We start from the raw sequence: 72,089 nt of genomic DNA on the forward strand, positions 1-72,089 counted from the left end.
AGGGGTTGTCCTTTCCTCTTATTTTTAAAAATATCTTTTCTTTATGCTTGGAGTTTGGAACCTGCAGAGAGGAATGCCTATGTTTTACAACCCTTCGCAGTTGTTAATTGTACTTGGCAAGTCAGTCTGTTCCCAAAACAGCTCAACAAAGGTTCTTGCAAAATGACTGAGTTCCATGTAGCCAAGAAGCTGGATAAAAACTGATTAAACATTCCTTTTAATCAGAGTCTGCCTGTGTCCACCCACTGGTGGCTTTGATCCTCTTCGAAAGCTTTAATGAAAATTGCCAAAGTAGTCCTTTAAGTATTCATATCATTAATACTATTTAAGTGAGGAAGTCTAGTAGAATTATCCAGAATTTCCACAAAAGGGCTTATCAAGCCTCACTTTGCCGTGAGCTGGGTTTTCAGAAATTATGATGATTTTTCTTTCCTTATTAGTGTAATTTCGTGTTGGGCTCCTCTTCCTGTCATTATACCTAATTCTATGAATGGAATCCTCTCACCTCTTGCCTTCTATGTCAGACAATGGGCTGCCTGCTTTGGGTAAAATCCTCCAATCGTCTTATTTTCACTCATACCATTTATACTAACCCCGTGTCAAGTAAGCAGCTCTTTTGACAAATCACCTGTATCTTAGCCCTTTAAGGCAGAAACGAATCTTCTGTGTTCTTGCAAAACATTGTGCACACAGCCTGTAGAATCCTGGGTTATTTAAAACACACCAGGGGGCGCCTGGGTGGCTCAGTCGTTAAGCGTCTGCCTTCAGCTCAGGGCGGGATCCCGGGGTCCTGGGATAGAGCCCCACATCGGGCTCCTCCGTTGGGAGCCTGCTTCTTCCTCTCCCACTCCCCCTGCTTGTGTTCCCTCTCTCGCTGGCTATCTCTCTGTCCATCAAATAAATAAATAAAATCTTTAAAAAAACAAAAACACACACCAGAAATATATTGGAGCACTAACAAACCCCTTATCTGTGGGTTTCTGAAATAGGCTAGGGGTTGGTGTCTTTCCTCAGAAAGTTCATCAGAGGCAGCTAAGCTTGTAGATGATTCTCTAGGTAAGTTGGGAGGACAACACACCAGATTCTGTGAAGTGAGCCTCTTCCACTGATGCCTCAAATTTGGAATCATGCTCACCTTGTTTTCTCAGATCCTTTGATACACAGATTTGTCTAACGTGGTATTTTGATGTGTGAAAGGAACCCTAACATTTTCACTTTTCAGAACCAAAGTCTTAGATCAAATAAAGGCTACACATCCCTTAACATTTTAAATTCTCACCCACAGCAGCATACTGAGAGTCTAGATGAAGGGAAAGCATTCTACTGCCTAAGCCCAATAAATACCAAATAAACACGGCTGATCTGGAAACACAGATTATTATTACTTGCTTGTGTTCATGTCCATGGTCACGAGGGAGTCAAATCTATTTTGTCATCCTAGTTTGTCAATATTTATGTGCTAAACTCCCTATGATCTAGAATTTCTTCCTAAATGTGAGTACTAGGATGCTGTTTCTCTTCCATCATTTATGTGTCTCTTCTTGGGGGCCTCCCTTTCTAGCCACCTAGATCCCAGGACCACTATGCACGTCTGACTATTGCCAAAATGCAAGGTCTGGCAGCTACCCATATGCCGTATGCCTCATATCAGATGAGTGAGACAAGCACGTTTGGTCAAGCAAATGAACTACTGCTTCTTGGGGTTGCCAGATTCTATTCTTTCTGACTTCATGGTCACTACGCTTGCTCCATCCACAACAACCTTTGGCTTAGACAATAAAGGAGTCATTTCTAGTCTCTCAACCTCACCTCTCACCTCTTGCCAATCTTCTCATGACTTGTAGATAAATAATTTTGAAAAATAACTTGGGTAAGATTATTAACCAAATATTATAAAAATATTTTGACATCTTGATGATAAAAAACCCCGGACTCCTTAGTGTGGCCTACACTAGCCCACAGATCTGTCTCCTTTTCTGCCTTAACATCAGCGAATTCCTCTGTTTTCCTGGCCCACTTCACTTCAGTCTCTTCTTTCTGACCTTGGAACACAAAAGGCTCTTTCTGTCTGCAGGTTGGCTTTCCCATATTCAGTTCCTTCTGGCTCAACACACCCTCCCACAGCTTTCCACAAGTCTGACTTCTTATATCCTTTAGATCTCTTCCTTTTTTCTTCATTTTTTAAAAGGATTTTATTTATTTATTTATTTGACAGAGAGAGAGAGCATGCACAAGCAGGGGGAGTGGCCGGCAGAGGGAGAAGGAGAAGCAGACTCCCTGTGAAGCAGGGAGCCAATGTGGGGCTCAATCCCAGGACCCTGAGATCATGACCTGAGCCAAAGGCAGACACTTCACTGACTGAACCACCCAGATGCCCCAGATTTCTTCTTTAGTATCTTTTCCTCAGAGGGAAGTGAGGGCAGAGATGCCAACGTCTGTGTTCTCCTCCATTGTGTGTAGTTGTCTCAGGGAAGTGGCTGATCAGTTACAGACTACATTTTCCATTTCCCCTTGCATCTGGATGGGGACATATGACCACTTTTCACTGATGGAATGTGTGCAGAAGTGATGTGGCCATTTCTGTGCTAAAGGACTTAAAAAGTGCCCTTGGCTTCTCTATCGTCTCTGTTTCCATCCATTGGATTAAAAAAAAAGGATTCTGAGGTCCTAGGAAATGACAGAGACAGGGGCTGAAGGGAACCTGGGTCTCTGAAACACTACATGGAAGGCTGCCTATTTAACAACTGATTGGATTATATATGAGTGAGAAATAAAAATCTATTGTGTTAAACCACAGATATTTTGTAGTTTACCTGTTATAGCAGCTGCTAGTATGACCTTAAATTAGACCAGAGGCTTTCCCTAAACACTAAGTAGGCATGTCCACTCTCCCCTCAATCCCTCATCATTTTCTATCAGTGCATCTAATGCATTTTCTTTACAGCACATATGGCAAATTTTACTTCTATATTTGTTTATGTTAATTCTCCTCTTCTATCTCCCTTACTAGGTTATACTTTCCATGTGGGCAGGAGAAGTATGTATATCCTGTATCTATCATAGTGCCTGGAACATTAATAGGCACTCAATAAATATCAGTAGCATGAAGTAATAAAGGATAGAATAGAAGAAAAGGTGAAAGTTGTGGTAAAGCTAAAAAAGGTACAAAATGGTGCTCATCTAGGGAAGATGGTGGAGTAAGAGGATCCTGAGCTCCCTGTGTCCCATGGACACACTGAGGTAACTACTACATTTATATGACTAACTCTGAAAACAATCTGAAGGCCAGCAGAACAGACCTTCCACAGCTAGTCATAGAGAGAAGGCTACATTGAAAATGGTAGAAGGGACAGAGATGTGGCTGGGAACCAAACCCCCAGCATGGCTAACCACAAATGGGAGAGACATTACAAGCATGGAGAAGCAAGAGGATCAGATCTCACACTGGGCACCCCTAGAACTGGGGACTCACAGTAGAATGATGAGTCCCATGACATCTGGCTTTGAAAACCAGTGGAGTTTAACTGGGAAATTTAAAAATTAGTGGGAGTAACTCCAGGACAGCCAGAAGGTAATAAGAAATGGAGTCCCCGCCCTTAAAGAGACAGCATACTGAATAACTCATCCTGAGACATGGCACAGAAGAAGCAATTTGAAAAGCACCTGGAGTACACATGAATGAGATTTACTGACTAATCTTAGCGTATTTGCTGGAGGGGTCTGGATCTGCAGAATATTTCTCCGGGAACAAAAGTGCTGGTAGGCTCCATTTTTCTTCTCTTACTCCATCCTAGATAGCCCATGCTTACAGGGGCCAATGCCAACACTTTCTATCTACTTTGTGAGCATCATGTGCCCATGCTGGCATTCCCCTGCAGACTGTTCTAGCCAACCTTCCCTCCTTGGTGGCATCCCTCCAAAGTGACTCCTGCCCTGGAGAGTGGGGCGGATAACTGTCACACACCAGTGTGCTTGCAGTTCTTGTAGCTGGGCCTCTTAACTGGCTGCCTTTCAATACACCTGCGGTTGTGGTGGAGAGGCTAATTAGCTAGGCTGACTGCCAGTTCTGCCCAATAGCCTACAGCAGCTATAGCCAGGCCTCTCAATAGCACAGGGAACAAACCCTCCCCCGTGTGCTCACAGCAGACAAAGCTGGTCATCGCAGCCAGCTGGGCTGAAAGCAATCATGGCTCAGTCACAACAGAGGGTGCACACAGACCATACTGGGGACACCCTTGTAGTGCGAGGTTCTAGTGACCAGGGAGGGGGATTGCACCACAGGGCCCCACAAACCTCTTCTACACATGGCCACTACTTTCAAGACCAGGAGATATAGCCAACCTACCTAATACAGAAACAAACACATAGAGTTAGACAAAATGAGGAGATAAAGAAATATGTCCCAAATGAAAGAAGAGACAAAAATCACAATGAAAGAGCTAAATGAAATGGAGGGTAGCAATATGCCTGATAAAGTGTTCAAAATAATGGTCGTAAAGATAATCATTGGACTTGAGCAAAAACTGGATGAACCCAGTGAGAATTTCAACAAAGAGATAGAAAATATAAAGACGAATCAGTCAGAGCTGAAGAATTCAATAACCAAAATGAAAATACAGTAAAAGGAATCAACAACAGATTAGAGGGTGCAGAGGAATGGATCAGTGATCTGGAAGACAGGGTATTGGAAAGTACCCAAGCTGAATAGCTAAATACATACATACATACATACATACATACATACATACAAAATAATAATAGGTTAAGGGAACTCTGAGACATCATCAAGCATAGAAACATTCCGTACTATAAGGATCCCAGAAGGAGAAGATAGAGAAGGGGGCAGAAAAATTACTAAAGAAATAACAGCTTAAAACTTTTCTAATCTATGGAAGAAAACAGACTTTTTTCTATCTTCAGGAATTAAAGAGAGCCACTAGCAAAATGAAGCCAAGACACATAATATTTAAAATGGCAAAAAATAATGATAGAGAATTTTAAAAGCAGTGAAAAAAACCAAAACAGTGACATACAAGGGAAATCCCATACAGCTATGAGCTTATTTTTCAGCAGAAATTTTGCGGGCTAGAATTAAGTAATATGATATATTCAAAGTGCTAAAAGAAAAAAAAAAAACATGACCAAGAATACTCTACCCAGCAAGGTTATCATTTAGAATAGAAGGACAGATAAAAGGAAAGGTAAAGAATTTCCTAGACAAACAACAGTTAAAGGAGTTCAACATTTCTAAACCAGCCATATAAGTAATGTTAAACAGAATTCCTTAAGTGGAAAGAAAAGGCCATAGTTAGAGGTAAGAAAACTATGAAAGGAAAAAATTGCACAGGTACTAGAATAATCACCTGTAAAGTCAGTATGGAGGTTAAAACACAGAAGTAGTAAAATCAATTATATCTACAAAAATAGTCAAGGGATACACAAAATAAAAAGATGTAAAATATGACATCATATACATTAAACATGGAGGAGGGAGTAAAAATTTCATGTTTTTAGAATATGTTCAAACTTAAGCAACTTAATACAGACTGTTTTCCACATAGGGTGTTATATATGAATCCAGTGGTAACCACAGATTAAAAACCTATAGACGATGCATAAAAAAGAGAAAGGAATTAAAGCATAACACTAAAGAAGTCATCAAACCGCAAGAGAAGAGAGCAAGAAAAGAAGGAATAAAGAACTACAGAAACAACCAGAAAACAATTAAGAAAATGGTAGTAAGTACTTACATATCAATCATTACTTTAAATGCAAATAGACTAAACGCTCTGATCAAAAGACATAGGGTGACTGAATGGATAAAAGAACAAGACCAAGCTATATATTGCCTACGAGAGACTCACATCAGACTAAAAGTGAAGGGATGGAAAAAGACATTCCATGCAAAGGGAAGTGATAAAAAGCTGGAGTAACAGTACTTATATTGACAAAATATGCTTTATTATTTTTTAAGGTTTTATTTATTTATTTATTTGAATGATTGAGAGAGAGAGAGAGTACCAGGGGAGGGAGAGGGACAAACAGAATGTTTGCTGAGCACGGATCCTGACATGGGGCTTGATCCCAGGACCCTGCAATCCTGACCTGAACTGAAACCAAGAGTCAGACATTTAACTGATTGAGCCACCCAGGTGTCCCCAAAATATACTTTAAAACAAAGAATGTAAGAGATAAAGAAGGGCATTATATAATGATAAAGGGATCAATCCAACAAGAGGATGTAACCATTTAAAATATCTATGCACCCAACACAGAAGCCCCTAAATACATAAAGCAAATATTAACAGACATAAAGGGAGAAATTGACAGTAATATAATAATAGAAGGGGACTTTAACACCCCACTTACATCAATGGATAGATCATTCAAACAGAAAATCAACAAGGAAACAGTGGCTTTGAATGACACATTGGACCAGATGGATCTAACATCTATATTCAGAACATTCTATCCTAAAACTATAGAATACACATTCTTGTCAAGAGCATATGGAACATTCTCCAGAATAGATCACGTATTAGGCCACAAAACAAGTCTCAACAAATTCAAAAAGACTGACATCATACCAGGCATCTTTTCTGACCATAATACCATGAAACTAGAAATCAATCACAAGAAAAAAAAAATCTGGTAAGAACACAAATACATGGAGACTATATAACATGCTACTAAATAGTGAATGCGCCAGCCAGGAAATCAAAGTCAATATCAAAAATACATGGAGACAAATGAAAATGAAAACACAACAGTCCAAAATATTTAGGATGCAGCAAAAGTTGTTCTAAGAGGGAAGTTTATAGCAATATAGACCTATCTCAAGAAATGAGAAAAATCTCAAACAACCTAAGCTTACACCTAAAGGAGCTAGTAAAAGAAGAAGACAAAGCCCAAAGCTAGTAAAAGGAAGGAAATAACAGAGATTAGAGCGGAAATAAATGAAAGAACAAACAAACAAACAAACAAACAACAACAACAACAAAACAAAGGAAAAGGAAAAGAAAAGATCAGTGAAACCAAGAGCTGGTTCTTTAAAAAGTAAGTTAAACAAAATTGATAAACCTTTAGTCAGATTCATCAAGAAAAAAAGACAGGGCTCAAATAAATAAAATCAGAAACGAAGGAGGAGAAATAAGAACCAATACCACAGAAATACAAAGAATTATAAGAGACTATTGTAAAAACTTTTATGTTAACAAATTGGACAACCTAGAAAAATGGATAAATTCCTAGAAACATCCATTCTTCAAAAACTGAATCAGGAAGAAATAGAAAATTTAAACAGACCAAAAATAGTAACAAAAAACTTCCAACAAACAAAAGTCTAAGACCAGAGGGCTTTGTAGGTAAATTTGACCAAGCACTTAAAGAAGAGTTAATATCTATTCTTCTTAAATTATTCCAAAAAATAGAAGAGGAAGGAAAACTTTCCAAATTCATTCTACAAGGCCAGTGTTACCCTGATACCAAAACTGGAAAATGACATTCCCCCTACCTCCCACCCCCAAAAAAGAAAACTACAGACCAATATGTCTGATGAACTTAGATTGAGCAAAAATCCTCAAAAAAATGTTAGCAAACGGAATTCAACAATAATGTTAAAAGGATTATTCATGACAATCAAGTGGGATTTATTCCAGGGATGCAGAGTGATTCATTTGCAAATCAATCAATGTGATATATCACATTAAAAAGAGAAAGGATAAAAAATATAATCATCTGACGATATGCAGAAAAAACCATTTGCCAAAATACAGTATCTATTCATGACAAAAACTCTCAACAAAGTGGGTTTAAAGGGAGCATACCTCAACATAATGAAGGCCATATGAAAAACCCGTAGCTAGCATTGTACGCGATGGTAAAAAAGGGAAAGAGTTTCCTCTAAGTTCCAGAAAAAAACAAAGATGTCCACTTTTACCACTGTCATTCAGCACAGTACTGGAAGTTCTGGCTGCACCAATCAGATAAGAAAAAGAAATAAAAGCCATCCAAATCAGTAAGGAAGAAGTAAAACTTTCACTATTCCCAGATGCTATGATACTATATCTAGAAAATGCTAAAGGCTCCACCAAAAAACTATTAGAACTGATAAATGAATTCATTAAAGTTGCAGGATACAAAATTAATATACAGAAATCTGTTGTGTTTCTATATACTAATAATGAAGTAGCAGAAAGAAAAATTAAGAAAACAATCCCATTTACAATTGCACCAAAAAGAAGAAAATACCTAGGAATAAATTTAACCAAGCAGATGAAAGATTTATACTCTGAAACCTGTAAGACATTGATGAAAGAAATTGAGGAAGACACAAACAAATGGAAAGATGCACCATGCTCACAGATAGGAAGAATTAATGTTGTTAAAATGTTCATACTACTCAAAGCAATCTACATATTTAATACAATCTTTATCAAAATACCAATAGCATTTGTCACTGAACTAGAACAACTAATCCTAAAAGTTGTGTGGAAACATAAAAGACCTTGAACAGCCAAAGCAATCTTCAGAAAAAAGAACAAAGCTGGAGGTATCACAATCCCAGATTAAGGAAATACTACAAAGCTACAGTAATCAAAACAGTATGATACTGGCACAAAAAGAGACATATAAAGCAATGAAATAGGATAGAGCGCCAAGAATTAAACCCACACTTATATGGTCAATTAATCTATGGCAAAGGAGGCAAAAATACACAATGGGGAAAAGACAGTTTTTTTCAATAAATGGTGTTGGAAAAACTGGACAGCTACATGCAAAAGAATGAAACCGTACCACTTTCTTTACCATACATAAAAATAAATTCAAAATGGATTAAAGACCTAAATGCGTGACCTGAAACTATAAAATTCCTGAAAGAAAACATAGGCAGTAATCTCTTGGACACTGGCCTTAGCAACATATTTATGAATATGTCTCATGAGGTAAGGGAAACAAAACCAAAAATAAACTATTGAGTCTATGCTGAAATAAAAAGCTTTTGCACAGCAGAAGAAACCATCAACAAAGCAAAAATACAACCTGGTGATGGGAGAAGATTTTTGCAGATGATATGTCCAATAAAAGGTTAATACCCCCAATGCATAAAGAACGTACACAAGCCACCACCAAAAAAACCCCAGATGATCTGATTAAAAAATGGGCAGATGACCTGAATAGGTCATCTTTCTAAAGGAGATGTACAGATGGCCTACAGATACATGAAAATCACCAGGGAAATTCAAATCAAAGCCACAATGAGATATCACCTCATACCAGTCAGAATGGCCAGTATCAAAAAAACCAAAAATAAACAAATGATGGCAAGGATGAGGAATAAGGCAACACTTGTGCTCTGTTTGTGGGAATGAAAATTTGTGCAACTGTGGAAAACAGTATGGAGTTTCTTCAAAAAATTAACAGTAGAAATACCATATGATCCCATAATTCCACTACTGGCTATTTTCCCAAAGAAAATGACAGCACTAAGTTGAAAATAGATAGGCACCCCCATGTTCACTGCAGCATTATTTACAATAGCCAACATATGGAAACAACCCAAGTGTTCATCAACAGATGAATGGATGAAGAAGTGGTATATATATATATAGTAGTATATATATATGTGTGTGTGTGTGTGTGTATGTGGTATACATATATGTGTGTGTGTGTGTGTGTGCACAATGGAATAATACTTAGCTATAAAAAGGAATGAAATCTTGCCATTTGTGACAACATGGATGGACGTAAGTGAGATAAGTCAGACAGAGAAGGACAAATACCATATGATTTCACTTATATGTGGACAAAGAACAAAGCAAACATATCAACAAAAAACCAGATTCTTAAACACAGAGAAAAAGCTGGTGGTTGCCAGACAGGAGGGTACAGGGGATGGGTGAAATAGATGAAGGGGATTAAGAGGTACAAACTTCCAGTTATAAAATAAATAAGTCATGGACATAAAAAGGACAGTACAGGGAATATAGTCAATAATATTTAATACTGTTACTTGATGACAGATGGTGACTACACTTATTATGGTAAGCACTGAGTAATGTATAGAACTGTCAAATCAGTATGTTGTACACCTGAAACTAATATAGAACAAAACCAAATAAATAAAAAACCATACAAAGACAATAGCTATCACCCATCTACCCTCAAGAGTAGAAGCTTGAGGAGTTAGGTGTGAGCTCTGGAGGTGAAGATGACCCATTCCTTAGTTTGCAGACCACTAAAAATGATGTTAACAGCCAGAGAGACTAAATCCTGTATCAGTGTAAGTGGTTATGCAGGATGTGGAAACAACTGAATAATCACGGTACTCTTTGCTTGTATAATTTCTTACTGTTTAAAAAAGAATCTCTAAGAATGTTAGTCCCTTGAAATGGACTGATAATATACAGAAATGTTGAATCACTACATTGTACACATACACCTGATACTAATATAACATTGTACATCAACCATACTTCAATAATAAATGAAAAAAAAAAGATGTCACCATGCGAAATAAAAATACAGTCATGTCTGTCTTAGAATACATGGAAATGGACAGACTATCTATATGGTAATTCCAGATGTTTCAGAAATATTGCAGACAGGGTGGCTTAACAGACATTTATTTTCTTGCAATTCTGAAGAATGGAAATTCAAGATCAAGGTGTTGGTCGATTTGGTTTCCCCTGAGTCCTCTCTCCTTGGCTTGCCGTGGCCACCTTCTCACTGTGTCCTTACATGGCCTTTTGTCCGTGTGCCTGCATCCCTGGCATCACATCCTCTTCTGAGGATACCAGCCACACTGAATTGGGGCCTTACCTTTATGGCTTAACCTAACTTTATTTTATTTATTTATTTTTAAAGAATTTATTTATTTATTTGTCAGAGAGAGAGAGAGAGAGCACAGCGGGGGGAATGGCAGGCAGAGGGAGAAGCAGGCTCCTAGCTGAGCAAGGAACCCAGTCGCGGGGCTCGATCCCAGGACCCTGGGATCATGACCTGAGCGGAAGGAAGGCAGATGCTTAGCCGACTGAGCCACCTAGGTGTCCCCTAAGTTTAATTACCTTTTTAAAAGCCCTGTCTCCAAATGCAGTCACATTGGGGGATAGCATTTTAATATATGAATTTTGGGGGGCATAGTTCAATGCATAACAGCAGAGAAACTCGCCACGTGAGAAAAGTGAACTCCAAAGATTTCAGGGTTAGAGCCATCTCCAGAGAATCTAGGCTGAGATTTACCTCGAACTTTTGAGCCTTATCTTTAAAAAAGAATGCCAACATATTTTGGTGAGGCTTCTGAATTTTGCATTAAGGCCGTAGGTGCTGTGGAAAAGTGCCTGTACATACGGCACAGTGCCTGGAGGTTTATCTAGGCTCCCCCTTCAACAACCCCCTGGGTACTTTCTTATTCTTGTTGGGTGTCCCTGTTGCCATGTTGCTGGATTCTAGTTCTCTGCCAAGTGTTGTTGTTGTTGTTTTTGGATCGATCTCTCAAATAGACTCTCTACTTGGCTTTTAAATTTGCCCCGAATAGAGCCCTAAGTTCCTTGCCCTACAACCTCAGGCCATTGAAGTACATTGATGTTAGTCTAGTCTTACAACCTGGGCTGTGGCTTAGCTGGAAAAGATATGGGACCTTGCTTTGTTTGTCATGGAGAGTATAATGCAGCAATTTTGTACTTTCTATAGGATAAACCGATTTGAATTAGATTAGTGAAAGACTGTAATTATAGATCATTTATAGAAAAACACCATCTCATTAATTGGAGGCTCTCATAATAAATGGCAAAATCAGTGCACAGTCTACGCCACTTTTCGGCAGAATGCGATCAAGAGCTCAAAATGCTGGGTGTGGACTTGGAGAGCTGGTCGTACCCGGAGGGCAGCAACATAAATGTTTCCTGCTTCTTGAAAGTGAAATAGAGTTTTAGCAAATTACGAAATACAATGATAACCTTGAGGAAGTGAAGAAAAGAATTATAAATTTCATGCCATGAACAGTATCGTTTGTAATTCCATGCCTCAATCGCCTATCCATTACTTACATGTTGCTGAGTAAATAGAAGGCTTACCTGTTTCCTACTGAAAGGACATGCAGACATTGCTTCTGGCTACAAGAGACAGAAAACTTGCTAATGTTTGAAATATCCATTGAAGTTTTCTAGAAGCAGATGGTTATAAATGTGCTATATTTGAACTTTAAAAGTGCTTTGAAGAAACAGACTTGTCTCAAGTGTCTGAAGAACAGAGATTTGTCTTAAGAAAAGTGGTAGAAATACGACAATTTCAAGTTCAAGAAGTTCTGGACAGATGAGGAATTAACCATAAGCTAGTTGCTATTTAACATAGAAGTTAAACCACTGTGGCCATCTCTTTAGACAAGCTTCGTAAATTTCTGGAGATATTAAACGCTAAGATCCTAAATGCCCAAGGCAAAGAAAGTAAAATAACTAATATAGTTACAAGGTCTCACAGGAAGCTAAGTAGATTATTATCATTCATAAGAAAATTTCCAAATTAATGACCTAGAGAGAATAATATTTGGGTTTAATGATTCTAACAAAAGACATGTCTCTAATAATGAGTAAATAATGTCCATTTGATTTTTACCTTTTGGTGGGTTAAGCTATGGTGAGAAGTAAAGTAGTTAACATCTTTTATAACCTTGGAAAAGCACTGTGTGAAGATGCCTCATTATATCTGGCTTCAATTTCTCAAATTTTACGGAATCAAATTCCAAGAGGCAGCCCTGTTAGAATAAATGTATCACTATGATCTGCGGATTATAAATTAGAATCTTTGAGACAACTGAAAAGTGAAAAATTCATTTAACATATTTTTTGAATACAAGAACCAACTAGCTTTATTCTTTTCTTTACATTCCACCAATTAAATAAACCAAATTCAGTTTTCATTTTTTTTTCATGTGCCATTGATAATACTACTGGATTGGATTATTTCTGCCTCTTTGGCATTGTATGTGGCAGGAGTGAGTTGACATAAAACTACACATTATATTTAGCTTAATTTGATGGAGTTTCTTTCTAAGTGAAAGTTCATCTCTTTTTTGAGTGATACTGGCTATTCCTTGTCTTTGAACTCAATTTTCCTGTAAAAGCTGAACTTTTAGCAAATGAAGCCACAGAGACTCAGAAATTTCAATTAATTCATCAGTCCAGATACTAGCGTAACTGGCTCTTGAATAACATGGACTTGGTGACATACGACCATGAAAATAGGTGTCTCTGCTCATTACTTTTAATCACGCTCTGTTGCATCTCCCCTTCTTGCCTCTTAACTACGTTTTGGACACTTGTGGATATTAAAACTCAATTCAGCCCAACTCCAATCTCATCTGTCTAATTCTCAGTTGTTGCCTGGTCTGTGGCCAGATGGATTTACAGTGGGAAGGTGGTACCGAGGCTCTTGCTCTTCTTGCAGCTACTCTGGGTTGGGGCAGTGGGAGGGAACAGGGTAAAAGGGCAGAGGCCCTTGTACTTACTGGCTTGCCACTGTAGTCCTTTCTTGCATACTGCAGCTTCTCCAGCCAACAATGATGGAGGGGTGACCCCCTCCCTGCGTAAGGATGGAGGTGCTGTTCTCTCTTGGAACCTATGGATAGGTTCTTCTGAGGCCCTAGAAGGAAGGGCTCCAGACTTCACAGTTGCCTCTATATGAGCTGAGACTTTGGCTTCTGCTTTTCTATCCCATTTCCCTGTTCTTGCCTTCCAGCTGTCTCCCCCCACCCCATCCAGTCTCTTGTTCCTGGATTCAAACTGAATAATAATAAGGCAGCGCAGGTCCGGCTACCTTGCCTATATGGCCACCTGACCCAATGGAACTGACACATCTTTGCCATGACAGTGGATGAGACTGCAGGCTTTCCTCCTGTGCTACCTCTCACTGATTCTCATCTCTTCCAGCTCATATTCGAGCACAGGGGGACCTATCAGTGAGTCTGTTTCAAAAGCCAGCTTCGTGGAGAGATGTATCTCCTTTTCTTGCAGGCCTGTGCATCTCAATGAGTGAGTCTCTGGTGCCTCCTCTGTTAGCTTGGAAAGGAGGCATCTTCCTCTCTCATTCAATGGGATCAAGAGGAAAAGCTGAATTTTTCTGCTCCCTTACTCTGATGATTTGTTTGGATCCTAACCTAGTCATTTGCTAATAGACACAGGAAATGAGGATGGGAGGTGGAGCATAGATGGGGTCAGTGTGGCTGTCTCTTGGTCTGCCTGAGGATGTGTGTCCAGCTCTGGTGGTTTTCCTTTCTTACATGAATGATGGATGGGATCCTTACTTTGTCTTCATCTCTACTTAACGACATGTTATGTTAGGAAATGACCAGCGAGACATGGAATAGTCCAGGTCAGCATGGGCCATAAACTGGGATCTGTGCAGAACCAGACCAGAAGATGATGCCAGTTAAAGAATGCTGGGTCCATAGTCTTACAGATACCATTCCTGCAGCCACTCCTGGCTCAGTGGTCAGCAACGCATCTTCAACGAGGGACTGGTAGCAAACTCCAGAATCCATTCTAGTGACACCTCTGAATGTTTGCTCCTGTGATCTATTACCCATGATTTGGTAATTAATTGTTCTTTTAGCTTGTGCCATATGAAACTGCCATTTTTTCCTAAACCAAATAGTCAAATATTGTCAATCTTATAGTGGCAAGCCTAATTACAATGTTGATTTAGTCAGTCTCAACCAGAACAATACATTCTGTCATTTTGTTTGTGTTCGGAGTTGAAAACCCTCCCTGACAGTTTTGGAGAAGAGAGAAATTGGGAGTGTTCAGCCAAAGTCCTGACTACTGCCCTAGTTTAATAATCAGGCAAAACTGATGAGCTTCCCCTGATTATGGAAGGGAGCTTAAACAGGAATGAGAAAGCAAACTTTCAATGAGAAGTGTTTTTTTTTCTTTTTTTTTGGGGGGGGGTGGCTCAGTCAGTTAAGCCTCTGCCTTTGGCTCACGTCATGATCTCAGCGTCCTGGGATCAAGCCCCATGTCGGATTCTCTGCGCAACGGGGAGCCTGCTTCTCCCTCTGTCTGCCCCTCTGCCTGCTTGTGCTTGCTCTCTCTCTCTCTGTCAAATAAATAAATAGAATCATAAAAAAATGAGAGTTTTTTAAAATTTAGAGTAGAATTTATTAATTTGAGTAATGGCTTTGGTACATATTTAAAAATATTTCTAAGTTTTTTACTAAAAAGAATTGAGGAATGCTACCAGTTACCCAGAAAATAATAATGTATAAAAAAGTCAGGGAAACCTGATAACAGTTTTTAAAATTTGTGAATTGTAAAATATTCTAGTTATTTAAAATATTTTATTAAGTGAATTCAGATGGAATGTCCCAGAATTACATTATCTATTTCTGCCTTTATTATTGTTACCAGGCAGCCATGTCCACAGAAACTCTGACTTGTGGGACACAGGTCTTCTCACAGGGTTGTTAGGAAAATAAAACAGTCTCACGAACCAAAGACAATCTAGACAAGGGAAAGAGAAGGTCCGTTTAATACTGGTAATTATCAGAACTCCGTGCATGTCGAGGAGCTCTACGTGAAAAAAAAAGGTGACTACAAAGTCTGGACAGAATTTTACACACATTTATACAGAAAAATAAAAGACAGAACAACTAAAACTTCTCTCATCTCCTTGAGAGACCAGGGATGCGCTTGCGATGGTCTTACGTATAAGATACACTTTGTGAGAGGCCCTGAGCTAATTGTGGAGGTGATTAAAGGTTCAAGACCAGAAGGCCTGCACACATGCACAGAGATATTAAAAGGTTAAGATGTTTAATTGGCGTATTGGATGCTCAAGGAGACACCCTGGTGAGACAGGGGCTTTCCTTCTCCAAGAAAATGTCACCGGTGTATACTTATTAGGTCCTGGTCAGAGTGTTAATTGATGGTCACATTTCTAGGGAACAGTTGTTGTGTATCACAAAACGTGAACACAGTCACATCCTTTGATCCGCAATTCAGTCTCTAGAAGTCAATTTGTGATAAATATTTCCATTTGTCTTATTTGTCGGCAGGGTAGTTTGAGAATTATTTAACTGTAAGAGCAAGAATTTAGAAACAATGTAATGTCTTTCAATAAGTATTGGTTAAGTTAAATATCATGCATGCATAAGAGAATATTTTGGTGTTGTGAATATATTTAATGACATGGGAAAATGCTCATAATATATGATTAAATGAAAAAAAAAACTTCCCACCGGACAAAACCTTGTACATATATAATCCCAATCTCTATACCTAGACATCTATAGGACAACAACCCAAGGGAATTTAATAGGGCTATGTCTACAGGATATATGAGGGATAGTTTATATTTTACTTTATGCTTTTGTCTGCATCTTCTACAGTTAACATTTTTATTCAGAAAAACAAATGTTATCAGAAACGAAGTGAAATAAATTGTAGTGAGCTAGCATTTAATAGTAGTTGCTGTTCAAAGATATATAATGATTTTTTAATAAAAACTCCTTTTGAACTTTCCATTTGTACTACTGGAGGGACCTCTGTTTTCATATCTCTCTGGCTGTGTTTTATCTGTACATATTTACTCTGAGGACCTGGGGTCTACTTTTGTAAGTGCATTTCTGCCATAACTCCTTTTGATCTTGAAGAGGAAGCCTTAGACCAGGAGCTGAAAATCTAAATCATAACTTTAACTCTGTTATGATCTAGTGGTAAGTCTGTAGACACATTCCTTAATGTCTGCTTCCCCTAGTTTGTACAGAAAAGGGACCAAATCATAGAGCACTAAGCCAGATTCACCTAAGTGCGGGTGGTGGGTCAGGAGGCTCCAAAGCTGGGACGGAGCAGGTGCTGAGGGCTCATGTGGGTGGAGGAAGAGAAGAGACACTCAGTCTTTCCAGGCTCCCTCTACTCCCAAGAAGAGGAAGCGAGGAAAGACTTTTTTTGGTCTCTCTGTAGAATGAAATCCCTAGTTGTTGCAGTTCTCTATAATGGAAGAAGTGGATAGAGTTGTCAAAATAAATAGAAAATACCAATGAAAGGTACTCAGAAGGACTAAACTGCTGCCTGTCTTCAAATTAAAAATACATGCAGAATTCTCCCATTTGTTCCTAATATATAATAGAAAAACTAATTAAAAGGATCTTTCAAAAGCTTTCGGATTGAGAAGCGAGTTTTTAAAAAAGTAATGCTCAAATTAACATGCAGAATTATTTGAAAAAAATGTGTTTAAAATTGTTGAATACTGGTAATTCACATATGGCAGATCTGATGACTCTCCGGTAAAGAGATGATCCAACAATCATCTGGAGACCTGGCTAAGCTGGCTAAATGAAACCTTGTTGCATTATTCTGAACATCTGAAGATTCACCACTAGATGGCACTTGAAATCCATGAGACTCAGAGGGATGCTTCAACTGGGCGGCAAGAAAAGACACAGGACAGGAATACAACTTCAGTTCTCAGAACAGCGTTATCTCCTTTGCAGGAGAAGAAAAGCAGACTCAAGATTATTTCGAGACAATTGGAGGGTAGGATTCTTAAAGCGAATATATAAATGATAGAATGTTTCTCTTTAAATATAATTTCCCCTCACCTAAATTGCTATTGATGAGTAGGTTTTTAGTATTAAGACAACAGGCTGTTGGACTAATGAGGGTTTGGTGTAAACAGTGAGCCGCCGTGTTCTTTCTGAAGAGGTGTGGAGAACGCACCGGGAATCAAAATGTGGGGTTTTCCTCCCAGCTCGGTGCCTGCTCTGTTGTTTGGCACTGGGCTAACTGCTCTTTCTGCCTGTAGTTAATTTGGTTTGTGCTTCTCTCATACATCAGGGGAGGAAAACCCAGGATAAGGACATTGTGAAGCACTAAAAGGAGCAGCGGAGTAGAACCGTTGATTTCAGGGACTTGGCTCCAGCCGACCAACCTCTCTGGCTGTGGCGATCGGATACGGAGGGAGTGTGGCAGGTGCACTGGGAGGAGGGTGCGGCTTCATTTTTAGCCGAGGCAGCCAGCTCCAGGAGGGGAAAAGCAGAGACAAGTAAACAACAGCCAGTGCTAGGCCCCAGGCAGTGTGTGCGGCCAGCCCGCAGAGAGGGGAAGGACGGCTGCATGGGGAGTTGGAGCGAGGGATGGGTTCAGACCCGACAATCAGCACTGTGACCTTTGGCAAGTGAAGGTGAATTGGGGGCTCTGTTTCCTCACTGAAAAATGAAAGAGTTCAGTGTTTGTAATTTCTGAAGTCCCTTGTAAAGTTTCTAGATCATGTCAGGACATCTACATGTTTTTTAAATTTAGTTATCACAATAAATTTTTCAAGTGGGCATAGCAGAGATTGTATTATCTTCCCTGTTTTCTGCAACAGAACAGGGAGCTGAGAAGGTCTACGCTTGCTGCTCAAAGCCTGACCTGTACCGTACCAGCTCCACTTGGAAGCCTGGGGGAAATTCAGACTCTGGGGCTGCGTCCTCCACCTAGTGAATCAGAGTCAGCATTTTTAAAGAGAGCGCAGGTGCTTCACGCACACATTAAAGCTTGAGGAACACCACCGTGCTGTACACACTCCCTGGAAAAGTCCCCGCTGTGACTTCTCCTTTTCTTCCTTTCCTCTATGAGGAAATCCTTGAACTTAGGGGTGGGATTGATTTATTTCTTTGACAAATATTTACTAAGCACCTGCTACTATCAGGCACTGTTTCCCTCTGGGGGAGCAGAGAGGAGCAGCATGGGAAGATCTCCATCCTTGTGGAGAAGGACAGGAATTCCCTGTAAGAGTCTTTTCTTGTCCTCTTTCCTTGTCTTCTAGGAGTAGAATTTGGGTGGTACGGTGAGTGAGGCCTGCAGTCTTTAGCAACCTTTACTTGAGAGTCTTTTGAGCTGCTAAAAATCTAAGACAGGATTTTCAACTGTAGCAAGTTGGTACTTTGGATCTGAAAATTCTTTGTTTTTCTTAAAGACTTATTTATTTACTTATTTGACACACAATGAGAGAGAGAGCACAAGCAGGGAGCAGCAGGCAGAGGGAGACGGAGAAGCAGGCTCCCTGCTGAGCGGGGAGCCCTATGGGGGACTCAATCCTAAGACCCTGAGATCATGACCTGAGACCAAGGCAGAGGCTTAACTGACTGAGCCACCCAGGTGCCCCCGGATAATTCTTTGTTGTGGGGATTGTCTTGTGGGAGCCCGGACACCCAGCAGCCTCTGGGGCCTCTATTCATGAGCCACCTGTAGCAACCCTCTGTCATTACCGGGCAACCAATAATGTTTCCAGATATTGCTGAATGTCCTCGGAGGCTTTAATCGCCCTGCCAATAGGTTATTATTCTCTACCTAAGAGGAGCTAGGATACGGTCAAGGGGAGACACAGGCAGGAGCACGTTAATAGCCTGATTGGGTCTAAGGCTTTCAGAAAAAGGGAGGTCAACAGGAACTTGAACTTCCTTTCACTGTCATTCCCTTTCTTCATAATAAGAAAGTAAATATGGGTTCCAGAGGACAACATCTATTCAGAAATTAGTAGTGTTCATCTACTGGAAGTTTGTTTAGAATTGTTTCTTGCAACATGATGGAAAGTAGAAGAGAAGAAATCTCTCTTACAGTTTGTACACTCGACGCATGCTCTAAAATTAACTAGAATTATTTCCTTGGACAGCCAATTAACCCACCCCAAGGTTTTCTAGGTGACAAGTATAGTGGTATACATAGTATGCATCGAGAGAGAGTCTATAGAAGTTGGTACTTCACTCTAGATTCCCAGACAGTGAGATGCCTTTTCTGCCTTTGGAGCCAGTAGGATTTAAATAATACGCCTGGAAGACTCCTTTGCCACTAGCACTGTCAAGTTCCTAGCTAAATTTACAGGTGAGAGTGTATATACTTCTGAAGTAATTTTAGTGCAAATAAATACCACCAGAATGAAATGAGAGCACTTCTCTTGGACAAAAGCCAAAGCAGAACAGAGTCATACAAGCCTCTGCGTACCTGTATCCTGAGTGCAGGGAGACGTAACCTTTCCACAGTTCTGTGTAAATTCCAGGAGGCTAGTCTGTCTTGACTCGATTGTAGCTTGACCTCTGTCCTGTAGGGACTGGAATTGACTTCCTGAAATCCCTTTTCAAACTAAAAATCTGCTCTCTTGACTCATTTGTTTAACCCCTGCGATATAACATTAAAGCTTCAGACTTGCAAAGGAGTGCTGAAGGTGGGCTCCGGCAGCAGGTTGGGGTGGGGGGGAATCTCCGTCCCACATGGAGTCTTTCTACCTGCTGGCAACGTGGAGTGTATTATTGAAAAAGGCTGGCAGCTCAAGGCATTGTTTGGCTTTCTTCCTTGGCAACAACAGGCAACAAACTGTAGGGAAGTTTTCCCCTAATCTACTGGCACCTTGTACCCTGGTGAAATGCTATACGTACGTAGTCTGCACACTGATCCTGAGGAAGCGAATAATTCACTTGAAGTCATTTCTCTGCTACCATGTTTTCAGGCATCTTTGCTTACTGCGGAGAGTATAGCTACTGTGTTTCGACAATCAACCATTTTTCTCTGGGAGCAGTTAGGAGAAGGGTCCTGGGGTATTCAGGTGAAGGTGCTAAGTGTAAGTACAGCCCTCAGGCACATTGCAATATCTACTTTCTTGTTATTCAATGGGTTGAGAACCACATCGAAATCACCTTGGAGTTTGTTGGAAGTACAGAATCTTGGGCCCACCCTAGACCTACTGTATCCGAATCTGCACTTTAACAAGATCCCCAGGTGATTCATATACATATTTAAGTGTGAAAAAGCAGCGCTACTTGTATCAGTACTGCTCAACCTTGACTGGACGTTAGAATCAGCTGGGGAATTTGGTAATCTCTCGATGCCAAGGCTAAACTTGACATTAGTGATTCTCAGCCAGGAGTGACTTTGTCCCCCAGAAAACATCTAGCAACAATATTTGGAGACATTTCTCGTGGTTAATACTACTATAAGGGTGCTCCTGACATCCAGTGATACAGGTCAGGATACTGCCAAGTACCCTACGACATGGCGACAGCCCCTCAAAACAAAGTACTATCTGGCCCCAAATATCATACTGCCAGTGTAGAGAAACCATGTTCTAGACCAATTAGATGAGCCTCTCTCAGGGTGGGAACTAGTAACCACGTATTTTTTAATACTTCCCAAATAATCTCAATGCGCAGCCCAGGTTGAGAACCATTGGTAGAAGCTTTGTTGATAGAAAGCCATCAGGACAAGGAGTTCGGATTTAAGACATCCAGAAAGATGACTTGGTTTCAGAATATAAGGTAGATTGAGTTGTAGTGTAAGTCCAGTGTTTCAGCTGTGGGGCAAGGAGGACTGGGGGACAGGGAAGTAGATGGGGCTAGAGATCAGAAAATTGTGTAGACCTTAAACAAGCAGATTCAGAGACTATCTCTAGATCCAGCAGCAAGGAACTGAAGGGGATAAATCAGGACCAAATCCTAGTCATAGGGACTCTTCCAGTGACTTATTTCTGCACAAAAAACCACTCCGAAAGGTAATGGCTTAAGACAACAATCTCTTATCTATCACAGTTCAGTGATTGGACTGGTTTCAACTGGACAGTTCTTGCTTTGGGTTTCTCACATCTACTGTCAGATCTTGTCTGAGACTCTGGTCTTCTGACACCTTGTCTGTGCCGACGTCCGACATGGCTCACTTAGGTGGCTGGCAGTTGCTCTTGGTTGCCACTGAGCACCCAGCTGAAAGCTGATGTGGGGCTGTGGACTGGAGCACCTCTCCATGACACCCACCCCCACCCCCACCCCATGGTCTTTGGGCTTCTCTCAGTATGGTAGCTAAGTTCTCAGGGGAAGCATCCAAAGAGCAAGCATTCTAAGAGACTAGAGCTGGTCTGGGTCCTTGTGAGTGAAAGTCAGACTATTGATATTTTCTCAGGAATTTTACTTTCTGAGAACTTAAACTTTCATATAATGAAATTTGTATATAATTATATTTGCATATAATTATATATACATTTGTATATAATAAATTTGTGTAATTATAAATTTATATGATTAAATTTGTATATAATTATATTTGTAAATTTCACCAGCAATAAGATTCAGAGATAATTCTACAGGTGTTGAAATAAAATTGATACTGAAATATTTGTGAAACAGAGGACTGCTAAGAAAATATAAAATATCAACATGTTTTCTATCTTTTCTCCCCCCTCACTCTTTTCCTTTATATCTCCCAGCTCTGCTGACCAACCGTAAAATGTTTTCTTTTTTCATGGTGTTACCAGGGGTAGAGCTAGTGGGGTCTATTTACTAAGAAAATAAACTTTAAAATTTAAAAAAAACCTGTTTTTACTGCCCAGGAGTGCTGCTCATTATAAGTGACTCATTCATTCATTAAACCAACCATGTAGAAAGATATGGTGGGTAGTCTGATTTGTCTGTAATATATTTGAGATAATATCATAGTTAAAACTATTTTGTATTTAGATGTATCGATAATTCAGACCCATTTCCCCTAAACGATTTTTTTCTTTTTGTAATTGTAAACCACAGTCATCTCTCTGAGATGGTTCACAGTCCTTTTGGGCAGGGAAAAAGGTTATAAACTTGATGGGAATGCAAATGTGCTGTTTACACTTTTTGAAAACAGCCAAGAGAATGCTTATTCAATAAAATGAAAATCCACTACAAATCTCAGGGTATTATTTTTTTCTTATGGTTTTCATGAGATTTTGTGAATGTTTCAGGCATTTATTACCATCAAAGCAACTGATTCCCTGGGTTCTTGCTGTTTTCTATTAACAAAATATGTTCCAAAATTTTTATTAAATAAATGTTTATAATCAAGGAGTAATATTGCTTTTTGCCTAGAACAAATGGATCATCTTTTGCAGTAATCGGTTGACTCTCCACTTGGTTTGTGAAACACATTTCACCAGTTCCTTAAGATTGCTTCACTTTTCCCATCATACAAGTGAGGACCATGAGAATTATGAGCATGAACAATTCCTACCTACTTGAGGACTTTTCTTGGAACAGTTTTGCTATGTGCGCTTCACAATTATACCACCCTCAAAGAGGTATCACTCAAGGAAAGCTGGCCTATGAAATGATAGACTACGTTTCACAGGAAAAAAAAAAAATCACAGCAGCTCACCATGTGGACCAAGGAGTGGGGGTGAAAAGGGAGCATAGCATGAAAAAGAGAAATTGACAAGGATTTACAAGGATTTAAAAGGATGAGATCTAGTTGCAGCTCAGTCACCATTAGGTAGAAGCCCTGAGACAAGGATTTGACTTTATACACCACCCTGAATACCTCCCGAACTTAGGAGTTGGTCAGAGGAGGGAAGGGAGCCCTGATTTGCCTACCCTAGGTAAGATAATACCCACAGAGCTTAGAAGGCGAATGAGGGCTGTGTAACGCAGGCCTTGGCTCCCCTATTCCCTCTGCAGTGATTTCCAGCCATCCCTTCCTGGCGTTGGCAGGAGCAACTCTCTCCTTGAAATGAATGGGCGTTCTTTGTGCATGCAGTTCTGCCAGATAGCAGCCCTGAGACAGTCTGTTCCACAACAGAAACAGAAAGACACAGAGCATCCCCTGAGCCTGGCGAGAACTAATTAATAATAAAATAAGACTTTACTTCATGCAATGTTTCTTCTTTTCTTAGACTTGAGGCCATGCACGTGGAAGTTAATGGTCCCGTGAGAAAAGTTGACAGTGATTACACATAAACTAGAAGAACAAATGACCCTGGGCCCAAAGTAATCATTTCATTTCTACTCTTTCCTGCGGATGCATCATCCACCTTTTGCCACCCACAGATTTATTCTAATACTGAAAACACAAAGTATTTCTCAAGATATTTTTGGTTGTTTATGTTGGGAATAACAGACAGCATCCTCATGCTCCTTATACAACCCAGGGCATCTCAAGTACTGACAATGCTTTCTCATTCCACAGTTGTATTCTGGAAGAGGAAAGAACAGTAAAGGTATCCTTAGCCAGTAAAGTATTAATCATAAAAGAGAGCTAATAGACACAATCACAAAGTGGTGACACCTGGCATTTCGTGAGAGCTCAGTAAATAAATTAATTTTGTTAACAATTTGTTAAATAAAGTAATGAAGTAGAACTATGGAAGCTGTTGGAAGTAAAGAAGAAGATCAGTTATACTTGGCTAGAGATCTTGTGAATTTTATGTTTTTAGTTTTTCCTATTTAAACAAAGAGTCTTGTTGATTATACTATGTTTCTGACGTCTCACTAAATCATGCCACTCTTGTATAAAGATTCGGGATAAAAAAAGGAAACCTACCATGTGCTAAACAGTTTCACCTGTATTGTCTGACTTGATCTTCCCAAGAGTCCTTCAAGGTCAGTGCTGCCACGTTGCTAACCTATTCCCACTTTCTAGATGAGAAGAAGGAAGCGCAACGAGGTTGATTAATTTGCCTGAGGTCATAGAACAATAAACAGCAGAGTCAGGACTTGAACCCAGATTGAACTGCAAGACTTTGGTCATTTCTGCAACACCCACTCTGTCTTTTCACTTTTATCTCCCATAGATTGCACACCTAATGCTTCTAGGATCTGTGCTAGGAGCAAAACATCAGCATCTCTACCAAAAACCTTTTGTTATGCAGTCACTATATTTATAATGGTCTCCATCTAAAAATGTATCTGGTCTAACCTTGTCACTGTTAAGGAGATCAGTCAATTTAATTTGTCAATGAGCCTTGTTAAATTACAGCCCTAGACACATATAACCAAATATAATATGATGGACCTATAAGATGTCTCAAGTTTTATCTTCCAGTTGGAGGTTGTCTTGGGACGACTTGTAAAATAAGTAGTTCATAGTCATTCGTCCGTTCATTTAATAAATGCCTATTGAGCTTTTAATGTGGAAGGCACAGTTCTAGGTGCTGATAATAAAGCAGTGAACCAAAAGACAAAAAGCTCTTTCTCTCATGGAGCTCACATTCCAGTGGCAGGTAAGTAGTAGGGGGCAGTTAATAAGTAAATGAGGAAATGTATAACACGTCTGGTGGTGATAAGCGCTGCAGAGTTTTCTGGAAGCAGGGAAAGGGGACAGAGAATTGGGGAGGTTGGAGGGATGGATGATATGGTGCTATGTTATGCTGGATGGTCGGACAAGACTTCTCTGATGAAGCGACAGTTGAAAGAGGTAAAGGAGGGAATCATGTGGGTCTCTGTGCATTCCAGGAAGAAAGAACAGTGAGCATGGTGTGTCAAGTTGCTGCAGGGAGGCCAGAACAGTGAGGGAAAGGCAGCAAGGAGATAAGAATGAAGGTAATAGCGTTGGAGGCAGATCCTATGCAACAGTAGGGCTTTGTCCCTTGCCCTACCCAGCACGCCTCCATATTTTGTATTTTGAGAATCTTTCCCACTGTCTGTTATTTCTAGACATCCTGAGAGATCCTTCACACATTGTCACCCCCCAGAGGCTGGGCAGTGCAGTGCTTCTCTTCAGATTCTGCAGTCAGGCTATGTGGGTGCAAATCTCATGTGAATTGGGCAAGTCACCCAACTTTCCATGTTTCACTTGCCTCATCTGGAACATGGAGATTGTGATGATGGTGATGACAATGATGATGATGACGATGATGATGATGATGATGATGATGATGATGGTGGTAGTGATATTGTCTACATCCTAGGGCTATTTTAAGGATCACATGAATTATTATGTGGAAGGCACTTAGAACAGTACCTGACACATAGGAAGCACCACGTACGAGCGGGCTGGTCTTATTCACAGAGAGGATAAAGATCTGCCAAAGTAAATCTCAGCGTCCAGTATGCCATTCTTCCCAAGGATCTTTTCCTTCCGAGAGACAATGTTTCCTGGCGTTTTTTACCCCCTGACATTTTTAAATAGTGGAATCCCAGGCATGAGAGGCACCCATGTAGGGGGAGAGATTTTTAGTTAAGAAGGCCTTCCCAGCATGCCTCCTATAATACACGGTCTTAATTTACTTCTATTGACAGATGGACCAACTCTTCCCTCCACCAGAATTCTACAGGGAGTCCCTGCTCCTTAATTTTTTTGTTGACCCAATATGCTTACGACTTTCAGTATCAAAACCTTCAGTTTTATTTTATGTTGGGTTGTAAATGTTATGCATCCAAGGATCCACACCTGCATAAAAAACAGGGCCATCACTCCACTGTGCACTCAGAAAGGAGAAATTGCTGCAAGCTGCAAGAGAGATGGTTCATCTTGCACATCTGAGAGTCAGAAGCGGTGGAGGATTGAGCTATAAGGGGAGGGCCATTGTAGCATATGCTCATGAATAATGAATCTGACATTATAGCTATGCAAATGAAACACAGCAAGCTCTAAGCTAAAACTTGGTTTCATCATTTATTCACGGCCTCTTGTGTGCAGCACCTGGATAGTGCTCAGGATAGGGAGGGAGCAGAACAATCTGCTTGCTCTCCTTGGGATAGAGAAGATCTGCGTGAAGAAGCCAGATATCTGAGATGGTGCAATTTCCATCACAAGCCCTGGAGGTAAATGAAGGTGAATAAAATCCTAGAGGAAATGCATGCTCAGTCCTAAAGAGTGGACAAATATGAGAGCTTGTTAAGGCATGGAGTGACAATAATTACTGATGCTGAGGGTAATGGACAAAGACAAGTTAGAGGCTGAATGTAATCCAATGCATTGTGTGATCATTACATTTTAATATTTAAGTGTGCACGGAATAGACACAGTGATCAATTTTATTCCTCTGAGGGAAATTCTACATTTTTCAGGCAGTCTCGAATTTACCTTTAGAGTAAACAATGTATTTTTCAAAATCGGGCATCAATACAATATCGCAATTATGGAGAGATGAGGAATTCGTATTTGTTTACTTGCACAAGGACAACTCTTCATTTCTGCCCCTTCACTAAGAAGGCATTGCCCATGGAGACTTTTTCACGATGGGGGGACACTTAGTATGATTAAGATTATAGCGTAAATCCATAGCACGAGAGAGGACCCAGGCCTGGTAGCTGTTCACCTAAGGAGCTGCAGGAAACAAGATGACTCTGGCTTGTTTTCACAAGCTCTGTGGAGGAAGATTTCATATTTTCCTTATGTTATACAGTTATTTCCTAACACTGACAGTTAGGAGAGTCTTCCTTGTATTGCAGACAAATCTGAATTGATCTCAATATAATAATATGAAAAAACCTGTGTCAGCACTGAGAAATAGGAAACACTGTCACCCACATGCCAAAGGCTATGAGGGATTTCTGCAAGATGAGACTGAACTGAGCGACAAATGGAATAGCACGTGAGGGGCCCTGCACACTGGGATTGCCTGCAGTGCGATGTAAGCCCACGTCGGAGCCTCGCCCCCAGTCGGCTGGTCGCTATGGGTCTGGGGAGGCCCAGCCAGCCATAGGTGTTTGCGGTGCTCCTCAGGTGACTGTGAGGTACAGTCAGGATGGGGACGCACGACCTCAGTCAAAGCTCGCCGGTGGGCTCGAGCTTCGAGAAGCAAGGGCTGGGGCTAACGGCAGCGGCGGGCTGAGGGGCAGAACATGGCAGACGTTTTTGGTCAGGGGGGTGCAAAAAGGCCTCAAGCCACCCTGAGTGGGGATCCCCCAGGGGTGACCACTCTCAGCGGCTTACACTCGGTGTGGACAGCAGCACCCCTCCCTCCAGCTTTCACTGACAGGACTGAAGGAGGCTGTTCTGAGCGGAAGGCTTGCAGGCACAACTTCTCACAGCAGCAGATTCTTTGGGTTCAGGGTGATGGCAAACTGGGGACCTGTGAGGGTGTCTTGAGGCAGCAGACGCCTTTATCACCCCGCCTGGCACCTGGAGCTGCAGCTGCACCAAACCGAGTGAGGTTGCCTGAAACCCCGCTTTCTCCTGCTCCCTCTGCCACGCCGCATCATGAAAAAGGCACGGTACTCATCTGAAGGTCCCGCCAGAGGTCTCTCTGCAGCGAGCAGGCGGAACTGGGAGAGGTGCAGGAGAGACACAAATTCTGTGCGTGTGAGTGAGCAGGACGTGGTGAGGTCCAGTTGCAAAGCACGTCTGTGCAGGCCTGCAACATCGCTTCTTCCCCTTGGCCTTTGGTGAACTATCCGGCCGGTCCAGTGGTTCTCAGAGAATAGACACGGTCTGATCCCTTAGAGACCTGAGTACTGAGTAATAACCACAATCTCAATATAAAGCTTTTCTTCTCTCTTTGCTCTGCTTGTTCCTCGGATCCCACACCCAGGCCAGGAGGCCGGGGCAGGAAAGGGGATTCTTGGCTGGCATCGCCATGATCTGGTGCTCTCCTGACTTGGCAGACATTCAAAGTTGGTACTTTCTTTGACAGAGGCATCTGTGTAGGTTCCCAGAAATTTCTCCCTGAGAACACGCCACTGCGTTACTCTGGATGAGGGTGCGGCTGCTCCCTCACTGCCCCCCTGCAACTTCTCCTGGTGTGAAACTCTTCACTGAGGAGCACACTGATACCGCGCTCCAGAGCAATCTTCCAAATTTCGACTCACTTGTCAGTGGCTTCAGTTCAATCCTTTTATACCTTTTACCTGGGTGAGGGGCTGAGATGTGAAAACCCATTTTTAAGACACTTTCTTGTAAGTCCTACCTTGTGGTCCAGCACCCTGCTTTGGATGGTGGGGGTCACTGCCCCTAGGGCTGGCCTCGTGGGTGTATGACCTTGGCAGTTACACAGGATTCCTCATCCAGAAGGGCCCTGTGCTTGGGTTAATTCTCTGAAGTCACCATCTTGAACTTCTTAATAATTTTTGAGCAAGGGGCCCTGTGTTTTCACTTCAGCTTGGGTCCAGAAAATTATGTATCTAGTCCTGGTTGCCCCTATTAATGTGGGAGCTTTCACTGAAACTGAGAAAGTACTTCATTTTTAGTGTCTTACTGCACCTGTTTCTGGAGGATATTCCAGGTCTGTGCAGAATTCTCATTTTTGGGTATGGATTAACTGGAGGCAAAAAAAAAAAAATCCACACATATCAATTTGGGGCCTATGAAAAGACTTTGAAGCACAAAGGAAGAACAGAGCTCATAGGAGGCAAAGGAAGGACATACTTGAAAAAAGATTTACCGTAGGAAACAAAAGTAATTTAAGGCAGCATCTGCTCGTACTTTCAATAAAATTCAATTAAGCCTGGGTTCTATGAAACACGAGATTAAAGATGAGATAAGACAATAAATACCAAACGTAAGCTTGCTTACAGGAAGGCAAAAATCAAAAAAGAAGCCAGATAGAGACAAGAATGATGGCTTTGAAATAAAAAATAAGTTGGCAGAATCTTGTAATGTATTGGTCGTACAGTAGGTCCCGAGGATCATTGCAACAGCAATATGGAGAATCAGCTCAAGACAGTGTCCACATGCTGGAAAAAACAGTGAAAAAAATGGAAGCAACAACAGAGAAGAAGGGAGTCAGGGAGCAAGCAACACACAGGTCAGCAGAGTCCTTCCAGGAGCTAAAAGAACAAGGGAGACAGAAGCAATGTTCACAGACAGCCGAGGATTGCCAACTTGGCCCTGAGGGGACAGGCACGTGGCAGAAGGAATAGGGGACCACCAGGTTTTATATTAGATCAACTTTTCTTACAAATAAAAATTCTCACCACAATAAAGAGGGATATGAATGGCAAAGTGCCCTGGCCTTGTGGACTTAATAACTTTTGAGTTTGAGGATGTTCTGCTGAAAGCCGGGTGAATTGCCTCTCTGGTTCTCTGACCAAGTACCAGCGATACGTGCAGTTATAAAACATCCCCATCGTTCCCTGTTGAGGGCCTCTGCCAGGAAAGAGAGTAAAAACAGTAATAATACCATTTATGAACAATGAGACCTTACAAATGCTTTCCTTTATACTTCATTTGAGCCTCCTGACAGTGCTGTAGGCAGAGAGAATTATGAGAAGTTACAGGCCCCCCCGATAGAAGTGTCATATGTTAATGGCAGGGCCTGAGTCCGCTTGCAAGTGTAAGCAGAGCTATCTTCATGGAGGCCAATTAGAAAAGAGATATCCTTGAGAGTTTGGGGGTGGTTGAGAGAGGAGGAGTCTTCCATTTTTGTGCTGCAGAGAGCTAGTGGTCATACATCTCTGTGTGATTACACCCAGAGGGCAGTGCACCTGGATGGAAGGGACAGGGCATTGGAACCCTCATTTGGGCATTACAAATGCTGTAAATATGACATTTGAATCTAGCAAGAAAGGCCCAATAGATCTGGCTTGAAAATAAGTTCCATCACAATCCAAACTGCTCTAGACCCTATTTGGAGCCTTCTATAGTCAGTAAACAATGCGGTTCTAAATATCTGAAGGCAGTTTTTACAACCAATGGCTTATTTCCCTAAATGGTATGGCTATTATAGAAGCCCATTAGAAAGATAAACAGAAAAGAATAGGCCTGGTTTCTCAATAGAACCACAGAGATAGTGATGTTAGATCCATTCAATTCTTTGGTAAAAAAAAATAATGGGTTTTGGACTAAATAAGGGGTAAAAATGGCTACAGAGCATTTTACTAGGCCAAAGTCATAATGTATGACAGGATCATAATGTGTTTAATGAATCATGGAATGTTCTAATTCGGGAGTTTAGAAATGGTAAACACTTAACACTACTATTTTCCTGACCGTGGCAGACATTGCTAGTCTATTCTAACAGTCTTGCTTGCTCAGCTCAGAGCCTCAGAAGCGTCTACAGTACAGCGTGCTGAGCAGCGTCTATCAGTCCATCAGAGCTGGTATTTAAGAGGTCGTTCCCAAACCAGTTAGGCTTTCCAATTTTTCAGGTAAGGTGACTGAACCTTGGAAGGACAGAGTGACCGAAAGGTCACACGACCATTTGGAAGAAGAGCCAGGACTATGACTTGGATCTTTGATTCTTGACTCCAGTGATCTTCCTATTTTATCTTCTTAGAATTCAAAATTGGGATAAATCCAACAACTACAAAATTATAGTTCAAAACTAATTTTGGTGCGTGTGTTTGTGTGCTATGACTATTTGACACAACTTTGATGTGCAGGTGTATATATCACTATGTGATAACCGTGTGTGTGTGTGTGTGTGTGTGTGTGTGTGTGTGTATGTTGTCACTATGGACCAAAAGTTCTCTCCCAGAGGCCAGAATCTAGCCCCAGAATTTACAAATTCTTTCAAACTCAAATTCCTTTCCTTTTAAAGTAGAAAAATTGCTCCCATTCTAAAATAAACAACCAAAAATAAGGAGACAAAAAATCCTTCAGACCCTCCATGAACCATGTCTTCCTTGAACCACGGTTCTACCTCATCCTTCCCTCTCATCATGCTTCTTTGAAGTGACTAGATTTGTGTTCTCTACTTTCTTTTTCATTATTCTTCAATCTTGTCATTTGACTTCTGACCCCAGTATGCAAAACAGCTACTGAACAGGTCATTGATGATCTAATAGCCAAACCTAGTGAAATTTTGCTATTCCTATTTTATGGACCCCCATTTGATGACGTTAACCACCATGGTTCTTGAAACCCTTCTTCATTCTTTGCCAGTATTTTCTCTTGAGTGTGCTTGGACCTCACTCACTTCATCCCACACACCCTTCCTTCTCCTCCTTGGCATTTGTCCGGGGCACATAGCCTTCCTCTTCCTATACATTATCCTTGGGCAATATTATCTATTATTGTTATTTGTCATCCACCTGTGTTGTGATGACCCTCAAATCTGTGTCCAGCTGTGATTTCTCTTCTGAGTTTTGGATTTATATATTCGAGTATGCTTGTTTATTCTGTGGCCACTTGACAATCACCAGGTCCTGAAGTGAACCAGGCATCTTTCCCATCAAGCCCAAGCCCAGGCATACTGACTTTGGGATATATGTATGTACAGTCTCTGTTCATAGCACTGCTACCACTATCTTTCAACCTGAGCCCCAAACCAGAGAACCGGCCTGCATTCTCTCTCCACACCTCCCCACTTTAATCTCCAAGTCCTGTTTAAACTTAAATTCTTCATGAAATTCCCCTGGTTGATGCCTGTATCACCTGTCACCTCAACAACGTAGGAACCTGCTAACCATCCCGCCCCCTTAAACCCTCCCTTTGCTCTGTGTCCAGGGTGGTCCCTCTCAAATCACCTCTTGCCTTGTTACTTTGGGACTCAAAACTTTACATCAGCTCCCCTTTGCTCTCAGAATAAAGTTCATGCTCCTTAATGTGACTTCTGTGTCTGGGCATTATCTTTTTTTCACTGTCATCCACATTATTCTCTGCCTTCACTTTATGTGCTTATGCACGACCAGCAGCCCATGCCTGACACATACACGGCAACCCATCCCCCAATCCCATCAATGTCTTCCTGTAGCCTTTCTCTCAAATAGTTTTCTTTGCCTCATTCTGACGTACTGAGTCCCGAATATGTTATATGTATAATTTGAACATAAGTACATGCCTGAGACCCTGACCACTCTCTGTGGGGACAAACTTTCATAAATCCTCTGGTGTTTCCCCACTGCAAGCTTCAGAATTTTCTCACTGATGGGGAAGAAGGAGGTGAGTTGCAAGATAACCCCTTCAATTGAGCCACTGGCTAACTAGACCCTAAACGCCATATCCTTCCCACCCCCAACCAGGGAAATCCTGAGTCCAGAGTGTAGGTCTGGAGGAAACGGGGTAGGGTGCACTGAGCAGAGGCCCTGACTTTGGGGCTGAAGCTTTGGCAGTCTGAGGCTCAGGCTCAACCTGAGTAATGCCTATCCTGGCTTGGTGATCTCTTAGTAAATTATACATTGCGTGAATTCCCAAATCAACATTCTCTGATTTGTTTCCTCCAGGCATCCAGGACAAGGACAGCAGCTTTGGGCATTGGGGAATTTTTTAAATGCAGTCTTAGCAACTAAGAAACCAGATCTTCCCACCATTGGCAGGGGAGATACTGGAACAGTCTTGGGTGAGGCTTCTAACATTCTAACAGTCTGAATCCATTCGCATCCTTCCTCACCTGGCGAATTCTAAATGAACCTTTGGAACTTCTCTACTTAAAATGTAGTCCACAGAGCCTTCAGGTTGGTACCACTTGGGGTCTTGTAAGAAACACAGAATCTCAGGCCCCAAACCAGGTCAATTAAGTCAGAATCTGCATGCTAACAGTATCCCTTAGTGATCCGGTGTGTACTCACCTGGGAAGCATTGCTTTAAAACACAATTAATACATCAGTTCCTCCAGCAGGCTTTGAACATCCAGGTTGTACCCACTGTCCCTCATTCAACCTTCGTATATCACCTTGTTGATAATAAAAAAATTCTTCTTTCTTAACCCAAGCTATTTGGAAATAATCCATTTGCTACCTGTCACTCCCTTTGGACCATCTCTGTCCAATAGAAATATAATGCAAGCACTAAATGTAACTGCAATATGTAATTAAAAGTTTTCTAGTAGCCACATTTAAAAAAGTGAAAAGAAACAGATGAAATTAATTTTAATCATATATTTTTCCTAACCCAATATATCCAAAATATTATCATGTTGAAATGTAGCCAGTTAAAAAAAATTGAGGCTATTTGCATTGGCTTTTCATATTAAGTCTTCAAAATCCAGTGTGTATTTTATACTTCCTGCATATCTAAGTTTGGGCTCTTGCCTTTCCAAGTATTCAATAGCCACCTCTGAATGTGCGGACTTAGATTCTAAAGTCCTTTATCCATTGAATTTTATTTTGAACATGGTTGCCTGATATGTAACATGCTCTCAATGAATCCATTCATTCAACCATTTATTCATTAAACAAATACTGAGAGCCCACTATATGGCAGGCTCACTACAGGTACTGGGGATATAGCTGTAGATAAAAGAGCCCCTGTCCTCATGGAACTTAAAGTCCGTGGTGGGAAAGGCTGTAGACATGTGTACAAATAAATTCATCCCATGTTGGGGACCAGACTACTTTGATGAGTTTAAGACTTGAGCAGAGATTTGAGTGCAATAAGGAGTGAGCCTCAGAAGTACCTGGGGAGGGAAGGGAAGAATTCTGGGCAGAGGGGACAGGAGCAAAGGTCCTGGAAAGGATGGGTGCTTGGCAAATTTGAGGAAGACAAAGGAAGGTAGTGGGCTGGAATAAAGCGAGCGAGCGGCGGGGGTAGGGGGGTGGGGCAGGAAATGAGGTAAACTAAGGACATCCGGGCCAGATTATGTTGGGACTTGCTGCTCAAGGTAAGAATTTTTGATTTTGTACAATGTGTTCTGAAAGCCATCAGGGGGTTTTTGAGTAGGGGTGTGACACGAACTGGTGTTTGTTGTAACAGGATAACTCTGGGGCTCTTGGGGAACGGACTGTGCAGGAGTGCAGCAAGGACACTAGCTGAAATGAACCTGAGTCAGAACGTCTGAAGTCACTGTCTTTACACAGGTACAACTGAAACCTGTCTCTGCTTTCCCGGAAGGGTTTGCCAGGGCAAGGCACACACAGCTTCCCAGAGCACCCGCCGCATCGCTCATCGCCACAGCACGCCCTAGCAGCGTGAGTGTCTGAGATGTGGGCAAGGCGGCCCTTGACAGGTGTTTACCTAGTCCTCCAACTTCTTAGGTCTCATTGTTGTGCTTGCTGACTGACATGCCACCCCGTATAATTTATGCCTGCCTGAGTCCTAGCTCCATGCATTTTTCATCCTTTTAAAATTAAAAACAAGTATATAGACACCTACCCTGGCTACTTTATGAGGCTTTCGTAGTCAGCAAAGTGTCAGCTTGACAGCCGCGGCGCTTCTCCCACTACCAGAAGCCTGGGTGGTGTTAGGAAGGCCCCCTTGGGGGCTGATTAAAATCTCTGCCTGGTGTCACCTGCCTGAAACAAAAGCCTAGTGCCTTCTGCCACCAGGCAAAACACTTCCAGCACTCAACATGGGGCATAGGGTTTCATCCTTTGGAATGAAATTTAAAACTGCATCTGTCGTAAGGTGTTTGGAATTTCGCCTAGTTGTCAAATTGGATCTAACTTCAAATGTGGCAAAATCGTGAAGTCAGTGAAGTTTGCTTTTGGTGCCCCCAGATTACTTCTACTACTATGGCTACATATATGTACAACAGAAGTAACTACCACTGCCACCAGCACTGCCACCACCGCGATAACAATAGTGAATTTTTACGTATGCCGGCTGCTGTCGATTATCTCATTTAATTCCCTCAACAGTTTTTGAGATTTGTACTATTATTATCCCCATTTTACAGAGGGGGAAAACTGAGACTTAGAGAAATAAATAATGTGCCCAGGTAGCTGGAATACTTGAAATCCAAATTTAGGTTTGGATTCCCTGGGTCCACATTCTTTTTTTTTTTTTTTAAAGATTTTATTTATTTATTCAACAGAGATAGAGACAGCCAGCGAGAGAGGGAACACAAGCAGGGGGAGTGGGAGAGGAAGAAGCAGGCTCATAGCAGAGGAGCCTGATGTGGGGCTCGATCCCATAACACTGGGATCTCACCCTGAGCCGAAGGCAGACGCTTAACCGCTGTGCCACCCAGGCGCCCCTGGGTCCACATTCTTAACTACGACGTTACGTTGCATCCAAGTCTCCCTGTTTTCCTGTTTTGCCCACCTACTCACTCACTCATTCACTACATCATTAGTCTCTTCAGAGTCTTTCTGTTCATGCTCTACAGGAAGTGATCCAAGGACAAGTCTGTTCTGAGAGATCATGGTGCTGAAAGTCAGAGAAGAATCTCCATTGATCAAGGGCCTGCTCTGCTGTTATTATAGACCTTTTTCCTTGCTGTCCTTATAATTGTTTTTTTTTAAGATTTTATTTATTTAACAGAGAGAGACAGCCAGCGAGAGAGGGAACACAAGCAGGGGGAGTGGGAGAGGAAGAACCAGGCTCCCAGCAGAGGAGCCCGATGTGGGGCTCGACCCCAGAATGCCGGGATCACACCCTGAGCCGAAGGCAGACGCTAACAACTGCGCCACCCAGGCGCCCCTGTCCTTATAATTGTTTTGTAGGTAAGGAAGCTGAGGCTCCCTTAGGTTGGGTTCCCCAGAAGCAGACTCTGGGATGAGGATTCCTGTCGTAAGGTGTTTGGAATTTCGCCTAGTTGTCAAATTGGATCTAACTTGGAGGGATATTAGGAAACATCCCTCACTGGGGTGGGAAAATTGGGTAGAGCAGAGAAGGAGGCTAAGCAAGGGTGCTCAGCTTTGGCTCTGCAGTTGCTATGGGTCTTTACTCAGAGATAGCCTCATGGCAGCAAAATGACTGGGGTATTTGTACCCCTGTCTCCCTTAGTCACTGGCCAAAGGTTGCTTACATCCTCAGGTACTTTGGGCTATCTCTCACCTCTAGCAATAGGTGTGGTGCAGACCTTTGAGAAGGAAGAGCATCATAGGCCAGTCCTCACAAAAATGGAAAAGGATGAGAGGGGAAGTGGGCAGAGTCCTGGAAGCATCTTCCAGAGGACTAATGAGAGGATGTGAGTTTCTCCAAAGTGGCAGAGCTGCAATTAAAACTAGGGTCTAATTCACTTCAAAGCCTGAGTTTCATCTTTCTTGTTCAGGTAATGCTGAACAATGAGTAATGCTGAATGAGTTGTCCTAACCAGTATTTGCAGGTGACAGAGATTTTTCTAGGGCCCCTGAAGTCGTAACCCTAGGAAGCTGCTACTATCTATTCTCTTTTCTTTTTAATTTCAAGTTTTTATTTAAATCTTAGCTAGTTAACATATACGGTAAAATTGGTTTCAGGTGTAGAATTTAGTGATTCATCACTTACATATAACACCCAGTGCTCATCACAAGTGCCTTCCTTAATACCCGTCGCCCATTTAGCCCATCCCCGGCTCCCCTCCCCTCCAGCAACCCTCAGTTTGTTCTCTATAGTTAAGAGTCTCTTATAGTTTGCTTCCCTATATTATTTTTTAAAAATATTTTATTTATTTATTTGAGAGAGAGAGAGAGAAGGCGGGCATGCAAGAGGGAGCACAAGCAAGGGAGGGGCAGTGGGAGAGAGAGAAGCAGAATCCCTGCTGAGCAGGGAGCCCCAGGTGGCTGGATCCCAGGACCTTGAGACCATGACCTGAGTTGAAGGCGGATGACGCTTAACCGACTGAGCCACCCAGGCAGGCGTCCTTACTTCCCTTTACTCTTAATGCCAGTTATGTCAATGAGATTCGGCAGAAATTCTGCTTTGGGGTTCCTAGGGAAGCTTATATTGTTTTTTTTCCTTTCTTTTTTTTCTTCCTTGTATTTTTGGTTGTAAATTTTAACAGCTTTATTGAAATATATAATCCACATACCATACAATTCACCCCTTTACATTGTACAAGTCAATGACTTTTATTATATTCAGAATTTTGCAACCATCAGCAATTTTAGTTCTAATTCTAGAACATTTTCATTTCTTCAAAAAGAACCTTTCTTTTAGCAGTCACTCCCTACTCCTTTCTCTTAGACTCTTGCAAACAATACCTCACTTTGTGTTTCTATGCCTTTTCTGGACATTTCATATAAATGGAATACATAAGATACGGACTTTCATGTCTGGCTTGTTTCACTTAGCATAGTATTTTCAAGGTTTATCCATATTGTAGCATGTACTAGTCCTTCATGTTTTTTGGCTGAATAACATTACATTATGAGGCTACCCCACATTTTATTTATTCACTTCATCAGCTGATGGACATTTGGCTATTCTATTACAAATGTTCATGTGCAAGATTTAGTGTGAACATGTTTTTCATTCTCTTGGGTACATACCTGGGGTGGAATTGCGGAATATATGCTAACTTTATGTTTAATTTTTTTAGGAACTGCTAACCAGCTTTCCAAAGCACTGCGCAATTTTCCATTTCAATCAGAAAAGTGTTCCAGTTTCTCCACATTCTTGCCAACACTTGTTATTGTCCATCATTTCGATTACAGGTATCCTAGTGGGTGTGAAGTGGTATCTCATTGTGGTTTTGATTTGCATTTCTCTTTAGGAATGGGATGCTGAGCTTTTTTTCATGTGCTTATTGGCCACTTTATATCTTCCCTGGATAAATGTCTATTAAGATCCATTGACAATTTTAAAATTAGATTAGTTGCTTTTATATTGTTGAGTTGTACTAGTCACATATTTGGGATCTAGAGCGTTATCTGATATATGACTTGAAAATGTTTGCTCCCATTTGGTACATTGTCTTTTCACTATCTTGATTTTTTTTTCCTTGGAAGCATTGAAGTTTTTAATTTTCATGAAGTCCAATTCGTGAAGTCCCATTTTTCTTTTTTTTCCCCTTTGGTTGCTTGTGCTTTAGGTGTCATATCTAATAAATAGTTGTCTAACCCAAGGTCACAAACATTTATATTTAATGTTTTCTTCTATGAGTTTTATAGTTTTAGTTCTTACCTTTAGTCCTTTGACCATGTTAAGTTAGTTTTTGCATATGGTGTGAGGGAAGGCACCAACTTCACTTTTGTGTGTGTGGATGGATATCTAGTTGACAGCTGCACTTTCTTGTTTCAGACACCATCCCTTCCTTTTTCTCCTTCTTCTTTTTTTTTATTTATTTTTTATTTTTTATTTATTTATTTTTATTTTTTTTTAATGATTTTTTATTATATTATGTTAGTCACCATACAGTACATCCCCGGTTTCCGATGTAAAGCTCGATGATTCATTAGTTGCGTATAACACCCAGTGCACCATGCAATATGTGCCCTCCTTACTACCCATCACCGGTCTATCCCATTCCCCCACCCCCCTTCCCTCTGAGGCTCTCACTTTGTTTTTCATAGTCCATAGTCTCTCATGCTTCATTACCCCTTCTGATTATCCCCCCTTTCTTTTTCCCTTTCTTCCCCTACCGATCTTCCTAGTTCTTATGTTCCATAGATGAGAGAAATCATATGATAGTTGTCTTTCTCTGCTTGACTTATTTCACTTAGCATTATCTCCTCCAGTGCCGTCCATGTTGCAGCAAATGCTGAGAATTCGTTCTTTCTGATAGCTGAGTAATATTCCATTGTATATATGGACCACAACTTCTTAATCCAGTCATCTGTTGAAGGGCATCCCGGCTCCTTCCACAATTTAGCTATTGTGGACATTGCTGCTATGAACATTGGGGTGCATATGGCCCTTCTCTTCACTACGTCTGTATCTTTGGGGTAAACACCCAGTAGTGCAATGGCTGGATCATAGGGTAGCTCAATTTTTAACTTTTTAAGGGACCTCCACACTGTTTTCCAGAGTGGCTGTACCAACTTGCATTCCCACCAACAATGTAGGAGGGATCCCCTTTCTCCACATCCTCTCCAACAATTGTTGTTTCTTGCCTTGTCTATTTTTGCCGTTCTAACCGGCGTAAGGTGGTATCTCAGTGTGGTTTTGATTTGAATTTCCCTGATGGCTAATGATTTTGAACACTTTTTCATGTGTCTGTTAGCCATTTGTATGTCTTCATTGGAAAAGTGTCTGTTCATTTCTTCTGCCCATTTTTTGATTTGTTTATTTGTTTCTCGTGTATTGAGTTTGAGAAGTTCTTTGTAGATCTTGGATACCAGTCCTTTATCTGTAGTGTCATTTGCAAATATATTCTCCCATTCCGTGGGCTGCCTCTTAGTTTTTTTGTCTGTTTCCTTGGCTGTGCAGAAGCTTTTTATCTTGATGAAGTCCCATAAGTTCATTTTATCTTTTGTTTCTCTTGCCTTTGGGGATGTGTCATGAAAAAGGTTGCTTTGGCTGATGTCGTAGAGGTTGCTGCCTATGTTCTCCTCTAGAATTTTGATGGATTCCTGTCTCACATCGAGGTCTTTCATCCATTTGGAGTTTATTTTTGTGTATGGTGTGAGAGAGTGGTCAAGTTTCATTCTTTTGCATGTAGCTGTCCAATTTTCCCAGCCCATTTATTGAAGAGACTGTCTTTTTTCCACTGGATGTTTTATCCTGCTTTATCAAATATTAGTTGCCCAAAAAGCCGAGGGTCCATTTCTGGGTTCTCTATTCTGTTCCATTGGTCTATGTGTCTGTTTTTGTGCCAGTACCATGCTGTCTTTGTGATCACAGCTTTGTAGTACAGCTCGAAATCCGGCATTGGGATGCCCCCAGCTTTGTTTTTCCTTTTCAACAGTTCCTTGGAGATTCGGGGCCTTTTCTGTTTCCATACAAATTTAAGGACTATTTGTTCCAGTTCTTTGAAAAATGTCCTCGGTATTTTGATCGGGATAGCATTGAAAGTGTAGATTGCTCTGGGTAGCATGGACATTTTAACTACGTTAATTCTTCCGATCCATGAGCATGGGATATTTTTCCATCTTTTTATGTCTTCCTCAATGTCTTTCAAGAGTGATTTATAGTTTCTAGAATATAGGTCCTTTATGTCTCTGGTTAAGTTAATTCCAAGGTAACGTATGGTTTTTGGTGCTATTGTAAGTGGGATGGATTCCCTAATTTCTCTTTCTTCGGTCTCGTTATTCGTGTATAGAAATGCAACTGATTTCTGAGCATTGATTTTGTATCCCGCCACATTACTGAATTGCTCTATAACTTCTAGTAGTTTGGGAGTGGATTCTTTTGGGTTTTCCATATAGAGTATTATGTCATCTGCGAAGAGAGACAGTTTGACTTCTTCTCTGCCGATTTGGATACATTTTATCCCTTTTTGTTGTCTGATTGCTGTTGCAAGGACTTCTAGTACTATGTTGAATAATAGTGGCGAGAGTGGGCATCCTTGTCGTGTTTCTGATCTTAAGGGAAAGGCTTCCAGCTTTTCCCCATTGAGAATAATATTTGCTGTAGGCTTTTCATAGATGGCTTTTATGAGATTGAGAAATGTACCCTCTATTCCTACACTCTGAAGGGTTTTAATCAGGAAAGGATGCTGTATTTTGTCAAATGCTTTTTCTGCATCAATTGAGAGGATCATATGGTTCCTGAGTCTTTTCTTGTTGATATGATGTATCACGCTGATCAATTTGCGAATGTTGAACCACGCTTGCATCCCAGGTATGAATCCCACTTGGTCATGATGGATAATCCTTTTAATGTACTGTTGGATTCTTTTTTTTTTTTTTTAAAGATTTTATTTATTTATTCGACAGAGATAGAGACAGCCAGCGAGAGAGGGAACACAAGCAGGGGGAGTGGGAGAGGAAGAAGCAGGCTCACAGTGGAAGAGCCTGATGTGGGGCTCAATCCCATAATGCCAGGTACACACCCTGAGCTGAAGGCAGACGCTTAACCGCTGTGCCACCCAGGTGCCCCTGTACTGTTGGATTCTATTAGCAAGGATCTTGTTGAGGATTTTGGCATCCATATTCATTAGGAAAATCGGTCTGTAATTCTCCTTTTTGATGGGGTCTTTGCCTGGTTTGGGGATCAAGGTAATATTGGCCTCATAGAATGAGTTTGGTAGCTTTCCTTCTGTTTCTATTTTTTGAAATAGCTTTAGGAGAATAGGTATTATTTCTTCTTTGAATGTTTGGTAGAATTCCCCAGGAAAACCGTCCGGGCCTGGAGTTTTGTTATTTGGAAGGTTGTTTATCACTGACTCAATCTCTTCATAATTAATTGGCCTGTTTAAGAAATCAATTTCTTCCTGTTTCAGTCTTGGTAGATTATAGGTTTCCAGGAAGGCCTCCATCTCTTCCAGATTGCTTAGTTTTTTGGCATATAGCTGTTGATAATAGTTTCTAATAATCCTTCCAATTTCATTGGTGTTGGTCGTGACCTCTCCTTTTTCATTCATAATTTTAATAATTTGGGTCCTTTCTCTTTTCTCTTGGATTAGTCTTGCCAGTGGTCTGTCAATTCTATTGATTCTCTCAAAGAACCAGCTTCTAGTTCTGTTGATCTGCTCTACTGAACTCCTGGTTTCTAATTCATTGATTTCTGCTCTCATCTTGGTCAACTGCTTCCTCGTGAGTGGATTAGGCCTGTCCCTCTGTTGCTGTTCCAGCTTCTTGAGGTGAGAATATAAAAACTGCATTTTAGATTTTTCTATTCTTTTGAGTGAGGCTTGGATGGCTATGTATTTCCCCCTTAGGACTGCCTTTGCAGTATCCCATAGGTTTTGGACCGTTGTGTTTTCATTCTCGTTGGTCTCCATAAATTGTTTAGGTTGATTTTTGATTTCCTGGTTTATCGAGTCATTCCTGAGCAGGATGGTTCTTAGTCTCCAAGTGTTTGAGTTTCTTCCAAATTTTTCCTTGTGGTTGAGTTCCAATTTCAGAGCGTTGTGGTCTGAGAATATGCAGGGGATAATTTCAATCTTTTGGTATTGGTTGAGACCTGTTTTGTCTCCCAGAACATGGTCTATTCTTCAGAATGTTCCATGGGCATTAGAATAGAATGAGTATTCTTTGGTTCTGGGGTGTAGTGTTCTATATATATCTATGAGGTCCAACTCATCGAGTATGGCATTCAAAGCCAATCTTTGATTCTTTGCTTAATTTTTGCCAGGGTGTTCTGTCTATTTCTGATAGTGGAGTGTTGAGGTCCCCTACTATTAATGTATTTTTATCTATATGTCTCTTTATTCTGGTTAAGAGTTGGCTTGTGTATCTTGGTGCTCCCCTGTTGGGGGCATATATATTTATAATTGTCATATCCACTTGTTGAATACTTCCTCTAAGAATAATATAGTGCCCTTCTGCATCTCTAACTATAGACTCTAGTTTAAAATCCAATCTATCTGATATGAGAATTGCTACCCCAGCTTTCTTTTGAAGTCCATTTGCGTGAAAGATGGTACTCCATCCCCTTACTCTCAGTCTGAATGCATCTTTGGGTTTGAAATGAGTCTCTTGTAGACAGCAAATGGATGGGTCATTTCTTTTTATCCAATCTGCAACCCTGTTTTGGGAGCGTTTAAACCATTTACATTGACACTGAGAACTGAGAGATAGAATTTTAATGATGTCATGTTGCCAGTAAAGTCTTTGTTTGTATCGGTTGTGACTTTCTGTTCTGTATCACTCTTGGGGCCTTTTTACCTTCATAGAACCCCCTTAATATCTCCTGTAGGGCTGGTTTCGTGGTTACGAAATTGGTTATTGACTGGCGATTCTGGAATGTCTTTATTTCTCCATCAATTCTGAATGACAGCCTTGCTGGATAAAGGATCCTTGGCTGCATGTTTTTCTCTGAAAGAGCTTTAAAAATGCCCCCCCAACCCTTTCTCTCATTCCAGGTCTGTGTAGACAGGTCTGACGTAATTCTGATGCCTTTGCCTTGGTACGTGAGAAATTTCTTTGCCCTGGCCGCTTTCAATACTGTATCCTTGGATCTAATATTTGCGAATTGCACTATGACGTGAAGTGGTGTAGGTTTGTCGTGGTTGAGCTTGGGAGGGGTCCTCTCTGCCTGTTGGACACGAATGTTTGTTTCCCTCGCTAGATTAGGGAAGTTTTCAGCTACAATTTGTTCAAATATCTCTTCTAGACTTCTGTTTTTCTCCACCCCCTCGGGGATGCCGATGATTCTGACATTGGATCGTTTCATTGAGTCAGTAATCTCCCGTAACCTACATTCGTGGGCATGGATTTTTTTAAGACCAGCTTCTATTTTCGTTTTTTCCTCTATTAACCCATCCTCCAATTCACTAATACATTCCTCTGCTTCGGTGACCCTGGCCGTCAGAGCCTCTAGTTTTGCCTGCATTTGGCTCATAGAATTTTTAATTTCTGTCAGATTCACTCTCATTTCTGTCGTTAGGGATTCTATATTCTCAGTAACCTTTTTGTTAATACTTTTTTCAATTCTACTCATCATTTTGACCATCGTTACTCTGAATTCCATTTCTGATAATTTGGTTACATCCATATCCATTATTTCTGTGGCAGAGGCCACAGACTCACTGTCTTTTCTTTGCTGGGGGGCTTCTCCTTCTTGTCATTCTGATGAGGAGAGGTTGCGGGGTTGTCCAGAGCCCAAATTATTGACTGGGTCCCAGGCCATGCCCCTTGTTTTATAGGGATCTTAGGGATGTGGGCTTCTTCTTTAAAATTTTTATTTATTTATTTATTTATTTATTTATTTATTTATTTATTTATTTATTTATGTGGCAGAGAGCCAACCAGTGAGAGAGGGAACACAAGCAGGGGAGTGGGAGAGGAAGAAGCAGGCTCCCAGCGGAGGAGCCCGATGAGGGACTCCTTTCCGGAATGCCGGGATCACGCCCTAAGCCGGAGACAGGCGCTCAATGACTGTGCCACCCAGGCGCCTCGGGTTGTGGGCTTCTTGATTTTTCAGCCTGCCTTTTGTGTTCTGGGGGAGGGGCCTGCCGCGCCGATACTCAGGCAACCCCGATTGGGTAGAGTCTCCATGTCCCCTGCGAGGGGGGATGGGGATGGGCACTCTCTGAGCCGGTATTTCCAGGCTTTTGTTCTCTGGCGGCTTTCCCTGGCGGTTTGCTGTGCCTCTTCTGAGAGTCAGAGCAGCAGCGGCCGAATTTCAGCCTCTGTCACAGAACAGAGGGATTGCGGCCTGTTCTCTACTAATGTTCTGGCCACTTTAACTCTGTTACTGTTGGTGCTGCTCAACCCTGCAGAGTCCCGGATGTGCGCCCCACACCCGGCGTCCCAGCCCTCACTTCCAGGGCCGGTGCGTCTCTGTCCTTTGTGTTTCTAACGCCGCCAGCCGCCAGCCGCCCCGCGCGCGCTCCCGGATCTCCCGGTCTCAGTCTGGATCCAGTGAGCGCACCGGGATTCCGGAGTTCCGCGAGATGCCTGGTGGCGCGTGCTCCCGGCTCACAGTCTCAGTGTTTCGCGCTGCCGGTCCGGGAGCCCGCTCGCTCCCCCGTGCAGGTGGCTACCGCTTCCCGGCGCCCAAACGCGGCAGCTCCCTCCCCCTCTGTTTATCTTCCAATATCTGTGTGCGGTTTCACGGCTCCCCGCTTCGTATCTCAATACTCAGCACTGGAGATATTCATTTGTAGAGATCCAGATGTATCTTCCTGTGTCTCAGGCTGATTCTGTGGTTGTTTAGGCTGGTCTGGTACCTATCCAGCTCGACTCAGGGGACCGGCTGAAAAAGGGGTCCCCTACTCCTCTGCCATCTTAACTCACTCCCCTTTTCTCCTTTTTCTGAACTAGATTGTAGAGGTGAGGATTGGTGATGCAGTAGCCACTTTATGACTACAAAGGAAAAGCTAACCAAATTTTGAAAATTCTGGCACTGAATGGTTGTCTGGACCCCTTATTATGTAATAAACAAACCACAACCAAAACCAAAAAACCTCTTTAACACCCCCAAACCATAATTACTGAAGACTTTTCTGTTGTCTTGTAGCCCAAACCACTATCCTCTGATTCATTACTTCTCCTTGAATAAATATTTTGTGTACTGATTAATGTTCCAATTCACAGTGACTGCACCTTAACCGAAAATTTCCCCAAACAGATAATGACACCATATCAATCATGGGTGGTCTATAAGACCTCCTATTGCTGGCCAAATGTGAATGACCCAGGGCTGGACTCACCTAAGCTGGGCTAATCAGGCTCTTACTTTTAGAAATGCGGAATGGTGAACTGAGACAACTTCTGAAAGAAAGTTCATTGTTTTCTCTAGCTGAGGTCTTTGAAGTCACAGTGGCGTCTGCCTTTCTGAAGGCTTTTGTTTCTTTCTTTCTTAGATTCTGTGCAACAATTTCTTTCTTTTTCTTTTTTAAAGATTATTTATTTATTTATTTGACATAGAGAGAGAAACAGCCAGCGAGAGAGGGAACACAAGCAGAGGGAGTGGGAGAGGAAGCAGGCTCCCAGCGGAGGAGCCTGATGCAGGGCTCAATCCCAGAACACCGGGATCACGCCCTGAGCCGAAGGCAGATGCTTAACGACTGAGCCACCCAGGCGCCCCTCTGTGCAACACTTTCTACCACCCCCACACTACCCCCATCCTTTAAAATTTTATTGTTGGCTAATTTGGTTTTGTTTAAGATAGACAGAATTGGTTTCTGTTAGGACCAAAAGGACCATAACTGTTCATTTTTTACATGGTTCCATCTTTATATATCCAGGTGGACATTCATACAGTCACCTGGGTATTATTTTCTCCACATGGAATTGGTATATGAGGTACTAAGTCCAAAACTGCTCTCAGGTTGTCCAGGAGCTATATTATTCTTTTCTTTCACAAATACAAAGGAAACAGTTTTCCCAAAAAGGTGCTGATAATCTTTCCTATTAGGTCATTGACAATTTGAGAATAGTAAAGGTAAAATCCAGGGCAGATTAGAATAGGTGTGTGTTTATACACTCACTCTTTATTTTTTGAAAGAGTTTGTGGTCCACAGTATTTGTCTTTCTGGTAGACCAATATCAGGCAGAACTGCAGACTATTAGCCATTCCTTCACTTAAAAATAGTGAATGACTCAGACCTTGGGTTTACAAATACCTAGGCATTTCTTTTCAAAGATCCATGAGAAGGGACTTTGCAAAACTCTAGTTCCAATGAAAGCAGAACATCTTTAAATTCCAGTCAGGCCTATGCTGTCTTAGGTTCAATGGTGACCCAACTTTTACTCTGATTGGACTGAACTAAACCTTCTAAGTTCACAGTGGGGGCTTTTCTGTCAGAAACTTTTGGCCTCAAACTGTCATCTTTCAATAATACTTTATTTGTTAAACCACTTAATGTCTAATGAGTGCCAGACATTGTGCGAAGAGCTAGAGATGTAGATATGAATAAGATAAGCCTTTGCTGCAAAACTTTCACTACTTCTCCCTATTATATGATAGAAGGAACTCTGCCATACATTCTGTAGAAATTGTATCATCCTCTTCAATTATATTTTTATTGGTCCTGATAGCTTAGTCTGTTCCTGTAACTATGTATCTATCTACACATCTATTTATGTATGTGTGTATCCATCCATCCATCCATCCATCCATCCATCCATCCATCCTCCATCCATCCATCATCCATCTATAAAGTATAAGCTAGGTTATGTTGTGGTAACCAATAACCCTAATATCTCAGTGACTGTATGCAACAGAAATTTATCTCTTAGTCAAAATAAACTGCAGGCTTTTGACTGGGGAGAGCTCTGTGTTCCATGTTGTCTCTCTCACGGATCTACCCAGGTTGTTGGCGCCTCCACTACCTGGTCCCTACAATGGTCTGAAAGGAGCACTGAAGAGCATTGTGCTGGCAATTAAAGGCTTGGATGTAGAAGTGACATTTGTCCTTTTTGCTCGCAATCTATTGCTAGACTATTCAAATAGGTACATCTAAACCTAAGGGGCAAGGAAGTGCAATCTTGTACTCTAAAGGGCATGAACTGGAAATACTGGTGAGTAGCACAGTATCTATCATTCCACCTCTTTCTCTCTCTGTCAATGTCCACATCCTTTCCTCCCCCTCCCTCTCCTCCTTCTCTTTGTCTCCCTCTTTTTTCTTTTTCCTTATCTATCTTTACCTGTTTACCTTTCTAAATTTAATTTGTCATTTAATTTAATAAAGCACCATAGTTAAAAAAAAAAAAAACCAACCTCACAAATCTCTTATTGTAAAATTGTGATAAGTGGGTGGGAGGAGATTTCTCCCTGTTATATAGCCAAATGTGCATGAACTCAAGTTCTCTTGTATTAACAGAAGGTAAAGATAAAAACAGACAAGCAAAACCACGTATCCTACCAGCAGTACAAAAACAGAAAATGTGATAACCAGTTGTAGTAGTTTCCTATGGCTGTTGCAACAAATCACCTCCAGCTTGGTGGATGATAACAACACACATTTGTTCTCTAGGAGTTCTGGAGGTCAGAGTAAAATTAGCATTGAAGATATCGGAGCTGCCTGGTTCCCGTGGGAAGCTCTAGGGGAAGAATCCATTTTTTTGCCTTTTCCCAGTTTTTAGAACTGCATTTCTTGCTCATAGATCTTTTCTCCAGTTTAAAAGCCATCGGTGCAGCATCTGCAGGTCTCCCTCTGCCTCTCTCTTGTCAGGACACTTGTGATTACACTTAGGGCTCACCTGGATGATCTAGGATAATTTCCACATCTCAAGATCCTTAACTTGGTTACATCTGCAAAGTCAGTTCTGCCATGTAACAAAACCCTAAGGTATGCAAGGTAACATTCACAGGCACCAAGAATTAGGACCCGGTTAACTTTAGGGGCTATTACTCAGCCTACCACACTAGTTGTATGAAAAATAGTAAAACTGCATGTCTCATGTTGGAGACAAAGATTAAGAATATTGTTTATTGATCTGTCTCTGTACCTAATTTTCATAGTAGTTACCAGAGCAGACCTTACTAGAAAAGAAATGGGACTGAAAATAGTACAATAATTAGCAATTGTAGATCATTTTCTATTGCTGCTCTTACATATTTTTTAATGCTGATTTGGAATTTCTTGCACCCAGAGATTACATTTCATATTCAGAATCTAAATGCATTTTGTTTTATAAGTATAGTGACTGGATCTGCTGCATTTAGCAGAAAATTCATTGCTTATACCACTAAAATGAAACTCGTTGGAAACATTTTGTACATATGGGGCTATGAATTATGATTTTCCCTTTACAAGATATTTGCAAGTCAGAAAAGCAAAATCATTGCTTTCTCCCTCCCCCTTCCCACTCCGTTGGGAAGGGAGCAGTGAATCTCATCTTTTGGCAGGTCAGAAACTTTCTCTCATACTCAAGCAGGTTTCCGTAGACACCCAAAATTAAAGACTAGATGCTCACAAATGTCACACACATCCAAAGAAGATGGAACCTAAATTGAATATTAATGAGTAATGAAAGTTGAAAACAAAATTGCCTGTTGGAAATGTGCTCATGAGTTATGGGAACAAGATCTAAGTTTTATCTTCCCACTTCATTTTGAAAATAGCTGTCCATGAGGTGGTTAAGTGAGCCCTGGGATTTTGATGTATTTTTCCAGGATGACTGCAGACTCTTGAGCAAATAATTTGTTCCATATTGCTGAATTCTTAAGAAATAAAGTTACTCACCCTAAAAAAAAGTCTTTTCAAGACTTCAAGGGTAATTTCTGCCTGGTATGTTCAGTGCCTTTCCCCCCCATCTTTTGGCTATTAGACTCTTACGGAGCTAATGCAATAATTCCTTGGCACTTTTCTCTTGCCACTGCTGACAGGGTGAACTTTTCCTTGGGCCTGTGGTGTCTGACTGTCAGGTGGACTGTAACTACTTTCACATTTTTATTCATTAAAGGAACCAAAGTGGGAATACTTCAATGTCTCCTGTGGCTGCCATTGAATCTTTGAGGTGACACGAACCTGACCTCATCAAAATTAATGGCTTATGGTCATGCACACTATTACTGTTAATAGGGTTGAGCATGCATTACCCCACGAAAAAATGGTGCTTATTTGGGACCTATAATACAGCATGGTTTGGGAGTACAGTTGACTGAGACTGCCCACCCTGTACAGTGGGAATTTGCAGCACTTAGCAAAGATAGTTTGCAAGATGAATCTTGTGAACGTTGGCTGCAAATTGCTGTTGCTCAAGCAGGTTGTGGTAAAAAAGAGCAATGACATGTAAGAATATGTTTAAAAAATGTACTGGTGTTAATGAAACAAAAGCTATACTTTAGACTCTGTAATGTAAGGGAAATTGTTTTCTTTTAGTATAGAATCTGGCAAAGCTGACCATTTGGCTGTTTTAGCTTGTGGTTCCCCCTCCCCCATACCCTGACCAGGCTTCTGGAAGAGCAGAAGGGTAGAATACATTCGACTTACCTTTGTTTAGTTTCATCTTCTTTCATGTGTCCATTCTTTTCACATAGCCAGTGAGGTCACAAAGCTTTGTCAAGCCTGGTATGACTCAGCCCTGATTGAAACAGGGTAAGGCTGGATCCTGGGGCATGCACAGACAAAGGTCACCATTTAGTGTAAAGGAAAAAGCAGAACTGGAAGTAAATTTGGGTCACATGTGATATTGATATTGCAGGAAGTATCAGTCAAAGTGGGGTCAACAACAGACAGCAACAAAGGGACAAAGCATGGGAATTCATTCAGGTATAGAGAGAAATTTATGACTGCTTTTTGTTGCATTAGGGATTATTCTGATGGCTCAAGGTCATATCTTTATAATCAGTCGGCACCTAACATCAGTCACTAGTATGAGTTTACTTAACTACCCATCCATCCATTCACCCACAAACATGTTCCAGGTCATGCAGTGTTGGTCTTTACTGGGGACTCTAGGCTTCTTGTATACCTCCTATGCCAGTCAGCCCTTATTCCAAAATAATATGGAAGGATGAATGCAAAAGGCATTTCTAGGGCATGGATGTTGGGGAAGCTTGGTTTCTTACCAGGTCAGTACGCTTAAAAAACAAACAAACAAAAAAACCCCCACCAAACCTGGAAACTCTTCACACTTGAACAGAGTCACCCACTCCAGGAAAGCCTGGGATCTGACTTGGATACTCCTTTTCTCCTTCTTTCCTGTGTTTTGTATTTTCTTACTCCACAACAGTGAGAGTTAAGGCTGTGGATGTTGGGGAAAAGAGCAGGGCAATCCTAGAGGCTGATCTTTGGCTCAGGCAGATGGGATTAGCCCAAAGAGTCCTACCCAGTTTGCTGGGGGATTTATCTTGGAGCGTGGAGTAAACTTCAGAGTAATAAAGGATGTGCATTTGCCTGACCTTGAGCTAATTGCATGTCTTTTCAGAGACCTCCTCATATGGCTCTGAAAGGGTAGGGTTTTGTTATTCAGCTCCAGGTTTTTCACTTTAGCTCTGTCAGTTTCTACCCACTACAGAAATGGCAGACTGGCCTGGAAGGCAGGAGGTGAAATCCTAGACTGGAGAATGCTAAGAAGTTTCTCCAGATAGAGGTTGGAAGAAAGATGGATCGTTTGAGTGGACAGGTGAGGCACCAGGTCAACAAGTCTGGCTCATGAAGATGGGTAGGAAGAGAAGAAGTTCTGGTGAAGCAAAGGTCCCAACCCAGTAAACCAGAAGGTTAGGCATCTGGGACACCTGGAAAAACAAAGGAAGTGCAACTTGTTTTTTGAGAAGAAACGGGGGTCTTCTTGAGAAAGGAGCAGTGAAGAGAAGAGCCATGAGGTATAGAGAGGTGTAATACTAGCTTGAACTGAACACTGACTTGGGTTATTTTTCAGAGGAGAATTTTAACCACTTTATTTGTAAATAGAGCATTGGTAGAATGCAATAGGAACATCTTTTTTTCCCAGACAGAATTTCAGAATTCTGGTGAAATTAACTCTTGTATAGCTGTTTGTTCTAATTTTTAATGGTCAAAAGGATGCCTTCACTATAGTTTTTGGCAAGACATAGAGGAACTGGAATTTAAGACCCTGAAAAGTCACAATTCCTCAGTCTCACAATGTATGATTGTTCATTTAAAATGTTTTCAACAGTCCTCTTGTCAAGTTAAAAAAGAATACATATTCATTGTGGAAAAATATTTAATACAGAGAAGCACAAAGAGTAAAATTAAAATCACTTGTCTATAATTGCTATTAATAATTTTGACTATATTTTTTAATCTTTTTATTGTGCATTAATACGCAAACACAAATTTTAGGAAAATATGATCATACCATGTTTATTCTTTCTGTATTCTGCCCTTTTCACTAATACACAGCAAAAGTTTTCCAAAATGGTGTGTATTCTTTTCAGTATCATTTATATTCCATTTATCTAAGTAATTTATTTAATTAATCTCTTATTGTTAAGGAGTTAGTCCTCCGCCCCTAAATTCTTTACTCTTATTAACAGTGCTACTATGCACATCATTGTATCAATCTCCAAATATTTACTGAGTGCTTAGTAGATATCAAGCCTTGTACATAACTGAATGTAAGTATAGCAAACAGACTCAGTTCCTACTCTCATGCAGATTAGCCTGGTGAAAGAGATAATCAACAAATAAATCAATAAGCATAGGTGTTTTGTGGCTTCCCATGGAGGGCACCGAAAACTGGTTCAGATATTGACTGAGACCGATGAGGCTGAAAGTGCCAAGAGGGTACGAGAAATTGTTACTCACATAACGGGACATTCTAGACAGAAAAGGGTGGATGCAATCTGGTCCAGCTGGGTTGAGCAAAGTGGAACAACAGGGGATGAGGCTTTTATAGTGGCCAGGAGGTGGGGACTTGTGAGCTTTGAACCTCCCACTGACACAGAACAGGAAGGACAGAGCAGGAAGAGAAGAGGGATGGGGATCTAAAAGCTGTCCAAGGTCGAACTTCAAAAAGGTGTCAGTCCAACAGTGACTGGAACACACAATAGGGAAAGGACAATCTCTTCAATAAATGGTGTTGGGAAAAGTGGATATCCGAATGCAAAAGAATGAAACCGAGCCCTTATCTTACACCACTAATAAAAACTCAAAATAGATCAAAGATGTAAGTGCAAGACCTGAAACCATAAAACTCCTAGGACAAAACACAGAGAAAAAGATCCTTGACATTGGTCTTGGCAATGATTTCTTGGGTAACACAACAAAAGCACAGGCAACAAAAACGAAAATAAGCAAGTGGGACCACATTAAACTAAATGGCTTCTGTACAGCAAAGGAAACAATAAATTGGAAAGGCAATTCACAAAATGGGAGAAGATACTATTTATCTGTTAAGAAGTTCATGTCTAAAATATATAAAGAACTCAGAAAACTCCATAGCAAAAGCAAATAATCCAATTAAAAAATGGGCAAAAGGACCTGAATAGACATTTTTCCAAAGAAGACATACAAATGTCCAATAGGTACATGAAAAGATACTCAACATTACTAATCATCAGAGAAAAGCAAATCAAGACCACACCTGTGAAAATGGCTATTATCAAAAAGACAAGAAATAGCAAATGTTGGCAAGGATGTGGAGAAAAGAGAACACTTTCGGGAAGTTGTCTTGTGAAGGAGCAGGGAAATTTGGCATTAGCTGAAGAGGAATACTGGAAAAAGGGCTTTACAAAGATAGTTTGAGTGCTGACAGGATAAGCCTTTTGGGAGAACTTTTGAGAATATTCATTCTTAATGTCATAGGTTGCATGAAAGTCTGTATGGCATAGAGTTTAGAAGCTTGGTCCATGGAGCAGTCTGCCTGGATTCAAATCCTGACCCTTTCCCTTAGTGGCTGCATATCAACATTGAGTGAATTACTTAACCTCGCTATGCCTTAATTACTTCATTTGTAAAATAGGGGTAATGAAATAGTACCTACTTCCTTAGGTTGTTGTAAGGATTAAATGGGTCATATTGGCAAAGCCCTTAGAACAGAGCTTGGCACATAGTATACAGAATATAAGTGTTTCCTAATAAGTAAACATAGAATGCTACAAATGATTGTAAGTAGAATTTCTAAGACATGGAGTACCTACATTTTAAAGCCTGTAGCAATACCAAATTGCTTTTCACACAGTATCACATGGGCAGTGAATAAGAATGTTAGTTTTTGGATGCCCTTACCAAGGTATTTGAAAACTCTGTATTTTGCAAGGCAAAAAAATTGATAGCTCATTGTTCTTTTTTTTTTAAAGATTTTATTTATTTTTGCAAGAGAGGGGGAGAAAGAGAGAGAGAATGAGTGGGGGGAGGGGCAGAAGGAAAAGCAGACTCCCTACTGAGCAGGGAGCCCGATGGATGTGATATTCCATGTGGGACTCGATCCCAGGACCCTGGGATTATGACCTGGGCCAAAGGCAGATGCTTAACTGACTGAGCCACCCAGGTGCCCCTATAGCTCATTGTTCTTTAATTAACTACATTAGTTCAATTAATAGAGACTGAACATTTTTCAAAAGTTTGCTGGCAATTCAAATTTTTCTTTGTCTGTTTTCATCCAGTTTTTTTTTTTCCATTGGGATGTTTTGCTTTTCCATATTGTCTTAAAGAACTATTAAAGTATCTCTCATAAAACTTGCAGTTTTTTTCTCCTTTTGTTGTTTGCCTGTCAAGTGGTGGTTTGGGAGCCAAGAAAGGTCTTTATTTTTGGTCACATATGTATGTTTATGGGTTTTTTTTCCCCTCTCTCATTCACTCAGAAATGAGATATTCATCTATTTTCTTTCTTATTGTTTTATTTTTTGAATTATATTTATAACCCAGATGAAGTTTAAGGTATAGTATGAGGTAGGCATTTAATTTTATTTTTACACAAATATTTAAGCAGTTATACTAACATCATTTATTGAATAATCCATTCTTCTCTTACATATTAGACACAAACCCTTTAACATATGTAATAATCTAGAAATATTTGGATCATTTCCACTCTTTCTAGTCTTTCCATTGTTTTTTCCTGTTGTTCCAAAGATCTGTTCCCTTTATTCTTGTTTCACTGTAGCACTTTCAATTATAATGACTTTGAAATGTAAAATTTAAGATATATAATTATGAACATCATATAATTTTATATCTGCTTCTGCAAGACCCATTAAAGTTTTCTTTTTCAAAATTGATCACTTGTTTTGGCCTGCTTTCTTTTTTTAATGTGGAAATTAGTATTTTTAAAGTTCTACTTAAACATTCTAGTAGGATTTAGATTAAATTTGTATTATCCTTATGAAATAATCTAGGGTTATTAAGGATCCCATGGTATCGTTTCTATACGAGGCAGGGACTTGTATGTGAGCAGGCCCTGTGAACATTATGGGATATCATGGGATATCCCATGATGAGGTTGCTAATCAGTTGACGTTTGAGTTATCAAAAGGGAGATTATCCAGGTGGTCTCCACCTAACCAGATGAGCTCTTAAAAAAGTTTAGGCCCTTCCTGAAAGAGAGATTTAAAGTTCAATGGGGATACGTAGGAGGGGGATTCTCCATTGCTGGCTTTGAATGGGGCGTGCCTTGTATCAAAGACCAGGTAGTGGCCTCTGGGAGGTCCTAACTGACAGCCAGCGAAGAACTGAATTCTGCCATCAACCTAAAAGAGTTTGGAAGAGGACTCTGAGCTCCAGATGAGAACACATCCTTCCAACACCTTGATTTTGACCTTGTGAGATTCTGAGCTGAGAACCCTGCTGTGAGAGGCCTGGACTTCTGGCCTATGGTACTGTGAGCTCCTGAATCAGTGTCATTTTAGGCTGCTAAGTCTGTGGTAATTTGTTACAGTAAGAGAAACCTAATGCAATTTACATTTATTAAAGTCTCCATATTCATAAACCTCAGTAATGTTTTATGGTATGGATCCTACGTGTTAGTTGACGAATGTATTTCTAAGTGTATCAGAAATGCCTACAGACAACATTATCCTCTAGCAAATGTAAGCAGAAAGGTTGTTTACTGAAAAAGAAGACTTGAGTAGTCTGCAGAACCTCCCGGATCTGAGCCAGGCACAAAGCAGCCAAGTGGGAGCTGCCTAACTCCATGGGGCCATTGTAGCTGGACCACGTGGCGCTGTGTCACTGCCATCAGCTCCTCGGACGTTCTAGATGCCTGCAACCCTGCCACGCCTGTCCTGGGAAAACAAACTTTCTCCACCATCGAGCTTGCCAGAAGATTTGTTTTTTTCTGCCTGCAGCTTCTGCCCCAGGAGGTTTGCTTTTTCCCCTATGTTTCATGCAGATGCTTCTGCTAGGTAAAAACCAGGTCACACAGCAAACTTTACCTGCAACAGAGGCTGGAACAGGTAGGGGTTTTGTTTTGTTTTGTTTTGTTTGTTTTTTAATGAATGTGAAAAAGACACATTCTTTTTTTTTGTTTTTGTTTTTAAATATTTATTTATTTATTTTAGAGAGAGAAAGTAGGAGCCCAGGAGGAGGGGCAGAGGAAGAGGATCTTCAAGTAGACTCCCCGCTGAGTGTGAAGCCCTGGGGGTGGGGGTGGGGGCCATCAGGGCTTGATCTCAGGACCCATGAGATCATGACCTGAGCCAAAATCAAGAGTCAGACACTCAACCCACGGAGCCACCCAGGTGCCCCTGCAGCAGGTAGTTATAAGGTTTAAGGAAAGTAAGCTAGGAGGGGATAGTAATGTGTACTGGATGAGCTGGTTTACAATCTTTCATTCTACACATTTCATATTTTGCTGCTATTGTGAAAATGATCATTTACTCTTGAATTTTAAAAGTGTTTGTTACAATATGGGACTTCTAATTTTAAAAATTATCTTGTGCTCTTTCACCTTGCTAAACTTTCTAATAGTTCTTGTAAATTTTAAATTCATTCTCTTGTGATTTCAAATCATAATACTGGTAAATAGTAATACTTAAAAAAAATTCCAATACACAGGCAGATCTTGCTTTACATGGCTTTGATATGCATGGTTATCAGTTATTCTAGTTTGTTAAATAACACCAGTCCTTAACAACACAGTTCAAATTTCATTTACCATGAGATATGAACTGTGAGGAACTGCATAAAGTACACATTTTTCTACTAGCTCCTCGGTGCACAAATCATTACATAATAACAGATGCACATCATCATTGGTGGCTGATCATACCACTTCTTTCAAAGTCTTTTGATTTGTCACTGTGCACCTGTCACTCAGCTCATGGATAGATAGCAGTGCATAAAGTTGTGGTGTCTCTGTGTCTCCCAGTGATAAATCATGTGACATTTTACAAGGGTGAATAAGCGAAGAGGAAATTAGCCAATAAAGATGAAAGTGCAGCAAAGAAACTAAAAATGATAACATTGGCAGTAGAATTTGAATGGAACATAAACGGAGTTATGAAAGAAATGATGGACTGTGGTAACGTAGACACTGATGCTGGTTCTGCCATTCTAGATGGGCAGCCACAGCAAATTAGCAAAGACCAACTTGCCGACATAAGTGAGGAAAGTGGTTGTTATAACAAAGATGAAGATGTCCTAGAGGAAGTGACATTGAGAAAAAAACTTCCTGTAAAGGAACAGTCAGAGGGTCTTTCAAGACACTGAAAGTGCAAAGGATAAAATATTGGAAGATGATCCAAATTTAGAAAGGAGCATAATTTTCCAATGCACAGAGAAGATGCTCGCTCCACATGCTAGAGGTAAACTATGAGAGGGCAGAATTTTTGAAACTACTCTTGAAAAGTTTTTACAAAGAAATAAAATACTCTAATTTGCAATGCTTCTAAGGTTTTAAATTACAGCGCATCAAATATATATTAGTGTTTTTATTTTTTCATTCCCCATCTAAATTTATAACTGACAGTGAGTTTTTAATATCTTGACAGAAATTTTCAAAGATCATGGAACAAAGGCCACTTTACACAGTTTCAGCTTGTATGGGCATTTTTTATAGTTCTGCACTATTGTGCAAAGCGGGACTGCTCTATCCCTCATATTTTCACACCACCTGAAACCTTCAGAGGAAAGACAAATAATGGTGAGAGGGGCATTGCTTAAAGATTGATTTAGCTAGATATGGAAACTTGGGACACAATAATATTTTCTAAAAATTTTGCACCATTATATTCTGGTATTTAGTGTTGGGGAGGAGGTGTTCAAGGCTGCTCTTATGTTCTTTCCTTTTATGGGTTTTAATTTTTTTATATTTACATATGTTTTGTAGGAGTGTTTGTGAGCTTCAAGAGGATTGCTCATTTGGCCCATAGCTTGTCCTTACCTCCGCATTTGATAGTTTAAAATAAGGCTCTTTGTGATGCTGTGCTACTGGGATCTTTTCTCTCTTCCTGTGAAACATGAATGCTGTTATCAGGAAGGACGGTTGTGAGTTGCCCTTACCTTCGATTGAAATGTCCCTATATAACAATGACTTAAGGGAGGGTGTTTCAATGAAAAAACATGCATATTTCTTGCCATTTCAGTAAGCTTCTTAGAAGAAATCAGGGTTAAGTTACTATGACCCAACTACCATTTTCCCCAGAAATTCACAACTCTTTTTCTTAAAATTCTTCTTTTCTGTACTGAAATGTTCAATCTTTAAAACACACATAAGAAGAGCCTGTTGTTCATAACATTTTGTATTCAATATTGCAGTGCAGAATTTCACGATAGACAAGAGGATTTGGAATTAGAAAGTTTGTCACGTAATAATGTACTTAGGGGGCTGAGTTATCTGTATAATTTCCTCACTTGTCGACTTCACTTGATTTGGACCATGTCATGCATTGAAGAAAACAGGACAGAAGTGGGAAGCAAAAGTGGAAGGAATCATATTTCATTTTGATTGACTGTTCTACCTGACCCAGTATTTAAACTATTATCCTAAGTTATAGGAATCCCATATCCAGATCATCTAAACGTGATAAGAAATGGCTCATTAGAGCAATAATGGCTGCTGAAAATTAATAGTGTTGACTGCAAGTGAAAAACAAAATCCTCTTCCAGACTAGAGCACTGGATTCTTGCTTTATTAACACTGGCTAAAGATCCTTAAAGTGTCTGATAAAGAGTGGGAATATGAATTGATTTGTACTTCTAACCTAGAACAATACTTTATATAGTTTAGATCCTGTTGGAAGATACAGAGTTTTATCAAAGATTGTCTTTTTGGCAAAGATCAAAATGAAGACTCAAGCTTCTTTATTTAAGTCTCCTTCTGCCTTGCTTCTCTCCATACTTAGTGTAATTTTTCATTTTTATCTTTCCTCTGCTCTTGTTTTGTTTATTTTAATATCTTTTTCTCCCAAAAATGATTAGGATAAATTGTCTTCATGAAAATACAATGAAAACTACCCTGTGATTGTTTCTTGGGAAAACGATTTTAATTTGTGATAGGAAGGTACTGGGCAGCAAATGCAACTCAGATAATGTTCATGATTTCTGCTGTAATTATATTCGTCATGATAGTAGAATGGAGGTACTTTGTCTCTTTCTTCATATAATCATGTCATTCAACATAGATTTATAGACATTTCAGTTGTATGGAGATGGTGTATCAATGTATAAATTGTTAAGTATGTAGTGCTCTGAGATTTGGAATAATTTATGGCAGTCTGTTTGGTTTTAAAAGTGCATATTTTTCCTAGGAAATAAAGTCTTACAGGGAAAACTAAATCTACACTAAAGGAGAAAGACTCTCATTATATGCTAATTATGACTGATATAGTTCACTCTAATGGACATTTTTATTTTTTCATGACATAAGTAATCTAAGTTAACTTTGGAAAAATAAAAACATACACAATAAAACAAATAAAAAGCCTTCTATTCCGATATTCCCATATAATCATTTTTACCTTTTTAGAACCTACTCTACCAGATGAAGATATCCCCCTTGCTTCACAAAAATGGGGATAATACCAAATATTCACTTTGGAAACTGCTTTTTTTCACTACACACTCTCATGGAGACATCGATCCACTTTATTACATTTTAATGATTCCATAGTAATCTCATGAATACATGTATTACGTTTATAGGTTAGTTCTATTTTTATTAGATATTTATGTGCTTTCTTAATTTTTTATTGTGATGAATGTGTGGTAAATATCACTATACCTAAAACATTTTTATAGATCCATAGTTATTTCTTTAGTATAAATACCTAAAAGTAGCTTTTCGTGGTTAAAGAGTATAGAAAATTGCCGAAGTATACTCTAGAAGAGCTGTACCGATTTGCATTCCCACTTGTGGAAATGAGAGGATCAACGCCTCCAAGCATTTGCTATGTAATTGTGTAATTTTATTTTAATATTTGGTACCCTGAAAAGCAAAATAATGATATGCAGTTTTGCTTTGCCCCCTCCCCCCCTTTTTTTTTACTTGCAAGACTGAACATTTTCTCATTTGTTTTAAGAACTTCCTGGGGCATCTGAGTGGCTCAGTTAGTTAAGCATCTGCCTTTGGTTCAGGTCATGATCTCAGGGTCCTGGGATCAAGCCCTGCATTGGGCTTCCCGCTCAGTGAGGAGTCTGCTTCTCCCCCCGCTCATGCTCTTTCTCTCTTTTCTCTCAAATAAATAGATAAAATCTTGAAAAAAGAAAAAAACTTCCTTCTGTGTTTCTTTCTTTTTTCTATTCTTTTTCTTTCTTTTTTTGCAAATGGTCTATTTGTGACCTTTTTGCATTTATCTACCAGAAAAAAGCAGATAAGTAAAAAGAGACTTAAAAAACCAAGTGGATTAGTTATATTAAATACTACTCAAAATACTGGAAACAGTGGAGTCACAGAGTATGGAGGGCACGGAGGAGGAGGTTGTAGACTGAAAAATTACAACTGAATCAGGGTAACCTTATGTGGAAAGGCTATTAAGAAAGTGATTTCCAGACATCACAAGACTTAGAAGATATATCTATCAATATTTAAGAAAAAAAACTTAGTCAAAATGTTAATCCCACCATAAGATGGAGGAAAGTGCATGTCTAATACTTCGTGCCTGGTATGTGTGACAGTCAGTGTTTTACATATATTAACTCCTTGACAGTGACAACCTCCTGGAAGGAGTAATAATTAACAAAAAAAAAGAGGAATTTATCCTAAGGAAATAATCAGTATATGTAGGCAGAAATGTAGCAGTTAGTGTTATCATAACAGTGTTTTATTTAATAATAATAAAAAGATATAAACAAACTAAATATCCAACAGTTGGGGTCTTGGTACTATACAGTGGGATAGGATACGATGCAGGCATTAAAAATGATGTTGAAAGATACTGAATGACAACTGTCAGGCACTGTGCTGATTGTTGTACATTCATTATCTTCTTAAGCTACAACCTTATGAGGTAGGTACATTTATTAACTCCATTAGACAGGTAGTGTAACTGAGGCTTAGAGAAGTTAATTTGCTCAAGGCCATATAGGTAGGGCTCAGACTGAGGTCTGTCCAACTCTACTGTCCTCATTCATATCCACTATGACCTCCCCTAGACACAAGGATACATAGATGGTTCTCTGGATCTGTCGTTATGGAAATCTTTAGGATTATTAGTCCCAAGGGTTTTTTCTTTCCCTTTTGTCTTTTCTACAATTAATGAGTATTCATTCTGAATTTAGGAAGAAAAGATTAGCAAAAAATAAAGTCAATTTAAGAAAAAGAGTAAAAGAGAAGTTTTTGAGATAAAGGTGTGAAGATTCGAAGAAAGAATTCTGGGCACAGTTGAAATGGACATTACTTTCTCATAGGGAAAGACTTGGGAAGAAACAGCCTAATACTCATTGTTCCACAAGTCTAGAACCTTAAAATCCAAGATCAGGTCACCTGTGAGAAGTGCGATGTATAACGATTGATTTTTAAAAGTGACACCCCAGAGAGTTGACAGATTGCCAGAAGCTATACTGGTGTATCGATCAGCGTATAATCAGGAAACCAGAAGCCTCTCTAGGTATTTTACATATGGGCTGGAGCAACTGGAAGAGCCAAACAGACTTTGAAAAGAGCTAGGGGAGAGAATACAAATTGAGATGATACCCAGAGAGCAGAAGTAGCTTGTGTTACTGACTAGAATCCATGTGTCTGCACACACTGCTTTAGTGTTCGGAACTCTATGGCCATCTGTTCCATGTTTGCTGAAGATTTCTAGAAACCTTGGTTTCCTCAACCAAAGCTGCAATCTCCATCCATGCTGTCATTGTCGTGCTGTAGATGCTACTCTTGTTGCCAAAGATGTTGCCAATAATTGGAGATGGAAAGTGTGATTCTCCCCTCTTTCTCCTTCCATTATCTCATGTTGCCTCCCATTGGAAGAATCTAATTGGAGTCCAGCTGGCAAGTGAGGCAAGAAAATTTAGTTTTCAGCCTCCAAGCTTTCTATCATACCTGGCAGAGCAAAGAAGGATGGGGAGAGGGATTGAAACAAAGACTCAGGTGACTGACACTGTCCACTCTGGGCCAGTCAGCATCCATTCTCATCCTTCTACTCATATGGAATTTCCATACAACATTCTGTTTGTATCTGATTGAATGCGTGCACCTCTTTTATAAAAAATGATGCTATTTTCTCATCTAATTCACTGAACAATTCCTTCTGAATATTCCTTATTTAAATTATAAAATTAACTATCACTAACTCCCTCTGAATAAAAAAATGGGTGAAACAGAGGGGAAGCAAAATTGTTCCATATATATCTACCTAATATCTACAAATATGTCTACCTAAAAACAAGGAAGAAAAATATTTATAGTTGCTATAGTCCTCATTTCTGTAACTTGTCACAAGGCTCTGTTGATAATTTATAAAATTATTCTTCTGCTAACATTCATTTTTTCCTTGCTCTCAGCCAGTATCTTTTCTGTTTAAAGTTCCAAATCTTCATTCCTAAAGTATCTGAATCACTGATAATTTTTTTTTTGGGGGTTGCTATTGTCTTCTTTGAGCTTTTATAATTGGGATAGAAATAATAAGAGAAGCATTAGGAAATCCCAAGGGTTCCAAACAGTCTTCCTTGTTCTTACTGTGTGATGGCAATACAATTTCCTTTTGATAATTATTCTTTTTGTCATTTGATTTTGTGTCATGAGAAGCCTGAAATATCTAGGTGGCCATCTCAACTTTCAGTTCAGTCGAACAGTTGTACTCCTTAATGGAACCATTCCTCTCCCAGGAATGAAGGCCTATAAAATGGCGAAGCCCAATATTATGGGGGCATGGCAAATATCCTGTGAGTGGGTTATTAGGTATAATAGAGGAGCCACTAGTGGTCTCACCACTTGGTTCCATGATCCATCTTTTAAGGTCATGGAAGAAACCATGGAAGCATCATATATTGGTTATCAGTTCAAGGCATATGCCATACCTTGAAGGATAGCACCCCCTCCCCCTTGAGTGTCACATAAATGAAACATCAGTAGGCCACTCTACTATTACTTCACACCAGCTGCTTCTAGATGCAGGGACACCATAGTAAGAATAGTGGATCCTCTGAATGTTAGTCCATTATTGCACTCTTTTGATGTAAAATGAGCTCCTTGGTGAGAAGTGATGTTGTGTACGATAGCATGGTAGTGTATTGCTTTTCTAGGGGTGTTGTAACAAAGTACCACATACTGGGTGGCTTTAAACAACAGAAATTTAGTCTCTCACAGCTCTGGAAGTTAGAAGTCTTATATTGAGTTGTCATCAGGGCCATCTGTTTTCTGAAGGCTCCAAGGAAGAATCCTGTCTTGCCTTTGCCAGTTACTGGTGGACCCAGGCATTCCTTGGCTTGTGGCAGGATAACTCCAATCTCCAAACTCCAAAACCTATCTTCACATTTCCATTTTTCCCTCTCTCTCTCCTCTTATAAGGATACCAGTCATTGAATTTAGGGCCTGTCTCAAATCCAGGATAATTTCATCTGGACGTCCCAAACTAATTACATTTTCAAAGACTGTATTTTCAAATAAGGTGACATTATGAGGTTCTGAGTAGGTAGATTGTGTGTGTGTGTGTGGGGGGGGCACTATTTAACCCATTACAGGTACCACCGTGAATGAGCTGTGAGGGAAAGGATCCATGCCATCAATGTGCCACTAGGTGGCTGGATGATCCCACATTGAGGGATCCACATTGTCTTCTGCTATTAGTAAGCAGACCATCAGGCAGTGGAGGCAGCTTGAATAGCCTTAGTGAGGAGAGTCCGTGTTGTTGGGTCCTCCTTCCTTATTTCTGTATTCACTTTGATTGTTGGGCAAAAACTGTGGTGGCTGAGAAAAGGGCTGGTTGACATTCACAGAATGTGTAATCTTGTCCTGATTATTGAGAGCTTTCTTTATAGTGGATACTTGTTAGTGAGTACTAATGAGACCCAAATTTCCTTTTACTCTTGTCCTTTCTGAGCCATACATCCATGTGCCTCTTTCTAAGACATCCTTTTTTTTTTTTTTAAAGATTTTATTTATTTATTGGACAGAGAGAGAGACACAGCGAGAGAGGGAACACCAGGAGGGGGAGTGGGAGAGAGAGAAGCAGGCTTCCCCCTGAGCAGGGAGCCCATTGCGGGGCTTGATCCCAGGACCCTGGGATCATGACCTGAGCCGAAGGCAGACGCTTAACGACTGAGCCACCCAGGCGCCCCTCCTAAGACATCCTTATCACCAATCAGATTATGTATCTTCCAAGTTTCTGGTTAAACTAAAGACATTCACTGCCTGTGAGTCAGTGAAGATCTGACATCAGATTTTTTTTCTCTATATCTGCATATTGGACAACCAGACAGACTTCTTACAGTCCTACCCACTACGATGGTTTGCTATCCTCACTGTCTTTCAGGGACTAGGACTGCAGTGCAATAGCATTATCCTTCTAGAATGTGCCAGCATGTCATGTGGCTCCATCTGTAAACTAGACCCAAGATTTTTCTTTCTTAGACAATTGTTCATATGGAACACCCTGTAAGGCAGTATTTAAGAATGGACAGAGAAGCAAGAATGTGGCAGGAGAAGGTTCTAAGAGAATTTTGTTTTCAGGACTTCCTTAATTTCAGTCTCATTTCCATTTGATGATGAAATATTGCTGTGCGTGTCCAACTTCATGATTTTGTGGATAAAATAGCACTCGATTCATTATGTATAAGTTAGATTCCTGATCATGTAGTATCCTTTGGTCAGACATTCATCTGTAGTAGGGCTCACAGGCAAACCAAGAGTTGTTCTTTCAAAGGGTAGTTATATGCATAAGAAAGCATGGCTTTGCTCCAAAATCCTGGCGATTTCTGCTCTGATTTTCTAATTGGAACCTTCCTGAGTCTTCATAAGGCATTCCTAATTTGCCACAGAATCTTTCAGCATTGTTGAATCTTCTGGGTCATAAAGTTCTAGTGCACACAGAAAAATTGCCTCCCAAAATGTTCATATCCTAATCCCCAGAGCCTGTGAATATGTTACCTTCTACAGCAAAAGGGAATTAAAGTAGTGGATGAAATAATGGTTGATAATCAGCTGACCTTAAAATAAAGGATTATCCTAGATTATCTGGGTAAGCCAACGTCATCACAAGAGCCTTTAAATGTAGAAGAGGGAGGCAGGAGAGTCTGTCAGAGTGATATGATATGTGACTCAACCGATCATTGTTGGTCTCTGTGGTGTTCTGTGGAATGTCAAAATGATCAAGGTTTCTGACTCCTAGATTATAATAGAAAACTGCAAAGTTAACATAACCTAGAGTTAAGTTGGGGAAGATATTCTATTGCTCTTGCCATGTAAACCAAACTACTTTTAGTGGCCTTTGCTAACTGTTACAAATAAAGTGTCTGCTGTGTTGATTTGCTCTAATGAACAGACCACATCTCTTTTAGGAGCTGAAATTGGAATCATCACTTGATTACGTTTATGTCATTCTTTAAGACTCATCTACCTTCTGCACAGATCAAATAGGGGAGTTGAATAAGGAAGTAATGACAACCACAAAATTCAATCTTTCAAATCTTTGATGGTGCCATTTATCCTTGTAATTCCCCCATGGATGTAGAATTGCTTTTGTTTTATTGTTCTGATAGTTATGGGCATATGAAAGGCTTACCATTGTTCCTTCTTGTGATAATAGTCATTATTTCATTCATCAGGAGCCAGTAGAAGATTTTGTAATTTTTTTGAATATGGCTATTGCAATTACACCATCAAGAACTGGGAAAATAAACATAGGATGGTCTATAGACCAATGGGCTCACTGTAGGGTAGGCTACGGCCGCATCTCTTTATCATCTGACCACCGTAATCACCTATAAGGTTAGGCAGAAAATAGAAATATTTTGAATATCCAGAGATCAGCACCAATTCAGAACCTGTGTCTAGATTTGGATGATCCGATTATTTCACCTTCTGCACTGTACAGTGACCTTGGTAAACAGCTATAGAAACCTTTGAGGGAAGATTTAGAGGAAAAGTCAAAGAATGTATTTTGCAATAGTTAGTAAGGTCCTTTCTCACCAGGGCCTGTCCTCTACTTTAACTAACTTTTTAACTAGTTTAAGACTGAGAATAGGCTGAGAGGCCATGACTCCTCAAGGTTTCTACTCACCAGACCTAGAGATCTTTCCTTCTTTCCTTCTCTTTTCTTTCTTTCTCTCTTTTCTTCCCTTCCTCCCTCCCTCTCTTCCTTCCTTCCTTCCTCCCTCCCTCCCTTCCTTTCTTATATAGATCAAATAATATTTAAGTAGATTTCTCATCTATCTAATTCACAGAAATACCATGATCAGTAAGCCATCCCCAAGGATCCCTGTGTGACAAAGCATTCTGATTGCCATTCTGTTCTTGCTGCCCATTAGGGTAATTTTACTCATCTTACCTCTGCCAGTTATACTCTCCCACCTGGCTCCATTAAAATCAGGGAGATGTCTAGTACAATGGCAGCATCATCCACTGTCATTTATAATATAGCAAAGACAGTTGCTGCAGAACTTTCCAAGGATGCCACAGCTTCCCTCATTAATGCAAAACTCTTAAGTTAATAATACATAGCTCAATGCCTTAGAGAAGGGAGTATCTTATAGATCCTGTTGGGTGACATGAGTGTGAAATCCTTTCTGTAAATTATGTCAGATGAGATAGGACATATCAAAAAGTTTGAATTTAGGTCATTGAGTTCAGATTTTGGTGAATTATCCAAGAAAATTGTTAGAATCACTCTTAATATTTCAAACAAGGTATTGAATACAAAGGTGTCAGAAGGACTGAGATTAAAAAAAAGGGAAGAGAATGAAGATAAGAAGAGGGAAGAAAGAAGGGGTAACACTCAGAACTCAGAAGCAGCTGGTGCTCCTGAGTGGAAGCCCATGCTCATATGCCTGCTCCTGCACTGCTGGATACTCCAGCAGTTGGTTCTGAACCCATCTAAGTGCCTTGTTAACCACAGGCGACATATGCCTTTAATAGGATTCCTGCTACTGTTGGAGTGTGGAGATTGTGTCTTGGAAAATTAGGGGAACCTCCACTAAAGAGGTGATTCATGGACTGGCTTTGACTGATGAATAGGACTTTTCAGATTCTTTTTCCAGGTAGGAAAACATTTCAGAAGCCATTTTCTTCCATAAGCTACAAATAAACTTAGGAATGAGGAGGACATGTTTGAGAGGATGTTTATAAAACTATGGTCCTGTTGGGGAGAGGATAAAATTTCCTATAACTTTCAAATTTCCTCTAGCTGGTCTTAAAGATTAAATTGATATGAAACAAATTAGCAGAAGAAAAAAAGAGTTTAATTACATGCACATGAAAGCCCACTAGTAAAATTGAGACACAAAGAATTGACCAAGGCAAGCCACTTTTAGGCTTTTTAGACGAAGAAATATAAATCTGTGAGGAATTGACAAGACAAAGAAAACTTATGTTGGGGAACTTTGGATAGTAAGGATTTCTAAACAGAATTTGGGCTTGAATGAAAAGTTAGTAAAAGTAATAAGGTTTGTTTTTACAGCCTTCTCACCTCTGAATTACCTACCTCTGGTGATAAGGATGTCTCTTTACTTCCTGGTACAAGGAATGTATCTTTCACATGGGAGATTTATTTCCTGCTTTCTGGAAACACAGAGGGGGTCAGAATGTTCTTGCACTGTCTATTACCTAAGTAACTTTTAATTCCAAGTAATCAGTATGCCAAAGTGGCACCTTATGGAGTGGCCTGCCCTGGGCCCCTATAGTTCACATACAACAGTGTTGGGATGTTTCGGAAGAGATGAAATAAATTAGAATTTTCTGAGTGGAACCTTGCAATCTATTTGTTTAACAAGTACACTAGTAATTCTTATACACAATGTAGTTTAAGTCAACTAAAATTTAGGAACTTCAGCAATTCTTCAGTCAACTAATTATGACTGAAGAAGGGTAGAAAACTGCAAGAAGTTTTTCCACCCACAGATGCATTTGGTTTTGGCTTAATATATCTGTGTATGTGTGTAGATAGCATGGCTTTCAGCAGCAGAAGATACACAATGAGCTTATTGTGTATATTTGTTTTTTGAGTGTGCTTATGCATATGCAAGTATGTGGGCCATTTTCTGTTGAATTTTAAAAATAATGATAACAACATGGTCTCTATGATTTTGGAAGATAAAATCATCAAGGGATTCTGTGAAACACAGAGATGGAACTTTAAACACATCCAAAATGTTTTTTCTTACTACTTTATTCTATTCTATGTGTGAAGGAAAAATGTCCAGAATAAGGAACATAAATAGTTCATCATTAAAAAGAAAGTACATCTAATTTTATCATCTTCTGGAGCTTTTCTTTCTAAACCTCATTTCAAAGTTAGAGTAAAGAGAAATATCAGTTGCTTGTTATTTTCATCACAAGTTTAGACATTTTTCTTTGAGGTCTCAGGACAAAAAGAAATGTAATTTTACTAGCATTATTCTAGTTAAGGTATTAAAGAAGAAATTGCGGAGAAAAAGTAAGTGTATGTGGATAATTTTAATTGACTAACAAAATTAAATACTGAATCAGAAAAGTCTAGTGACAATCTGTTAATAGCAAAAAGATAAAACAAATCTGAAATGTGCTGATATTTCATGGGATAAGAAAAATGAAATTTCATAACATATCTTGATCTTCTATATGACTCTGATGGATTCTAAGTCTTTAAAGTTTAAGCCTGTATAAGGCAAAAATTTATATAGCATTTTTATCTTATTTAGAGTGGTAGCATCGTTTTTCCCTTTAATCTATTTACTTAGATTTAAACTTCCATTAAGCACAAGATTTTAAATGAGCAATTTGTGGAAGGCTTTTGGGTTTAATTATCAGTTCACAGTGTTTCTACCTGAGCTAAATATTTATCCTTAGGCCAGATATACTGAATGTGTTGAATTAAGGCTTGCTGTTTAAGAGGGGGAGGAATTAAATTGCCAAAAAAGTTACTCAATTTGTTCCACCTCTAAAGTGCACTGATTTACTTAATCTCACTCTGTCAGTTTTTAAAAGCATGATTATAATTGCAAATTCTAAAGCATCAGTTGTCCAAATGATGAGATCCTCGTTAAAGATGAAAGGAGAGAAAATTCAAGATAGTTGGAAAAAAATCTATTTATTGTTCTGCCTCATTTTTCTTTCTTCAGAGGTACTAAGAAATTTTGTACAGATCAAAGGAAATTAAAAATACATAAACCTGCTGAAAATATCAGAGAATCAAAAGTTTCAGAAAAAAAAGAAGGTTGTAAATTACATAAACAAAAGAAAGAACTGAATTAAGCCCAAAATACTTGTTAAAAAGAGTGAGAGAGAAGCAGGTAGCCTATAGAGATCTCACTCTTTTTTTGATGGGAACTACAAGATGGCTTTGGTAGGGTCAACCTTATAGGTGATGTTAAAAACAAGACAACAGGCCCCAAATGGAGCCACTTATGCAGAGCCCCACATACTCAAACCAAGACTTAATACTTACAGTTTCAGCTCTCCCAGAAATAGAATCTTAAACCAGTCAATCAGGCACCACCTGGTCAACACTAGTGAGGTAATCTGTTGCCATCCTCTAAAGGAGAGTGACCTTGTTATAACCAGTCCACTTTTTGCTAGTATTACTTCCTTGTTCCCACTCCTTCCTGCCTATAAAAGTCCTTCATTTTGTACAGCTTCTCAGAGCTCCTTTCTATCTGTTTGATGGGAACCTGTTTGCTTGATTCATGAATCATTGAATAAAGCCAATGAGATCTTTACTCAGTTTAATTTTTTTTTTTTTTAACAACAAGATACAAGTTTAGCTATTGGTTCTTAGGGAGTATAACACCTTGACATTTTGGTGAACTGGAGTTGGCTTTTTTTTTTAAAAAGATTTTATTTATTAATTTGACATAAAGAGACAGCCAGCGAGAGAGGGAACACAAGCAGGGGGAGTGGGAGAGGAAGAAGCAGCCTCATAGCAGAGGAGCCTGATGTGGGGCTTGATCCTAGAATGCTGGGATCATGCCCTGAGCCGAAGGCAGATGCTTAATGACTGCACCACCCAGGTGCCCCATGGAGTTGGCTTTTTATATAACATACCAGCGCATACCATCTGTGTGGTGCTGGGTAAATCACTGAGAAGCGTATCGAACATGTACTTAAGGTTGTTCAGATTCCTCACTCAGATTTCCACCACACAGCATGAAAGAACTTCTTGTGATGCCATCTTTGTGGGAGAGAACAGTAAGGCTGTATGTCACACTGGTTCTTGGTCAAATTTAGGAAATTTTTGGACTTTTTATGATTTTAAGGAGACCTCTTCTATTCTAAATCAATTTACAGTAGAAGATTGGAGATTCAGTGAGAACTTGAAGTATTAAATGAAAGTGTTGGTCTGTTTTGATTTATTGCCAATTGAGACAAAATAGCAAAAGGGTTGAAAAGTATGGCATGCATATAGAAGTTGTTATGGAATCAAATGACCTATTGCATATAAAGACACCAGATCCAGGCCTGGAAAATAGTAAGCACTTGGTATTATTGTTCAAATATATGATTAATTGAATAGATTTGTATGGGTCAGAGAACCCAATCATGCTAGATAGTTTTGTTTCAGTGGTGAAAGTTCAAATGAATATAAATAGAAAATATAAATTTTATAAATAAAATATCTCAATATAAAATATTAGTGCACAGCAAGGTCATTACTAGGGCCACTAAGTCAACTTTGAGGTAGAGTTGACCCTTGAACAACATGGGTTAAATTGCATGGGTCCACTTATATGAGGAATACTGTAAATGTATTTTCTCTTCCTAATGATTTTCTTAAGGACTTTTCTTTTCTCTAACTTACTTTATTGTAAGAATACAGTCTATAATATATATACGTGTATATATATATGTACATCTGTACATATACATATATACATACATATGTACAGATGTATATACATGTACATATATGTACATGTATGTACACATACATGTATATACGTATACACATGTATATATGTATATACATGTATATGTATATATATGTATATATAACATGCACGAGTGGGAGGAGGGACAAAGGGAGAGGGAGAGAGAGAATCCCAAGCAGGCTCCGTGTTGAGTGCAGAGCCCGATGGGGGGCTGGATCCCATGACCCTGAGATCATGACATGAGCTGAAACCAAGAGGCAGTTGCTTAACAGACTGAGCCGCCCAGGTGTCCCATTATTTTTTATAATTGCTAGAGAAAAAGCCTTCAGCATAGCACAGCTTTACTTTTGGGAGACATCATGCTTCAGTAGATGAGTCCTGTCTTTGGCATTGGGTAGACGAAAATTAAAATCTCAATTCTTCCACTTATTAGCTGGGTGACCTTGGCCAAGTTGCTTAGATTCTCTCAGCCTCAATTTTTAAATCTATATAATACAGATTGTGGTGAGCATGAATTGGGCAAACTTTGCATGATTCCAGGTACATAGTAGGTTTTTTTCATATGTGCATATCCTTTGGGTTCTCATTCTTTTGATATAATCTATTACTTAAGAATATTTAGATTTCTGCAGGAAAAAAATTGCTTATCAACTTAAATAACAATGCAGACTAAGGAGATATTTAATTTGCCTAGTCTTTTTTTCATATCCTTGTTATCAACTCTCTTTTTGCGATCAGCCTTAACTAGATATATTATGCTTTAGAATTCCTTAAAATCAGTCTTTGTTCAACAGTCACAGATTTTTGGCTTTGTCTAGTATTCTTGGTTTTCAAAATGTAATTCTCATTCATAGATGATAAATGATCAAATCTGAGACCCATAAAACTTTTTTTTTTCCATTTGGTTAAAATAAAGTTGAAAGAAAAGTTCCAATTATTTTGTTTTAATAAGGAAAGCAACGCATATGCTTCTGTGTTCCTAATTTTAATAGACTCTTTTCTGGGTAAACTTCCCCTGGTTCTCTATGCTTTTGAAAGATAAATGGCAGACAGAGGTCTAGACCAAGACAAACTCTCTCTACTCTTTGTTAAATTAATTAAACAAAGGCTACTACTCTGAGGTGGTGCTAATGTCAGAACAGCCTAGGTAAGCAAACCAAACTTATGTAAGCCTGTAAGCGCCTCAAGGTTAAGATATTGAAACCTAAGGACAACTAATCACAAATAGCCAACCAGGCTTTCCCAAATAAGGCAAGCTTCTAAGCTATAGTCAGTTAAATAATTCCCTTCCTTATCTTCTCTATTAAAGTCATCTGCCTTGCTCAGTTTGGTGGAGTGCTCCTAATCACTTCTGGTTTAAGCACTGCCTCATTGGAATTGATTTTCGCTCAAACTCTTACAATTTTTAATATGCCTCGGTTTGTCTTTTAATACTTTTTACCTTCTAGAGTGGTGGTACAAAAACTTAACATCCTGACCCCTAGCAATAAAAAAAAAAAAAAATTGAGCTTTTACCCTTTGTGCGTATTTATGTATACACTCTCAATAGTATATTATCATGCACTGTAGTACACACTATAAAATAT

Source organism: Ursus americanus, chromosome 7 (assembly GCF_024610735.1).
Source record: "Ursus americanus isolate L20-20 chromosome 7, mUrsAme1.1.p, whole genome shotgun sequence".
Lineage (NCBI taxonomy): Eukaryota > Metazoa > Chordata > Mammalia > Carnivora > Ursidae > Ursus > Ursus americanus.